Raw genomic sequence first — 72,089 nt, 5'->3', positions numbered from 1 at the left:
AGAAAATTTTGTGAATTTTATTTTGAAAATCTCTCAAGTCCTCAGTTTGAGTTCAGATACGCCCGAAGGTGCACCCGAATCCCTCAAATCAAGGCTCTGATACCAACTTGTAACACCCAAATTTTCAATTATTTTTCACAAAATTAAAAACACACTTTCATTCATAAGTGTTATAAAAATATCATTGTATCACATAATCAATTTATAACATCACATCCCAAGATCATAATACGTAAAAGTTCCTCATGTGTGTACTGATCAAGCCGGCACATTCCCGCGATCCTCACTGGTACCTGAAACACATAACACAACACTGTAAGCATAAATGCTTAGTGAGTTCCCCAAAATACCACACACAACACATATTAGCCACTCGAGGCTATAACTCTGTTGACCCTCTGGTCAATGTGTCTCAGTGGGATCCTCCAGTCCCATAACTCTGTGGGCCCTCTGGCCCTAACTCTGTGGACCTTCCGGTCCTAACTCTGTAAACTCTGTAACATACATAGCATAAATCACATAGAAATCACATCATGCAAAAGCATACAAAATACTATGTCACATAACTCTAATTAACACTCTAGGTAAAGTATAGTGAGAAGACTCACCTCGGGTAACTCGGTAATCTCGAACTCTGTAAAATCTGGCCTAACCTCCGCCTAATCATATGAAATAAATACTCTTAATCAATACATCTCTCAAGGCTAGACTATTCCCTCTCTTGGTACTCTCAGAAGGGTAAAAGACCATTTTACCCCTCTCATGGCTCAAAGACCCTAAAGTTGACCAAACCCTAAAAGTCAACAAAAGTCAACCCTCCGGTTTACGTTGCACGTACCAAACATGTACGCTGAGCGTACCCGGCCTCCTCACAGAAACGAGGTGTGCGACCCCTTACGTCGTGCGTACTGGGATTACACCCCGCGTAACTCCCAGTTTCAGACTCTTAAGCTCTTGAGGTCTTAAACAGTTAAGACCCACGTCCAACTTCTAGATCTGACCATTTCTAAGCCTCTTAATCCATAAAGTTGGTGACTTTAAGCCTTTGCATGGCTGGACAAGTCACCAACACCCATAACATTCCATTTCCAATCCCTAGAAAGCTCCTAACTCAAGCATGACCTCATAACAACGACCAAGTTAGGATTTTTATGGATCTATAACACAAATATCACTGAAATGGGACAGATCTAGGTCCATGGAGTCCATTACACTCATAAAGTCTCCACCTTTGGGACTTTTAACCCTAGAAATGGTCCATGCAACATCAAACCAAATAAAGAGGAAAGTTTTGAACTTTATACCTCTAGATGAAGCTCCTTTCCTTCTTCTTCACTAACACACCAAGACACTTTTAGCTCCAAAACACACACACTCAAGCTAAGGACGATGGAAGGCTCTCTTAGGGTTTCACTCTCTGATATAGAGGCTGAGAAATGAGCCTTAGCATCCTTTAAATAGTGCACAAGCCAAAAATTTAGGGTTTCCATCTGGACCCGTTACGCCCAGCGTACCCAGGCGAGTCCGCGTCCAAATTAAGCGCATGAGTACGCGCAGTGTACTCATTTGCTACAAGAACTCATTCAAGGGACTAATCTTGACAACTTGACAAAATAGAAGGGTTAAATAGCTTTACCTGAATTTCAGGATGTTACAATACTCAACTCAAAAATCAATTCTCTTCTTCAAATAACAGCAGATACTAGAGGAAAGAACTATGTGACTTGAGTCAAAATGGACTACTTGATAAAATCTCAAGAATCTCGTTTGCAAAACTTGATTGAGGGAATTGAGCAGAAACAAGCAAAAAGACTAGCTTTTCATTCCACGAGCTATGATTTTGAAATTCAGAAACTTTGTGACGATGCTAAGGCACGATGTGCACTTTTCATGGAGAAGGTCAATGGAATGAAGGAGTCTCTTATTTTCAAGGTTGCTGAGATAAAATCCATGATGTCAGAAGAAGTAAAAAAGATGGAAGAAAATTACAAATAGTTGCATGGAAAAGTTGATGTTCTTGCTAGTGCAATTACTCGATTGGTTGAGTTCAACACTGAGTACACGAAACAGTTTGAAGCCAAGTTAGAGAAGGATGCAAAGGTGTTTGAAAAGATGGTGGAATTCCTGTCTGGTATTAAGGAAACTTTTTCAAAGGTTGATCTTTCGAATCAATCAAAAATATCTCAAGAATATCTCTCACAAATAGTATCTAACATCAAGCCAAACATCAAAACTGAGCTCGCTCCAATACTTTATTTGGTACTTTGTTTACCAACCAATGCTCCGCGTGTTGTGCAAGTCTCGGAAGGGGGAGAAAGAGGAGTTGGTGGAGCTGGATCTTCAAAAGATTCTGATAATGAGAAAGGAGTAGTTGTTGGGAAAGTAATTTTGACTCAAATTCCAACTTCGATTCCCATAAAGCCTATAATGGTGTCTTCGACTACAACAACCTCTATAACAGTAAATGTGCCAAAAGATCTAACAAAAGTCATTTCGATTAAGGAGGGAGAAGGAGGTCCAAGTCGTGCTCTTGTCAAAACAGCTTCATCGATTGATCCAAAAGACAAAGTAAAAGTCATTCTTATTGAACAATCGGATGAGGAAAAAAAGCAACAAGCTGCTGAATTAGAACGAAAAGGAAAATCAATAGCATTCCTTGCCAAAGGGAGAAGGATCCACCAGGCCTGAACAAAGTTGGCCCTAACAAGCACTGGTGTTATGAAAAGATTGAAATCGCAGTGTTAGGGAAGAATGATGAATTTCTTAAAAGGCCGAAGAAGAGCTTTGAAACTGAAAATTCAGACTTCAATCAACTCGAATTTCCAATAAATCACATGTTGTTCACATCTCCACAGTTCAAAGTAGAAGATAACTTCAAAGATAAAAACAAATACAGAAACCTGAAGTTTCGTTTTCATGCTATCTTAGTGAAAAGTGAAGATGATGTATGGTCATTGGTGAAAATAGTGAAGGTGATGAAAAATGAAAGGAATACCTTGTTTGAAGGTCTGCTTCAAAACTTTCGATGTTCAATTGTGAGAGCTAATAATGTGGAGTTCGAGTTCACAATTGCTAACTTTCCACTGATGAACCTGAAGGATCGTCATTCTCATTTTGTACTCTTAAACTTGTATTATTCAAACGATATTAAGCGAAATAGATCTTATTTAGATCGTGTGTCTGTTTACAACTTTTATTGACTCATTTGTGTTCTTAACCAATCTCTAAATCACATCAGAGAGAGCATTATCCAGATTTGTTTGCAATAGAGGACTTCGAGGACGAAGTCTGATTCACGTGGGGGAGAATCGTAACGTCCGATTTTGAGGTATGCTTTATTTTAACTTAAAGTTTAACTTTTGGTGAGTCGTCGTGGTGTGGGAAGTATTAAACATACATGAGCTTTTATTTTTGTACATTTTTAATTTGTGTAACACCTATTGGTATTCTTTAACTTCTTCAGGATTTGTTTTGTAACTTTGCCTTTTATCTAATGGGTCTCTCTTCTGCTATTTTTGGTAGACAGAGTGATTGTATTCCGTGTGATGGTATCAGAGCCCTAAACTAGTCCTCTTGACCTCTCCTATTCTTCGTCCTTTCTTTTTCCCTTCTTGTTCTTGTTCTTCTTCTGTTTATCTTCCCCAAGGTAGCCTCCGATTCCATGCTTCCTATGAGTCAAGCAATGCATATGATCACCCTCCGCCTCTCCTCCTCCAATTATTTGATGTGTCGAAATCAACTCATCCCAGTTCTCTCCTATCAGAACCTACTGTCTCATGTTGACGGGACTTCATCGTCACCGGCCTCTGAAATTCTTGTGGACGGAAAACCCACACCCAATCCCGCCTATGAAGCGTGACAATTGGCTAAACAACGAGCCATTACTCTCCTTCAAGCTTCACTCACCGAGGAGGCTTTCTCTGAAATTGTTGGCCTTCCCTCCACCAGGCATATTTGGGTTACTCTTAAGGATGCCTACAACAATTCGTCGATGGAGAGAATTCAAAATCTACGGGATCAATTTCGCCAAATTTCCAAAGGTATAAGTTTTGTTACTGATTTTGAGCAAACGTTTAAAGCTATTATTAACCCATTATCGGCCATTGGCCACCCGGTGGATGAAATTGACAAGGTCCATTGGTTCCTCTATGGGTTGAGGGAGTCATTTGAGAGCTTCTCCACAACAACTAGGGTTACTCGACCTCTGCTTACCATTTGGGATCTGGTTTCTCAAGCCAAAGGGCATGAGCTTTTTCTTCAGTCTTTACATGAGGGAATCACACCTCCTGTAGCTTTTAATGTCACCAATCAAAATAATTGTGGTCGTGGTGGTCGTAATTTTCGTGGCGACAGAGGTCGTGATCACTGCCCTCCCAACTGCTAATGATTGCCCTCTCCTTTCCACTTTTGCATCTCATGCGCATGGTTCAGATTCAGATTTAGCCAAAGCATTACATGCACAGCATCACATTTCCTCTTCCGGGTCGGACTGGTATGTTGATTCCGGTGCTACGGATCATATGGCCTCTTCTACGGATACTGTATCACAACCTAGCCCTTACTCGGGTAATGCCAAATTTACGTTTTGGAAATGGTAATGTTCTCCCAATCTCTCATATTGGTCACTCCAGTATTTATCAGCATATTCCCTTAAGGGATGTTCTGTTCATTCCATGGCATACTGAGAATCTATTATCTATAAGCAAATCGACAACAGACAACCATATAGATGTTTTATTCTGCCAACCGTATTTTTATATTCAGGATCGAACGTCGAAGCGAGTTCTAGCACATGGAAGATGTGAACGGGGTTTAAATGTCCTTCATAACAATCATCATGCTTTTGTGGCCACTTCTCAATAGAAGTTAAAGGCATCTTTTGAACTTTGGCACTCTCGATTAGGACATGTGTCATTTAATACTATTTTACTTTTGAATGAAATGGGACATTTATTGGTCACTTCATTTTTGCCAAAACCTATTTTATGTTCGTCGTGTCAACTAGCAAAGGCGCAACTCTTACCGTTTTTATAAATGAAAAACGGGCGTTAAAACTGTTAGATTTTATCCATTCGGACTTATGAGGGCCTTCACCCGTGTTCTCGATTGATTCATATCGTTATTATGTAACTTTTGTTGATGATTACTCTAGGTTCACATGGTTTTACCCGCTAAAAACTAAGTCGGGTTTTTATGACGTCTTCAAAATATTTTTGCAATTTGTTCAAAACCAACTCTCATGCAAGGTTAAAACATTTCAAAGTGACGGCGGTAAAAAAATGTAAATCACAATGTAATAAAATTACTTAATGGTAATGGTACTTTTCACCGCATCTCTTGTACGTACACTCCACAACAAAACGGCCGCGCAGAACGCAAAACATCAACATATTATTGAAACTGGCCTTGCTATGTTGTTTAACGGTCACGTTCCTCCCTCTTATTGGGTGCATGCTTTTAGCTCTGCCGTTTACATCATCAAACGGTTACCCACCAAAGTCTTATGCAATAAATCACCCTTTGAAATATTGTTTTTGAAATATTGTTTCATCAGACTTCGTCTTATGATAACTTTCGGCCATTCGCTTGCTGTGTATATCCTTGTTGATTATGCGGACCACAAACTCGCTCCTCGAAGTCTCCAATGCATTTTTATTGGTTATTCCTCTGAAACATCCCAAAATTTTCATAAAATTTAAACTTTTAAAAACAACCCTTTTTCTATAGAAGTGTTTACAAAAACCGTTATTCCCAAATCATTATTTAAAAATCAGAATCTCTTTCAACATAGTTTTCAAAACATTCACATTATCAGAGTTTCCCAGAAATCATAAGTCCAAAAACGCGAGGATGTGTACGGTCACACCTTCACCTTGCCACAATCCACTGAAGTACCTGAACCCATAAACCAAAACTGTAAGCACGAAGCTTAGTGAGTTCCCCTAAAATAACTGTAACATCGTAAGTTTCAAAACAATTTTTCACTTTTAAAAAGATGTAATTCCATTCATAAATATTCTCAAATATCAATGTATCACATATCAAATCCATAAAAACACATCCCAAGATCAAAATGTATAAAAACTCCAATAGTGTGTACTGATCATGTCGGCGCCTTCCCGCGATCCTCACTGGTACCTGAAACACATAACACAAAACACTGTAAGCATAAATGCTTAGTGAGTTCCCTAAAATACCACATATAACACATATTAGCCACTCGAGGCTATAACTCTGTGGGCCCACTGGCCCTAACTCTGTGGACCCTGTGGTCCTAACTCTGTGAACTATGGAATACACACAGCATAAATCACATAGAAATAATGCAATGCAACACATCACATACATAGCATACAAGATACTCTGTCACATACTCTACTTACCACTCAAGGTAAAGTATAGTGAGAAGACTCACCTCGGGTGTCTCGAATAATCTCGCACACGAAAACACTGATCTAGTCCCCGCCTAATCACATAAACAGTACTCTCAAGTAAATAATGGCTCTCAAAGGTTAGATTAAATCCATTCCTACAATCCCACAGAAGGGTAAAAGACCATTTTACCCCTCCCTGACCCAAAAGTCCAAATGTTGACCAAAACCCTAAAAGTCAACGAAAGTCAACAGGAGGCAGTATGCGGCGCGTACCATCTCTGTACGCAGGGCGTAAGCCGGCGATCCATAATCGGGGTCTCAACCCCTTACGCTGCGCGTTCTGAGAGTTACGCCCAGCGTAAGTCTCAGTTTCAGCCTTTCTTGGATTTTGGTCTTAAACGGTTAAGACATAAACTCAAACTCCAGATCTGACTTCTCTAAGACCACTTAATCCATAAAGTCGAGACCTTTAAGCCTTTGCATGGCTGTAAAGGTCCCTACTCACTCTAACACCTTTCCTTCTTCCTCATAAAGTCTAGATCTCATGCATGGCTCCATATTCACATCCAAGATTGGATTTTTATGAACATACAACTCATATTACCCTGAAATATGGCAGATCTAGGCAAATGGAGACCATTTGCTCATAAAGTCTCCACCTTGGGTCCAAAAACCCTAAAAATTGGTCCAAGAAGCACAAATCACAAATGACAAGGAAAGCTTTGAGCTTTTTACCTCAGAAAGAAGCTCCAACCTCTGTAGTACTCGGATCTACTCTTGTCCACCAACTTCTAGCTCCTAAAATGGCCTCCTCTTCTCTTTCACCACCTTGAAATAGCACTTTGAAGCTTAGAACACACACACACAAGCTAGGAACGAAGGGTAGCTCTCTATTAGGGTTTCACTCTCTGAAATGGTGGCTGAGGATAAGGCCTTAACATTCCTTTTATAGTGTACAAGCCACAAATTAGGGTTTTCATCTGGGCCCGCTACGCCCAGCGTAACCCTGGGTACGCCCAACGTACCTAGGCGAGTCCGCGTCCAACTTAAGCGCATGAGTACGCGTAGCGTACTATGCAGTATGCCCAGCGTACTCATTTGCCTTAATATTTCAATTAAGGGCTTAACTTGACAATCTTGGAAAAGGAGAAGGGTTTAAGAGACGCATCTGAATTTTGGGATGTTACAATTCTCCCCCACTAGAACCAGACTTCGCCCTCAAAGTCTCATGCCGCAAATAACTCCGGATGCTGCTCCCGCATCTCTGACTCCGGCTCCCAAGTCAGCTCGGACCCTCTCCGATGTTGCCACTGGACCTGAACCAGAGGCACCTCCTTGTTCCTCAGAACCTTGATCTTCCGGTCCAAGATTGCGATTGGTCTCTCAACATAATTCAGACTCGCATCCACCTGAATATCCTCCAGCGGCACCACTGCCGACTCGTCGGCTATACACTTCCTTAGCTGAGACACGTGGAAGGTATCATGAATCTGGCTCAACTCCGCAGGTAGCTCCAAACGATATGCTACCCTGCCCACCCTCGCGGTCACCCTGAACACACCAATGTACCGGGGCCCCAGCTTGCCCCTCTTCCTGAATCGGATCACTTCTTTCCAAGGAGATACCTTCAATAGTACAAAGTCTCCCACCTGGAACTCAAGCTCGGACCGTTGCCTATCCGCATAACTCTTCTGGCGACTCTGAGCTGTCAACAACCTCTGCCTGACCTGTTGTATCTGCTCTGTCGTCTGAAGCACTAACTCAGTGCTACCCAACACTCGCTGCCCGACCTCTCCCCAGCAGATGGGAGTCTGACACCTCCTCCCATACAACAACTCAAAGGGAGGCATACCGATACTCGAATGGTGGCTTTTGTTATAAGAAAACTCAGCCAACGGCAGATACGTGTCCCAACTTCCTCCGAAGTCCAACACACATGCCCTAAGCATGTCCTCGAGCATCTGAATCGTCCGCTCGTTCTGTTCGTCCGTCTGTGGGTGGTATGCGGTACTGAAATGCAGCCTCGTACCCAACTCCTCATGGAATTTCTTCCAGAACCTGGAAGTGAAACGCACATCTCGGTCCGACACGATCGAGATCGGTACTCCATGCCGCGATACCACCTCTCTCACATACAACTCTGCCAGCCTCTCAGCAGAAGAGCTCTCACTGATAGCAAGAAAATGAGCGCTCTTCGTCAGTCGGTCAACGATCACCCAAATTGCATCGACACCTCTTGCAGTCCTCGGCAATTTGGTGATAAAATCCATGGAAATCTGTTCCCACTTCCACTGGGGAATCTCAAGTGGTTGCAACTTGCCATGCGGTCGCTGGTGCTCGGCCTTAACCCTGCGACAGGTCAAGCACCTCTCCACAAACCACACAACATCCCTCTTCATACAGGGCCACCAATAGTCTCTCTTCAGGTCCAAATACATCTTAGTGGCCCCGGGATGGATCGAAAACCTCGATCTATGCGCCTCCTCCATCAAAATGGTACGTGCCCCGCCCTCAAATGGCACCCAAATCCGACCCTGAAAGGTCATAAGCCCTCGGCTATCGGCAATGAACTCAGATACCTGCCCGATCACCCGTTCTCTCTTGCGGTTCTCCGGTCTCATGGCCTCTACCTGGGCCTCCCGAATGATGTCCAACACCGGAGTCATCACCGTCAACCTCATACAAACATCTCGTATCGGGGCACTCTCCGCCCTACGACTCAAGGCATCGGCTACAACGTTAGCCTTACCCGGGTGGTACAGGATCTCGCACACATAATCCTTTACCACATCCAACCATCTCCTATGGCGCATATTCAGGTTGGGCTGATCCATCAGATACTTCAAGCTCTTGTGGTCCGTGTATATGGTACACCGAACCCCATACAAATAGTGACGCCAGATCTTGAGGGGGAACACCACAGCCCCCAACTCCAGATCGTGAGTAGGATACCTCGTCTCATAAGGCTTCAGCTGCCTCGATGCGTATGCTATCACGTGCCCTCTCTGCATCAGCACCGCACCCAATCCCGATATCGACGCGTCACAATACACCATAAAATCCACCACCCCCTCCGGAAGGGCTAACACTGGGGCTTCGCATAATCTCTGGCGAAGTGTCTCGAATGAGGCCTGCTGCTCCGGGCCCCAACTGAAAGCCACGCCCTTCCGGGTCAATCTGGTGAGAGGAACAGCAATCCTGGAGAAATCCTTGATAAATCTCCGATAATAGCCGGCCAACCCCAGAAAACTCCTGATCTCTGAAGGGGATCTCGGCACCTCCCAACTCATCACAGCCTCAATCTTGGCCGGATCGACCAATATCCCATTCTGGTTGACGAGGTGTCCTAGTAACTGGACCTCTCGTAACCAGAAATCGCACTTCGAGAATTTGGCGTAAAGCCTCTCCGATCTCAGAACTCCGAGGATCTCCCTCAAATGCTCCTCATGCTGCTCTCTGGATCTCGAATACACCAATATATCATCAATGAACACGATCACCGAACGATCCAACATCGGCCTGCACACCCTGTTCATGAGATCCATGAACGCCGCTGGTGCATTGGTGAGCCCGAAAGGCATCACTACGAACTCGTAATGCCCATAACGAGTCCTGAACGCTGTCTTCTGGATATCCTCATCACGCACTCTCATCTGATAGTATCCAGACCTCAAATCAATCTTGGAGAACCAAGACGCTCCCTGCAACTGATCTAACAAATCGTTGATCCTCGATAAGGGGTAACGGTTCTTGACCGTCAGCTTGTTCAACTCCCGGTAATCAATGCACATCCGGTGTGAACCATCCTTTTTCTTGACAAAAAGGATCGGCGCTCCCCACGGCGAGCTACTCGGCCGTATAAACCCCTTCCCCAGCAGCTTCTGAAGCTGCGAGGATAACTCCTGCATCTCTGGTGGCGCAAGGCAATAGGGCACCTTGGCGATAGGCGCTGCCCCCGGAACCAAATCGATACGGACCTCTACCTGCCTCTCGGGAGTCACTCCCGGCAACTCCTCGGGGAAAACGTCCGAGAACTCACGCACTATCGAGACCTCATCGACCGACCTCGTCCTCTCTGCATCTACTCTCGTATCCACCACATAAGCCACAAACCCACTACAGCCCTGCTGTAGGCTCTGCCTCGCTCTGGCGGCCGAACAAAATGCTGACCCAGAACGGGTACCCTCACCATAAACCGTAAGAACTCCCTCATTAGGCTCTCGTATGGTCACCAGCTGTCGCTCGCAGTCGATAACCGCTCCAAACCTGCTCAACCAGTCCATGCCCATGATGACACAGACATCTCCCATCGCAATCGGGACCAAATCAATCGGAAACTCAACGCCGAAGATCTCGAGTACACATCCTCAAATCACATCAGTGGCATACACCGCTCTCTCGTCAGCTATGGAAACTCGCAGAGGTCGACTCAACGCCTCCCGACTGATACTGATGTGCTGACTGAAGGCTAATGATACAAAAGATCGACTCGCACCCGAGTCAAATAACACCAAGGCAGGTACAGAACTCATAAGAAAAGTACCTACGCATATCATAATATAAGCACAATATCTCAAACATCAAATAAATACATGAAAGAATACATACCAGCCACGACATCGAGCGCTGTGCGGACCTCCTCCGCTGTCAACTGGAAGGCTCTTCCTCGTGCCTTCGGTGCCTCGGCCTTCACCGGCCGACTCTCGGTAGCTCGTACAGTAGCAGGGGCAGATCCCTGTGATGCTCCCTGTGCTGACCCCCGCAGCTGCGGACACTCGGCCTTCCGGTGTCCGGTCTGGTTGTAGTGGAAACAGACTGCAAACCCCTCGGGGCAATCCTTGGCCATGTGCCCCTCCTTGCCACACTTGTAGCAAGACCCCGCTATACAAATCCCCTCATGACCCTTGCCGCACTTGCCACAAGTGCGGCCCTTCTAGTTCCCTGATCTCGAATCGGCGGGCCTGGCCCGCTTGGCGGTCGGCTAGGACAAAGCCGGTCGCTGATCCCTCGCCAGAGACTCCGTCTCCTCCCTAGCCTGAGTCTCAAGCTCTATCTCCCTCTTCCGAGCATTTGCCTGAAGCTCGGCAAATGTCCGGTACAACGAGTTCGCCACGAACTCGCGGATGTCTCTCCTCAAAAAGCTCAAATAGAGACTCATGCGTGCCTGCTCCGAAGACACGTGCTCAGGGCAGAACATCGCCCTCTCATGGAACATCCTGGTGATCACAGTAACAGACTCGGTACCCTGCTTGAGGGTCAAGAACTCCTGGGCCAAACGTTCCCTTTCCACCGGGGGAACGTACTCATCATGAAACATAGCGGTGAACCTCTCCCAGGTCACCGTGGCAAGCTCTGGAGAAGAATAGTGCGCTGTCACAAACTTCCACCAGTCCTTCGCTCCCAAGCGAAGCTGGTTCAGCGCGAACCGAACTCTTAGATGCTCCGGACATGAACACGTATAGAAGCATCCCTCAATGTCAGAAATCCATCTCATCATAGCAATCGGATCCTGCGTCCCATCAAACTCTGGTGGCTTCGTGTTGCTGAACTCCCGGAACAGCAACGAATCACCACCCTGAGGTCTAGCAGCAGCAACAGCTGCGGTAGCTGCAGCGGCTGCAGCCTCAGTAACCGCTGCGTATCTCTCATCAAAGGTCTCAATCAACGTGGTCTTAATAGACCCAAACATCTCTGGAATCTATGCACGGATAGCCGTAGCCACCTCCTCGTGGATCATCTGACGAAGCTCCTCGTCACTCACACCACTGGTCTCTGGTCTGTGGCGTGTCCCAACCATGATGTCTCTGAAATACAACATAAGGAGTGTCATAGAATCGCTCGAGCATACTCACACTCGATAACTCAGCCCTACTTGCTCCTTAGTACCCTAAGGATTCTTACTTGGACTGCGCACTGACTCGATGTCTTCAGTAGTACGGGCCCTATACTACCATCCACACCGCATCAGTATTCACCCCCAAGTCCTCCTCCTAGGATCCCAAATCCCAAGTACTCTAATCTCCCTATGCATAAGCTATTCTCTAGCAGATCTCTCATAAGCTCCTCGCTGCTACCTACTCACTCTCAAGCATCCCCTAGCAGCAAAACCCCTAGGCTAAGGCATCACAAATCAGGCCACTCTAGTCCTAAAAAGAACACCTAGCCTACTCTAGCATACATATCGTTTCGTATCATATTTCATAACACATAATATAAGGGTATTTTGGGAAATCACCGTTCGGGCGCTGGATGATCGTACACACTGCTCTGCTCTGCTCTTTTCAAAACCTTTTACTCTTTTAGAAAAATTTTGTTTTATTTTTAAAAATCTCTCAAATCCTCAGTTTGAGTTCAGATACGCCCGAAGGTGCACCCGAATCCCTCAAACCAAGGCTCTGATACCAACTTGTAACACCGTATGTTTCAAAACAATTTTTCACTTTTAAAAGGATGTAATTTCATTCATAAATATTCTCAAATCTCAATGTATCACATATCAAATCCATAAAAACACATCCTAAGATCAAAATGTATAAAAACTCCAAAAGTGTGTACTGATCATGCCGGCGCCCTCCCGCGATCCTCACTGATACCTGAAACACATAACACAAAACACTGTAAGCATAAATCCTTAGTGAGTTCCCCAAAATACCACATATAACACATATTAGCCACTCGAGGCTATAACTCTGTGGGCCCACTGGCCCTAACTCTGTGGACCCTGTGGTCCTAACTCTGTGAACTATGGAATACACACAGCATAAATCACATAGAAATAATGCAATGCAACACATCACATACATAGCATACAAGATACTCTGTCACATACTCTACTTACCACTCAAGGTAAAGTATAGTGAGAAGACTCACCTCGGGTGTCTCGAATAATCTCGAACACGAAAACACTGATCTAGTCCCCGCCTAATCACATAAACAGTACTCTCAAATAAATAATGGCTCTCAAAGGCTAGATTAAATCCATTCCTACAATCCCACAGAAGGGTAAAAGACCATTTTACCCCTCCCTGACCCAAAAGTCCAAATGTTGACCAAAACCCTAAAAGTCAACGAAAGTCAACAGGAGGCAGTACGCGGCGCGTACCATCTCTGTATGCAGGGCGTAAGCCGGCGATCCATAATCGGGGTCTCAACCCCTTACGTTGCGCTGTCTGAGAGTTATGCCCAGCGTAAGTCTCAGTTTCATCCTTTCTTGGATTTTGGTCTTAAACGGTTAAGACATAAACTCAAACTCCAGATCTGACTTCTCTAAGACCACTTAATCCATAAAGTCGAGACCTTTAAGCCTTTGCATGGTTGTAAAGGTCCCTAATCACTCTAACACCTTTCCTTCTTCCTCATAAAGTCTAGATCTCATGCATGGCTCAATATTCACGTCCAAGATTGGATTTTTATGAACATACAACTCATATTACCCTGAAATATGGCAGATCTAGGCAAATGGAGACCATTTGCTCATAAAGTCTCCACCTTGGGTCCAAAAACCCTAAAAATTGGTCCAAGAAGCACAAATCACAAATGACAAGGAAAGCTTTGAGCTTTTTACCTCAGAAAGAAGCTCCAACCTCTGTAGTACTCGGATCTACTCTTGTCCACCAACTTCTAGCTCCTAAAATGGCCTCCTCTTCTCTTTCACCACCTTGAAATAGCACTTTGAAGCTTAGAACACACACACACAAGCTAGGAACGAAGGGTAGCTCTCTATTAGGGTTTCACTCTCTGAAATGGTGGCTGAGGATAAGGCCTTAACATTCCTTTTATAGTGTACAAGCCACAAATTAGGGTTTGCATCTGGGCCCGCTACGCCCAGCGTAACCCTGGGTACGCCCAGCGTACCTAGGCGAGTCCGCGTCCAACTTAAGCACATGAGTACGCGCAGCGTACTCTGCAGTATGCTCAGCATACTCATTTGCCTTAATATTTCAATTAAGGGCTTAACTTGAAAATCTTGGAAAAGGAGAAGGGTTTAAGAGACGCACCTAAATTTCGGGATGTTACAATAACAACACTCAAATAGATAACATATACAAATAACAGCATGTATTTGGTCCACAGCTAAATGACTGGATTACCCCTTGAGCCCACAGTATGAGTCTGGCTTGCCTATCACGCCAACACCTCATATCTGGCTTGCTCTCGAGCCCACAACATAAGTCTGGCTTGGCCTTGGGTCCACAACTTATCTCTGGCTTGTTCCCTTAGTCCTTGGACTGGAATACTAATGAGTAACCCTCAGTACAAGTCTGGCATGCCCTCCCTGGCCCTCAGCTCATATCTGGAATGCTAATGAGTCCTCAGTTTGAGTCTGGCATGCCCTCCTTGGCCCTCAGCTCATATCTGTCATACTTCAGGGTTTGTTGGCTACAATACAAAGCAGTACAACCTCAACCCAACCCACACAATATGGTGACATATAACAAATAATAACATACAGAGATAAACTGACAGTGTCACAGGTAGTCCTACAGATCTACCAGACTAAAATATCAAGACCAGCATAACCATACTAGCATGCATATCTATTCCATACTCAGCATATCAACAATATCAGGCTATTAACCAAAGGGTCGGCCTGGATGCCTTCGACCCGAAAGTACAAGGAAGAAAACTCACCTCGAATGCAGAAGCTCCCCGAAAGAAAGTCCTTAGTTGCTGCCCTGCCGTCTTCCGAGCTACCAATACCAATCAACACACCCAATTAGCAATTGGGTTCCATGTCATAATCCATAACCCATACTTGGGGTAAAATGACCATTTTACCCCTGACCCAACATGCACTAAAACTGAGGCCCAAACGAAAAGATCCATAAAGGCCCCTGGAAAATTGGGCCCAACCCTATATGGGTCTTATCCTAAGCCCATATTTTCCTTAAATCCAAAACAGGTTACCACAAACACCCCTTGGGACAAACTTGGTCAAAGATATAAGTCAAAAGTCAAAGTCAACGGTCCAAGTTGACCCAACTCGTCGAGTTTCTCCATCAATCTGCACAGATCGAGATAACCCAAGTCAACTCGCCAAGTTTACTCACCAACTCGTCGAGTTCCTCTATTAATCTGAAAATATCAGGGAAAACCGAGTTAACTCGTTGATTTTATCCATAAACTCGCCGAATTCGCCATAAACCCACCACTTAACACATTAAGCACTTAATCCATGAGGTCATGAATCCAAAACATAGATCTGACTTCCTTGAGATGGAAAACCACGTAAAGTTGCTAACTTTAAGTCCATGCATGTCTAGATGAAGCTCTTAAGCTTCAAACGAACTTAATACTCAACTTAATGCATGCATGACATCAAGATCCTCCTAAAGTTTGCACCTTTAACCTCAAGGGTAGCAAAACAAACTCAGATCGGAAAGGATGAACCTTTAGACCACCAATCTTATCCATAAACTCAAAAAGGAGGCTAAAATCACAATAAAACCCAAATGAGAAGATCTAAGCTATTAGTCACCAAGTTCCAGACTTTTTACCTTAAATGGTTGCCAATAATGTGATAGATTTCGGATCCTAAAGCTTCCCTCCAAGCTAAACAACTTCAAGCTCTTTCAAACCGTCACCAAGCACCAAAAGCACACAAAAATCCACTAAAAACCGCAAGATTCCCAACAAGAGGCTCACAACTCGATTTAGGGTTTCTGGAGGACAAGGAGGCTCATAAGGTGGCCAAAAGAGAGACTTAAGGCCTTTAAATAGGGTGCAAGACCCTAAAATTTAGGGTTTCCATCTGAGTGGCCAACTCGCCGAGTTGAGGCTCCTCAACTCGTCGAGTTGCCTCATTAAACTTTGCGGTCAAGCCAACTTCTCCTCGCCGAGTTGAGGCTCCTCAACTCGTCGAGTAGACCCATTAAATCCACGATTCTTCATCTTCAACTCGCTGGGTTGGCTCCTCCAACTCGCCGAGTTCAACTAGAAATGGGAATAATTCCACAATTAACCTTCTAGATTCTGGGTGTTACAATTCTCCCTCGCTTAAATTAGAGTTCGTCCTCGAAATTGCTCCTTACTAACACTCATAACCCAAACAACCACTTGAGGAACGCACCCGAAAATTCTGCACATAACTACCTTCCCAAAACAATCAAACCCAAACAGAAACTGCCAGCCTGAAGAAGAACAACCCATGATCCCATGCAAAGACCCAACCTTATATATCCGAACTTGGGTATCGAATTGGTCTGACTCCCTGACAGACCTCCCAAACTGATCCGGTTGCTAAAACCAAGACACTTATCCATCGAACAATATATCAAACCTTTGATGATGACAATTCCATAAACACACAAGAGATATAAAATACAGACTTCCTCGACTGTCACGCCAATACACTGCTACTAAAACCCGAAACCTCATCACTTGCCCTTCATTCACAAGATGAAGGCACCCTAGAGCGTAGACACATAAGATAGACTCTGAATCCTCTAACGGATGCCTTTGATATACAGATTTCTTAACCCCCTCCACTCTGGATACGGACCTTGCACGGTCCCACTCGCGATTCTCAACACGAGTTCCCACCAAAAGCCTGCTCAAAAATGGCTACCCATGATACCTCCTCACGAAACCTTCCCTAAAACTGATGAATATCCATTTGAATCTATCCCCAACCCCTAACTGGAGCATTACTAGAACCATGAAGAATGATCCTCGAAACACACCGACCACGCACTTAACCCAAAACCGAACCATATGATGATCCCAAAACCTTAGCAACCCTTGACTCTTTGCTATGCCGTTAACAACCACTGCTTTGACGAGCAACGATGATCAAACCATGAACTTCTGCGATACATCCAACCCTTACCGGTTCTGGTGCACCCCCACCTGGGCACCCACTTGATACAATCACTAAGAACTTGATGACTTACGACTGCATAAGAAATTTCCAACTTGAGAATCACAATCTAACAACTCGCGAACAACTGGAATTATAATGCATACATCCTGTCGATACTTTCTGATACGTGACTAATACTTTCCCCAATCCTTACTGTTTCCTTTATCCAACCAAATGATCTACGACTCGCCCGACCCTCATCAACGCGTCCATACCGAAAGCACTCCAAGCATAAGAAATGAACCATTAAGATCACTAGGCCCACAGCATATGACTGGAATACCCCTACAAGGTCCTCAACATAGGTCTGGATTGCCTCTGAGCCCACAGCATGAGTCTGCTATGACCTCCCTAACCCTTAGCCCATGACTGGAATGCTCCCGATAACCTACCGACATTGTCGTCATCGCATTTTTGGCCCAACACTCCGGGCCTGAAGATACCCACCTCATTCCATTACCTTGAAGGGACCTAAATAACTCCCTTACAATGACAACTAAGCACCACCAAACGGCTACCAAGAAAAACCTTATGAAAACAAAGTCGCACACAATCCGCGGATAGGATAAAGGATGCACTCTTGGTCCAAATCGGAAGCTAAAACCTAAAAGAACCATGCACAATATTCGAACCAGAAGCCCCAATGCCATCTTGACGAGATCACACGGAACACCTCCATACACATACTTCAGAAATCCATAATCTCATCCAAAAAGAAACACCAAAGATAATCGAGAAGGCCACGTTACTCAAAACAGGATATATCCTCATGATCGGTCAAGCAAGACCCCATACTTGTGAGACTGAACGGATTCCAACACTACCCCACTAGCTTGAGAAAACCTTCAAGATGATCCTGAAGGTTACCAACACCTGAGTCTGCCATGAACCAAGCTCCCACTCTACCATTGAGGATAACACACCTGAAGACCGAACGAACATAGAATATACTGAACAAGAGCGTAGCTGACATATTCCTTGACCCTTAACTGGAACCACTTAAATCCTTCAGAGAATTTCCGCTGAATAACGAACTCAACGACCAATGGCCTTGAATACCTTGACACCCAAACCAGAGAAACCACAAACCACCTAGAGCTGAACATACCTGCTTCTGAAAAGGTTCCACCAACCAACATCTGCCCAACAGATCTGAAAGCAGCAAACCAACCAGCGATCTGACAGAACACTCAATGACTAACGTTCAACCTGGGAATCCCAATTCTCCCCCACTTAGAACTAAAACCACCAACCACCGGTGATGAACCAAAACATAACCCAAACATCCCATCCAGGTACAACCATGTCTGGCCATGAAACGATATCACCCGCAGAATGGTCCCCCAGGTTCGGATCAAACGAACCCCATGAGGAACCTGAAATACAGCTGAAGACCTCGAATCTTTCATAATATCCACTTACAAAGCATAGGCAACTACCGGTTTATGATCCAGGAATACACCCCTGCATGCAACCCACACGACAATCCGGCACCTGGCCTTCCCATCCCCCTCTAAGGATACGACCCTTGCTCACATCGCTAACATACTCGTGCCACATCAAACCACTTGCGCACACCAGTGCGGACATGCTATTTCCAACCATCGCGACCAACAGACCTCAAGTTGAGAATCCAACCTACTTGGGAGGTCAAAGCCTGCCCACTCCCTCCAACTCGGAAAAACTGAAGGCAAAATCCTTGCCACAGAAAAAACGACAACCCAAACTGACAATCCGCCACTTAAATCCCAGATACAATTCCAACCGATCATGACAACCGCTTCCTCCCCATGTCTCGAGGCTCGAGGCACGACCTCTAACAAAACCCTCGAGACTTCCAGTCAACATGCTCATCCGGGTCTGAACCATTCAACCCACATCAATATCGCCACAGGCGCCTGAACAACACAAAACCCATCCTCGCCTGAGCAGCCCAAGCTAGAAGATCAACAGATATTGAACCACTTCCTCAAACCATGGTATCCAACCATGCTATCTTCCCTGAGCAGCCCTTAGATTCCCCAAAATCTTCCTTGAATCGAGTATGGATGTTGTGCTTTCAGTAGTACAGGCCCAATACTACCTTCCACACATATCCATACTTTCTTCAAGACTTATCTCGGGTCCTCTACGACCTAGTCACAAAATATTCCTGAAACCTGCTCAATAGCAAAACAACCGCACTAAAGGACTCCCTAGGTTATCCTAGGATTCCACACTTCTCTGCCATCAGGTGCTGAAGAACTCCTCACAATGTCAATTACCCATTTCATGAATACAATCACATACGACAAATATCAGATAATCCTTCGAGTAACAGACTCATCCCTACAACGGTTGGACTCAGACAAGAGCTGCGCAGCAGGGTCAAATCCGTCACTCTGAGATTATCCAACCTTTTCCACATGTGACTTAAAATATTCATTTAATGGCTAACTCACATCACTCATGAGTTCCAAAAAGCACAAAGCATGCAACATTCGTGCAGAGGAGCCGACTGACACTAAATGCAATAAGATTAGACAGATTCTCCTATGAAATCCTCGATCTCAGACTCCCAGCATCTCGCGCGCATATTCGCCTTGCCCTTACTCTCTGAAGAGTGGCTAATCCTTCCTCATTCTGACCCGCTATGAACCGTGCCCAAACCAGGGAAACCACCGCTACCTCATCCAATAACGCGACTGGCCGGCTGACCCCATATGAGTTATCCATGAAACTTCCACCAACCCTGCAGCACTCGTGTATGCTAGCCATATATAAAAATGGACCCCATAGACATTCAAATATCTGATCCTACCCTAAGTCCTTCATAAAACAAGAACAGGAAATAAGGCCAAACCAAACATTCTTAGGCTATAAGATCTTAGTTATATATATGACCATGATGCATACACTAAGCAACTACAGTAATGATGTCAATTTCATAAAAGAAGGGCCCTGGGCTATCAGGCATCATCTAATTAGGAAATTCTATCATGCAATTCCTAAAGATCCCTAACCTATCACTAGCATGTTGTTCTAACATATCACAATATCAAATAACAGTATGGTATTTTGGGGTCTACTTACCAGCTCCGGCTGATCGTACACATCGTATCCTCTTTAAGTATTTTTGAAAACTATTTAAAAATCATTTTGAAAATCGTTTTCCTTAGTTTGAGACTGGATTCACACGAGTGTTCCTACAATTCACTCAAACCAAGGCTCTGATACCAATTTGAAACATCCCAAAATTTTCATAAAAATTGAACTTTTCAAAACAACCCTTTTTCTATAGAAGTGTTTACAAAAACCGCTATTCCTAAATCATTATTTAAAAATCAAAATCTCTTTCAACATAGTTTTCAAAACATTCACATTATCAGAGTTTCCCATAAATCATAAGTCCAAAAACGCGAGGATGTGTACGGTCACGCCTTCACCTTGCCACGATCCACTAAAGTACCTAATACCATAAACTAAAACTGTAATCACGAAGCTTAGGGAGTTACCCCAAAATACCAACACCCAAACAGATAACATATACAAATAACAACATGTATTGGGTCCACAGCTAAAATACTGGATTACCCCTTGAGCCCACAGTATGAGTCTGGCTTGCCTATCAGTCCAACAGCTCATATCCGGATTGCTCCTGAGCCCACAACATAAGTCTGGCTTGCCCTTGGGCCTACAACTTATGGCTGGCTTGCTCCCTTAGTCCTTGGACTGGAATACCAATGAGTAGCCATCTGTACGAGCCTGGCATGCCCTCCCTGGCCCTCAGCTCATATCTAGAATGCTAATGAGTCCTTAATATGAGTCTGGCATGCCCTCCCTGGCCCTCAGCTCATATATGGCATACTCCAGGGTTCGTTGGCTACAACACAAACCAGTACAACCTCAACCCAACCCGCACAATATGGCGACATATAACAGATAATATCATACACAGATAAACAGACAGTGTCACAGGTAGTCCTACAGATCTACTAAACTAACATATCAAGACCAGCATAACCATACTAGCATGCATATCTATTCCATACTCAGCATATCAACAATATCAGGCTATCAACCAAAGGGTCGGCCTTGGTACCTTCGACCCGAAAGTACAGTGAGGAAAACTCATCTCGAATGCAGAAGCTCCCCGAAAGTAAGTTCTTAGCTGATGCCCTGACGGCTTCCGAGCTATCAATACCAATCAAAACACCCAATTAGCAATTGGGTTCCATGTCATAATCCATAATCCATACTTGGGGTAAAATGACCATTTTACCCCTGACCCAACATGCACCAAAACTGAGGCCCAAACGAAAAGATCCATAAAGGCCCACTAATGGCCCAATTTTCAAAATTGGGACCAACCCCATATGGGTCTTATCCTAAGCCCATATTTTCCTTAAATCCAAAACAGGTTACCACAAACACCCCTTGGGATAAACTTCGTCAAAGATATAAGTTAAAAGTCAAAGTCAACGGTCCAAGTTGACCCAACTCTTCGAGTTGTCCTTCAACTCGTCGATTTTCTCCATCAATCTGTACATATCGAGAAAAGCCAAGTCAACTCGCCGAGTTTATTCACCAACTCGTCGAGTTCCTATATTAATCTGAAAATATCACGGAAAACCGAGTCAGCTCGTCGAGTTTTTCCATCAACCCGCCGAGTTCGCCAGAAACCCACCACTTAACACATTAAACACTTAAGCACATTTTTTGATGATAATCCTTCTGTTACAACACCATCAAATAGTTCTGGTCCGCTCAAACAACATGTTGTGTCCTCCACCACCACTTCACCTTCTTGTGGTCTTTGTGATGAAGCCCACCTTCATGTTCCCATATCTTATCCGGTCTACCTTGCTCACGGCTCTACCCTCGACCCTGGCCCAAGTCCTCCTATGGACCACGATTAGGCGGATCCTATTTCATCATAGGAACATGTGTCGTCATCTCCTAGTTCGCCTTCGGATGCGACCTACGCTCCTGGTATTACTAATACCCCTCCACCGTCTGGGCATCTGATGATAACTAGGTCTAAAGATGGGATTTTTAAAGCAAAACACCGGGCTGATTTGGTCCATACTCACGCTCATGGGTTGTACTTTGCCCTCTTTGCTTCTACTGATCCGAAAGGCTATAAAACCGTTGCTAATCACCCAAAATGGTTGGCAGCTATACACAACGAAATGGATGCTCTTATCTTAAATAACACATGGACCTTGCTTCCTCGCCCTAAAAATCAAAATATGGTTGGTTGCAAATGGCTCTTTCGTACTAAGTACCATGTTGGCGGTTCAATCGAGTGTCATAAAGATCATCTTGTGCATGCTATCCATACATAATGTTGGACCCTATAGACATTTGAATATCTGATCCTACCCTAAGCCCTTCATCAAACAAGAACGGGAATAAGGCCAAACCAAACATTCTCAAGCTATAAGATCTTAGTTATGTATAACCATGATGCATACACTAAGCAACTACAATAATGATGTCAATTCCATAAAATAAAGGTCCTAGGCTATCATGCATCATATAATCAGGCAATTCTATCATGCAATTCTTGAAGATCCCTAGCCTATCACTAGCATGTTGTTCTAACATATCACGATATCAATAATAGAGTGGTATTTTGGGGTCTACTTACTGGCTCAAGGCTAATCGTACACCTTGCTTCCTCCTAAACCACTTTGAAAATTGTTTTGAAAATCTTTTTCCTTGGTTTGAGATTGGATTCACATGAGTGTTCCTCTAATTCACTCAAACCAAGGCTCTGATACCAACTTGAAACATCCGTAAAAATTCATATAAATTTAAACTTTTTCAACCAACCAAAAATCATAATTGTTTACATTGTAGTTTTCAAAAGAGTTTAAACATCAGAGTTTTTCCCAAAATCACAAAACACAACATGAGGAGGTGCACGATCAACCCTTTTCCTTCCCACGATCATATGAGGTACATGAAACATAATCCAAAACTGTAAGCCCAAAGCTTAGCAAGTTCCCCCAAAATACCAACAAAACAAATAACACATACACATTAACAGCATACTATGGGTCCAATCAACCATCGGGTTAGAATACCCCAAGCCCTTCAACCATCGGGCTGGACTGCCAACACACAATGGGTCCAATCAACCATCAGGTTGGAATACCCCAGGCCCCTCAACCATCGGGTGGGAATGCCAAAATACTATGGGTCCAATCATCCCCGGGATGGAATACCCTAGGCCCTCAACCATCGGGTTGGAGTGCACCAGCCCGTTAGCTTACGCACAAATCAGTGAAGCCTCAGCCACCAACCAAACATGTGCACATAATACAGATAACCATACTAATAACCAACTAGCAAACAAATAAACAGATCTTACAGAGCACTAAGCATAGCATCATCGTATCTACCATGATACTGATCTAAAAGATCACAATAGCATAACATGCACAACAAGGTATCAATCCAAGTGCATCATTGGTGCCTTTGACCCACAAGTACAGTGAGGAAAACTCACCTCACACTGCTGAATCACACTGAAAGTCTATGGCTGCTAGCTCACTAAAATCCTCACACTAAAACAACAAAATAAACATCCAATTAATAAGTGGATTACAATCCTTGACTAACAAACCACACTTAGGGTGAATGGCCACTTTAACATTTCCCTAGATGGGCTAAGACCCAGGCCCAAAACTTGATCCAAAACGCCCAACAAAATAATCACACAAAGCCCATAATTGGCCCAATTTTCCAAATTGGGCCCAACTCCTATTTGGGCCTTACTCCTAGGTTCAACACTCCGCTTGGTCCAACATACTCATAAACAGATGGACCAATAAGGACCTAAACACTCAAGCCCAAAAGGTGGACCAAAACGTTGAAGCCCAAATCGAAAACCCAACAGGCTGAGTACGCGGGGCGTGCTCAGCGTACACTGCCTTGACCGAAAACGTGCCCTTGACTGCCTACGCCTAGCATACACGGTGGCCATTCAAAACGTGATTAAGGACTTATTCCATTCAGTCCAACGTCCAAATTTTAGATCTACGTCCAAAGAGGTGTTCTAAACCATAAAGTTTCCAACTTTATGGTCATGCATGTCTTAATAAAGCCCAACATCAAGATTCTAGGTTGTCTTTGTTGGGTTTTAGTTCAAAAATAGTTTCATAAACTTGAAAAATATGGCAATGGAAGACTTTAATTTTGAAGTAACATAAACATTTTATACCCACCAAGGATCTTCTTGCAAGTTATAGAAAGATTTAAACACCAACCAAAGAAGAGGTGAAGATATGACAACCTTTGTAGTGCTTTGGGTCCTCTTGGTAGGCTTGGAAGTTGATGAAGAATGTGGCACCTTTGAGACACCAACAATGACTCAACTTGATGTAGATGCTAGTCCAAAACTCTTGAACTCTTAAGCTTGAAGTTCATAACCAATATAAACTTCAAGAGAGCAAAAGATATGCAAGTAATCTTCAATAAATCAAAGCAAATAAGAGAGGGAGAGTCTCCTAGAGAGCTCTCAGCCATGGAGAAGAGAAGAAGGAATGAGCACTCTTTCAAGAATGCAAGCCTCATATTTATATGAAAAAAGTGAAGGTATTAACCATTAGTCCTTAGCACTTTAAGCAAACTTGTCCCCCATTGTCGTAAGCATGTCTCCCATACCTTTAAAGCATGATTAGACAAGTCATACACTTCTTCTTTTTATGCATATCTCGAAAATTGCATAAAAAAGAAGAAAGAAAGTCAAACTTTTATAAACTCTTTTATAAAATATAAACCTTGTCTTTTAGGAAAAAGACAAAAGGATTCAACTAGTCCAAAAGTTTGTACATGACTTATAAATCATACCATATGATATATACTAATTTACTTACTAATGGAATTTATTATTTCCATGAAATAAATAATTTCCAATTTAATTATAAGAGTTTTATTGAATATTTATTAAAATCAATTTCTAATAAATAATCAATTGTATCAAGTTGTTGTCAGTGTGCCTCATTAGTATCATATGTTATTTAGCAATATCACTTTAATATGACTATTGAGCATATTATATCTTTCATTCTCCCACTTGTGCAAGACTCATATTGGACTGATATAGACAGTGGCGAACGTCTAGCAACATTTCACTGCCCCTAAGACCATACGACTGTTTGTGCCATTCTATCAATGACCAATTCCCAAAAAGCTCAAAGCTACAATTGGTGTATAAGGTAAGTTTATCAGTTATCCCTTTGCTACAGACATCATGTAGAACATGAGATGCGGATCGCGATCAATCTCATTAGTTGTTCAACTTTTGGTAAGGCACCTTAGATGTCTAACTCTCAACACATAAGAGGAACAAATCCCATCTTGACTACATAAGCTTCTTGCATAGTTCACACCATACCTGAAAATGGCTTTTATAACTGCACGGATAAGGAAGAACATTTGACCATTTCAAATCATAGTACTTCCCACACTTAAGTCCCACTATGTATCTTAGGTGTTAAGGATACAAAGATAGTACCTTTTAATCAAGTATCATTCACGATAGCGATCCATGAGATGATCTTGATGCCGGTCAGTTCAATACTAGTTCTCTGACAAGTACGTATGAAACTTGGTTACAACCACTTTCCTACTTTCATCTAGTGAGAGTCAACCAATCGAATTTATATTAGTCTTACATCATAATTGCTCCCATAATTATAACCGACTATGAACCTTTAGAATAATAACATTATTCATGGATTAAACATGTTAATATAGAACACAACAAGTATTAATGTGATGACTATATACCAATATATCACAAAATTATTTAATATTTGTTGTTATAATGTTCCAATATCCAAATACTAAATCCAAATCAAAAATCCATTTCTAGAATAATAAAGTCTTATAGCTGAAGTGTGACCATTCATACTTAGCTCAAAAGAATGACTTCACTAATGGATCTGTCAAAATTTAATTTGTGTGAATTATGTAAATATTATCATCTCTATACTTAACTTTACTCTAAGTATAGTTAAATATCTTGGAGAATATGATTGGTGTTCTTTCGTGACATAGAGTCTCTTAGCTTGATTAAGTATACTCTCGAAGTCACAAAGATTTCTATGTGATCCTCGAATGGCAGAAATCAACATAGTTTTTCAATGATTCCATTCATCCAATCATATTTGAATTCAACTTCTAAAGTAGTGTATTATTATTTTTGTAGTAGATTATGTCATTATGTTTTTCTTGAACCTCATTCCAACAAAACTTACCCTGCATTCCATAACGTAGTCAAAATCCAATTATAATTCATAATTATTTATATCTGTTTAGAAATTAACATCTTGTGTAGCTCTTTCATAAAGATCCTTTCTAAACTGATCATCTCATATACATTCTCTTAGTTCTTCTAAAGTACTCTTAGGATGCTTTCTTAGTCATCCAGTGACTTAACCATGTATTCAATAAGTATCCTATGACATGCTTACAACATGATCAAATACCATGTCCTATGCATAATATGGTGTAAATGAAGAATTTATTTGCCAAGAAAATAGAATATTAATCATTTCATCTAGTTCAAGCCTATGAGCTATGTACTTTTGAGGCTAGCTCAAACTAGTGTCATACGACAATGCCAAGAATTCTCCAAAAGAATCTTGTGTCATGATCCCTTTCAATATATTGCCAATATATGTATAAGGATATGCAACTTTTAATATTCATATTATCTATCCCTTATAGATTTTACATTCCAAGAATGTATCTTCTCCTTCCTAAGTCTTTCATTTTAGAAACACTTTCTGAGTCAAGGTGAAAACGACCTTGCTTAGTCAAAATGTGATTTCAAAGATTAAGTATGTCTTATTCATACAAGATTAGGAATTTCACTATGCTCCCACTAGTTCTTAGTAAACACACATGTTCTATTCATTTTGATATAAAACATACTTTGTGGTTTTACATAAAATGATGATTGTAACATTAAGATGTTTGCTTTATATCCAAAAGTGGATCTCAAGCTCTACACATTTTGTTAGGATAACATGGATCAAGAAAACCTCCAGGCTAATCTATGTAGATATGTTCTAGTAGATGTCTATTAAGAAAAGCGGTCTTTCTTGAAATCTATTTACTATATCTCATATTAAGAATATGAATATATAGTAAACAATATCCTTATTGATCTAATCATAGTTACTTGTTAGAAAGGTTTGATCATAGTCAATGTCATGAGTATGATGAGGACCATAGTCAATGGCATGGGTATAAGAAAATTCTTTTATTACAAGTCTTGATTTAAATGTGTATGGTTATCCATGTAATTTATTCTTTCTAGAAGAATCATTTTCTCCTTCTAGCCTTGTTATAGAGATAAATTTTAATCAAGCCCATACTTGATTCTCATACATGGATTACATCTCATGTTCATGACTCTAAGTCATTTATCATATTCGAGATCTGACATAACATCTTGGTATTTGATGGATTTTCCAGAAACCATCAATAAAAGCTCATCAATGAGATATTCCACATTTCTCAAGTCATAGACAGGGTCGGTCCATTGTTTTTTACTACCCGGGGCTAGATAAGAATTGTATGCCCTTATATATATATATATATATATATATATATATATATATATATATATATATATGCCATACGATAAAGAAGAATTGTCTATAAAATATTTATAAAATCAAAAATGAAGTAAATTTGATAATCAAACAAATAGTACAAGCAAAAACTTACAAAATCACCTAAAATGATGTCTTTATGTATCTTTTGAAGCTAAAACATCTATTATTTTACAATAATCAATATTTTCTAAAAAATCACTTTCGATACTTAAAATTGCTAATATATTCAATCTTTTCTTGAGTCATGGTACTTCGAATATACGATTTTAAGAGCTTCAATTTTGAAAAACTTCTTTCCGCGGAAGCAACCATAACCTGCACAATCAACAATATCATATACACAACCAACACATTAGTGAACATATCTATTATTCTTGCATACTCCACTCTTCTTGTTCTCTTTTTGTTTTCTATTTTGAGTAGCACCTAATGGTTGTTTTCAGAGAAACATATTTAAAACTCAACAAATCTAATTATAAAATTTAAGCAACAAAAAGATACAACCTGTCCAAAGTTTATGTTTTTCTCCCTTCAATATATCAAGAGATCTGAAAATTAAACCACATAATAAAAAATAAGAATCTATTTTTCAAAACTATTATATATTATAACAATGGAATAAATTTATACTTTTTTGCTACCTCTCTAAAAGTACAGATAGTCAAAAAAACATAAATAAGAACTCATATGTTCAATAAATAATTAAACGTCTTTCTGCTTCCTGATTCACATCAAAAAACAAGAACACAAAAGTTTAGAAGACAAATTAAAAAAATGATGAGAAGACATAGATTTCGATTTAAAGATTAGAGAAATTTATAGCTTTCAAATGATGAGAAGACATAGATTTCGATTTAAAGATTAGAGAAATTTATAGCTTTCAACTACGTCTAAAAGTCAGGCCAGATAGTAAAAAAGACATAAATCAGAACTCAAAAGTTCAATAGATAATTAAATGTCTTTCCTCCTCCCCATTCACATCAAAAAAACAAGAACACATCGGTTTAGAAGACAAATTTAAAAAACGAGAATGCAACAAGTTTTTTACCTAAATTAGATACAAACCAACAACAGTCTGACTTAGAATCTAAAGCTCAAACAGAGGAATCAGATACAAAGCAGCATCAGATTTTAACTTCAATTAATCATATAATCTTTGGGACTTTAACACTTTTAACTGCACTCGAATTCAACATGTAAAGATAAAAAAAATTCACACAATAAAAGAAAAGAACCCAGATATCAGAAACAATTAAGAAAATACGAAGTAAAGAAAAACTAAAAAAGTACTCACTGAAGAGTGAAGAGATTCATTCATTCGGAAATCAGAAAAATCCAATAGGTGACAGGTCCTTTCTTTAATTCTTTCGTCGTCCTGATGCTTCATGTTGTAATGCCTAATCGGAACTCGGAACTCGGATTGCGAGATTGAAACTTGAAAAAAATCAAACTCTGAGCGCATGTTATGCTCGATTGAATGCATAAAAGGTTTAGAGAGATCGAGAGAAAAGAAATCATATATCTATTTGATTTAGAATGCAAAATCGAGAATAGAAATCATATACCGATTTACTGATTTAGAACTTGACTCCTCGATCTCCACATATCGCTCAACGATTTTCAGTTTTCAAGGCTGTTACCGATTACCGATTTTGACGATTGAAAATCTCAAAGAACTTTGATTATTTGTTGGACGCTTTCTGTGAAATTATGCCCCCAGTACGTTGATTTTTCTTGGACACAAATCACAAGTGGATTGGACTTAATATTGGGCCAACATAGTATATATAGTAATGCATATTGTATAAAAATTATGCCCCCATATTTTTTATGCCCTGGGCCTTGGCCCAACCCGCCCATGTATTGGGCCGGCCCTGGTCATAGATGATTTCTACCACTAATGAGAACAATTTGTGTTTGTGAATAGATATTATTCAATTTTAACAATCCTTGTTAAAACTAGTTCCAACTATTATTACATAAGGTTATGGTTCTTGAGCTGCTTCAAGTTCCGTGTACCTCCCACTTGCTTTGTCATTAGAAGCTTGTTTTCTACTAACTTAGCTTTCACAAGAATAAAAGAACCTATTCTTGGTGGGTTAGCATATAACAATCTAAGACACATTTAGAGTATTATGCAAATATGTATTTAGTAGATTTTGGGTTTAGAAGCTTTAGTCCAACATAGGCTTTAAATCCATAAAACATTTAATAAGATATGGATGGAGCCTTTCCATACAAAATCTTATAAAGTGTCTAATCCACTTATTAGTTGGTATTTGTATTCAAGATACAGTTAATAGTGATTGGAGTATTATCCCAAAAAGATTAAAGGAGGATATTTCTACCGATTAGAAAGAAAATCATACCTAGTAAGATTTAATTCATCATTTATTATCATTAATGCCTTAGATGGTTCTTACTGGTTTGTATCTCAACTTTTGAAATCTTCAACAAAGATTTCACAATTATGTTTTACCACGTAAAATATAATTAAAACTACTATAGTTGTTCACAAAGTTGATTTGGTATCTTATGCTTAATCTCAGACATTCATTAGAAAGGAAGTCATACACCAAAGTGTCTAGTTCCTTAATCATTTTCTCTACACCTTAGTGAAAGTTTCATTAGGAATCCTTTACATATAAATAAGGTTCACATATGTCAAATAAACTACATTATTTGCCTTCAAAGATCCATTTCTTGAAGTTGGAATATGTGAATGCCATTTATATAATAAGGATAACAACGTCAAAGATGAGTTTGACTTAAAACAAGTTTAAGTCAAAAGTGCTTGTATATAGAACTTAACTTTATTTATGAAATGTTGATATTTACTTCACAACTATATTAAGAGATCTAGTCTCATAAATAGAAGTTAATCATTTCAGAATATGAATATTATCGTTATGAAAAACGATTAAGTAAATGATCAAACATTTGATAAAATAACTGAGACATAAATTTAGACATGCTATATTAAAACAGTCATTGTTCCAAAACAAATATTGTTTTACATTACAAGTAATTTTTGTTCTAAACATAAATAATAAACTAAACTTTGAGAGTGTAGTTCCTACTTGATTGTGCTCAGCTTGGTTACTCTTCGGTAAATATTTGCAAGCCATTTACAAATATTAGATTAACATTTAAGTACCAAGTACCTAAGTGTTATATGAAAAGTATGAGTTCTATCTAGTATATACAAGAAGTACTAGTCTCTTCCAGACTTTCTTTCCTAATAAGAGGAGTAAATCCTCTTCCAGTGTCCAGTTTCTTCACAAAAGAAACAAGATCCATCTATGTAGGCTTTAGTAGATTTCTTGGGCTTAAAGGTGTTTAGTCCATAAAACATGGGCCTCTTAGATCACACTAGGTGACTCTTCTGCCTTGCATTATTCCAATGTTTAAACTAGATTTAAACAAAATATCACTGTATTTATTGGAATATTGCTTGACCTGTTATGTAATCAGATATATGTTTAATTTATCCAAGATTTCCTAGAAGTGATGAATAACTATTCCTAGCTTGATGTTAGAAGCATCTTAAGCATCACAGTGATGCCTTTACTAGGTATCATGTTCAGGTTTAATTTCTCAAAGAAAATAGTTTAGGACTAGGACCTTAAAGTGTATACAGTTTCATATCTCTTACGAGATTCTCTCTTAAGACATGAACTGATTCATTGAAGTTGTATCTATTGAATGTTATTGTTTCATTAAGTCATTAAAGAAAAATGACAATACATGATAATGATAATGGATTACTTAACTACAAAATTTTTAACAAAATTCATTTAGTATTTTCAATATTTAATTATCAAAGTCTAGGATCCAAGTTGCAAAAAAAAAAATGGTTAGGTATCCTTTATCTCATCCATTTGAATTCAACTCGGTAGATATCGATTATCAATTATATATTGCTATATAATTCCTAGATTTATGGGATCTCTAATAACAAATTTAATTAGACATGTTTGATCTCATCTATGTCTCAGAACTCTCTTGCTTAGGTATCCTTTATCACAAAAGATTTCCGATCAAATCGTCCAATTTGAAAAACTTGTGTAATCGGCCTATAACCTGGTTATAGAAATCGCGAATACACCTTAACCATCAAAAGATAACACTAAGCAGTTAGGTATCCTTTATCCCACTAGTGCATACAAGAGACGTGCGGGTGTTTAGCAAAAGGATCGCATAGATTTGAGGTTTCTAAAAAAGGGTCTTTATATGTTTTATAATTCTAGTTTAAAAACATATGATATCATGGTTATTACATGCATATAATAAAACATAGTATCAATTTTTCAAAAGAAAAACACTTTTAAAGGTTCTATATATAAAAAGCTAGTTTTTATATAATTTGACACAATTCAATTTTAATAACCGGTATTAAGTTTGAGTGCATTTGAACCTTTTATATCTTTAATAAAACTTCATTTTATTACTTATATATTTGGAGTTTGTATAAGTTATAAAAATCACCGTTTTAAAACTTATAATTGAGTATTTCAAAATTTGCCGTTATTAACGCTTTTATAAAACTGGATTTTATTTTAAAATAATAACTTGTTACATCTTATGTCCAATTTTGATAACCCAAACTCCATGTGATGTTTATTTTTCTTCAAAATTATTTTAGCATGTGAAAAACTAATTTATCAACCACGCATAATAATTGCATAAAATAAATAACACAAACATGCATAGAAAGATATGTGCATAAACATAACCAACTAATGACATTTTGTGAGCCAACACAAAAGATGCCAAGTCCATTCCTAAAGGGACATTTAAGGGGACCAAGAATCTTCTTGCAATGTTGTTGTAGCAGCTCCTACTTGAGTAAGAACTCATTGCTTGCAAAAGATTGGAAAAACTTCTTCAATGCTAAAATTCAGCAACTGTCACTAAAAGCCAACAACCCTTTGTGAACAACATTAGTGACACTTTTCAAAAAATGTCACTGAAAATCCTGCACACATTTTAGACTTGAAAATTGCTCTTTTGTCTTCCAAAAATGGTTCCAACTTGATTTCTTGTTACATTTTTGTACAAATAAATTAATTCTAAAAACCAATCTATTACTTTACAAAAACAACCAAGAAAAGCTAATCTATTTAATTATTACATACCATATGAATTATTACATACCATATGAATAAATAAATTATTTCAACCATTTTATAACAAAAATAACCAACACAACAACATAACTACACATTGGTCCTTGGCTAGTTTATGCATATCATATACATCAATATACACATCAAACAACCTTTGTTTTTCTAAGACAACTTTAAATGACAAAAGATGCATGAAACTTTTGTCACATAACATAACAAAAAAAAAGTTGTCACAGAAAATATGTATGAACTTCTTTTTTATACAAAAACAAGTTATCCATATTCTCCAAAAACTAAGATTTCCAAAAATCAAAAAATCTAACCAAACTTGCAAGATGGCTCTGATACCAATTGTTGGGTTTTAGTTCAAAAACAGTTTCATAAACTTGAAAAATATGGCAATGGAAGACTTTAATTTTGAAGTAACATAAACATTTTATACCCACCAAATATTTTGTTGCAAGTTATACAAAGATTTAAACACCAACCAAAGAAGAGGTGAAGAAATAACAACCTTTGTAGTCCTTTGGGTCCTCTTGGGAGGCTTGGAAGTTGATGAAGAATGTGGAACCTTTGAGACACCAACAATGAATCAACTTGATGTAGATGCTAGTCCAAAACTCTTAAACTCTTAAGCTTGAAGTTCATAACCAATATAAACTTCAAGAGAGCAAAAGATTTGCAAGTAATCTTCAATAACTCAAAGCAAAGAAGAGAGGAAGAGTTTCCTAGAGAACTCTCGGCCATGGAGAAGAGAATAAGGAATGAACACTCTTTCAAGAATGCAAGCCTCATATTTATATGCAAAAAGCGAAGGTATTAACCATTAGTCCTTAGCACTTTAAGCAAACTTGTCCCCCATTATCATAAGCATGTCTCCCATGCCTTTAGAGCATGATTAGACAAGTCATACACTTCTTCTTTTTATGCATATCTCGAAAATTGCATAAAGAAGAAGAAAGAAAGTCAAACTTTTATAAACTCTTTTATAAAATATAAACCTTGTCTTTTAGGAAAAAGACAAAAGGATTCAACTAGTCCAAAAGTTTGTACATGACTTATAAATCATACCATATGATATGTATTAATTTACTTGCTAATGGAATTTATTATTTCCATGAAATAAATAATTTCCAATTTAATTATAAGAGTTTTATTGAATATTTATTAAAATAAATTTCTAATAAATAATCAATTGTATCAAGTTGTTGTAAGTGTGGCCCATTAGTATCATATGTGATTTAGCAATATCAATTTAATATGACTCTTGAGCATACTAGATCTTTCAGTCTTAAACACTAAAGACCTCATGCATGCACCAAAAGGACCAAGATAGCATTTTTATGACTTATTGCACCTGATTTCTTCCGAAAGGACGGATCATTTGGTCTTAGAGTAACATATAATCATTAACACCAAGAAAAGGGACCAAAACACATAGATTTCCACCATGGCAAGATCTAAAAGAATACAAAGCAAGATTGAAGCTTTATACCTTATGGAGCTTCTCAAAAGGGTAGAAATCCCACATCTACAAGTTGCTCCTCACCAAAGCTTCCCCGAGGATCTTCTTCCTCTAACACACCAAGAGCACACCAAAAATCAAACACTAGAGCTCAGAGAGGCACACTCAAAGATTAGGGTTTGCAAAAACGTTCCAAAGGAGTGAAGGCTAAAAGGTGGAAAGGAAATGAGCAAACATGATGCTTAAATACTCTCCAAACCGTAAAATTTAGGGTTTCCTTCTGACGTGAGTACGCCCATCGTATGTGAGTATACAACCTTCATACTAGGGCTCACCCTAGTACACTCAGCATACACACATGTACGCTTAACGTACTCCTCCAGCTCAATTTACCAAAATGCCACTAGGGCTTCAAGGCATAATTCTTGGACTTAAGGATCAAATGGACTTATAATTTAAACCAATGGATGAATTTGAAAATACCTGAAAACCGGGGTGTTACATTGACTTTTAGTCAAACGCCTAGTCTTGGAAGAAAAGCTAAGGGTGTACTTTATATGGCTATATAGGTGGTTGGTAGCATTTGTGTTCGCAACAGTAGTAGTAGTTATAGTTGATCATCGTTCGATAGACGAGTCTCTTTACTATACTCGTGGGTCGAAAGCACCAATGTCTGCCCACTGTATTATGTTTGTAGGATGATAGTGATCTTTGTAATACTTACTGTTATGCATGTATGTGTTTGTTGTCTTTGTGACTCTTGCTGATATGATCGTATGCTTAGTTGTAAGGGTGAAATAGACTTAGTACCGGTCGAAAGAGACCGAAGGTGGTAAAATAGATCTAGTACTGGTTAAAAGAGACCGAAGGGGATGAAATATACCTAGTACCGGTTGAAAGAGACCGAAGGGGGTAAAATAGATCTAGTACTGGTTAAAAGAGACCGAATGGGATGAAATATACCTAGTACCGGTTGAAAGAGAGTGAAGGGGATGAAATAGACCTAGTACCGGTTGAAAGAGACCTAAGGGGGGGGGGGGGGGTGAAATAGACCCAGTTTAGTTTCGAACTATTATGTATGTATGGTATGGGGTATTTTGGGGAAATCGCTAAGCTTTGTGTTTACAGTTTTATGTTTATGGTTTTAGGTACTTCCGGTTCGAAAGGAAGGGCTTGACATGATCGCACCACATCCACCAACATTCCGCATTTTTTGACATGATTTCTACTCTGATAACTACTTTATGCATTATCATGTTTTGATGGATCTTTGAAATGAATAAATTATGTTTATGTTGGTTTTAAAAATGAAATTTTTACTTAGTAATTTTTGGGACGTTACACCTCCAGCTGCCCTGCCCTAATATCATCCACCTCACGATTCAGGGAATACATCTCCCGACGAAGACTTTTTCTTAACTAACGCAGGTCCCCATTGACTTCCTCCCTGATAAGGGAAACCTCAAGTTGTAGTTGGGGAAGAGTGATATCGGTGTCCTGTGGCTCAACTGCATTATGCCCATTAGAGATACACACCAAAACTGGGTCCTCGATTCGAAAACGATCTGATCCGAAAACCGGTTTTGGTCAAAACTGGATTTGACTAAACCAGATCAGAATAGATCTGATCCACCAGATTGAAACCGAATCCTAATCCTATGGAAAAATCAGATTTGATATTGGATTGTAAACCGGATTTGATAATAATCGGATCAAAATCCGCCCCAAAATCCACTAAAACCCATTAAAAACCGGTTTGAAATCGGATTCAGATTTTGGTTAGAACCGGATCAGATTTTGACCAGATCCGGATTGGATTTTGACAGGATCGAATTTAGCATGATGCAATCAAAACTGGATCGTATGGAAACAGATCCTGCATTTTTGCACCTCTAATGCCCATTCTCTTATATGTGACGACGATATTCGAAGGACCAACTGTGGCGCGGCGAAGTAACAAAAGGCATGGTTGTCGTAATTAGGGTATAAGTTTTTTTACGAGATTAGGCCAAGAAAATTAGTAGTTGTGATCCTTTTAGGGCACAAAGATTCATTTTATAAGCATTTGGGGTAATGAACGGTCTGAAACAAGCTCCTTAAGACTTTATGTCTAAAAGGTCGTCGTATCGTCAAAGACATAACTAAGCTGACTTAAGTTACTTCATGTCCAAAATGACGTCGTATTGTCCAAGTCAAAAATGAGTTGGCTTAAGTTGCTTATGTGGTTCTATTAACCGGTTAAAAAAAGGTTAATGGGATTTAATGGACAGGTCACTAAACAGTTTGTTCCTTTAAAAAGCTCGAAAAAAAACTTTAAGGACTAAATGGGCAAAGTTGAAATACATAATAGGGCTAACATGTCATTTTCCCTTATGAAATAAACATAGACTAAGAATTATATACATATATATATATATATATATATATATATATATATATATATATATATATATATATATATAAGTTACCATAACAAACCTTCTGCTATTATCAAAATACTTCTATGGTTATCTTGAATATGAAAGTTCTTCTCCTTATTTTTATTTTAAAACTCCAAATTCATTGATCTTAAACATTTTCAGAATTACTAAGACCGACTTAGTATGAAGCCTCGTTGATCTTCTTTTAAGTAGATAAAAACTCCAATAAGATAAGTTGTTCATGTAACGCCCGAGATTTTCATATATTTTAAAATAAGAACATACCCAAATTTTTCACATTTTATACATCAAAACCATAGGTTTACTTTAGTATTTACAAACATAAGAAGTAAATACCAATACTAAGTGTTCAGGTATTACAAAGTTTTACATAAAAAGACGATAATTTTATTAGACCAACTCCTACTTCTCCATAACCGCCATTCTTTTTCTTAGGGTAATGTTTCATGCTTTCCACAATTACACTCATAATATAAGCATAAGCTTAATGATTAACTTAGTTGTAACATTATCACATTATAATATAATATTAATATATAATCATATTAATTCAACTAAAATCAATAACATGTAACACATTTACTATGAATCTTTATATACTTGTTTACTCCTTTGAATATTATTACTTGTTAGGAGGCTTACATATTGTTTAAACATGCCACAATACTCATATGAGATTTATCATCTCATAGGGCAAACTCCTTGAATGCTTTTAGTGTGATCGACTTATACTCTTTATAAGTCTTACTAAATTATCTCATCAAAACACCTTTAATGACACTTTATATCAATACAGATATAATTATACAATTCTAATTGTATTTCACAATATATCATATGAGTTAAGGTTAAATTACTCACATTGTATTTATTGAGAAGAACTTGCTCAAACTCCTTAAGATCTCGTCTTAATTCTAGCTCTTACTTCACCAAAACCTATGTAATAACACATCTCTTAAGTGTTATAACTCATCATATGATTTCTCTTATAAGTTTCATAACATCAAAATATTAAAATCATAATACTTTATTATGCAATAATCTCAATAGCTTCATATCTAGATAACTTAAGTGTCTTATTGCATTAAGACACAAGCTTTCATTACAATAACACTTTCTTTCTCACCTTATGTTTCCATTTTCTTTACTTTGTCCGAATTCACATTTATACTACATCTCACATAACTTTAAATACTCAAATCACTTAGGTGCCATGAATTTATCATCTATATAACTCCATTGAACATGATATAAACTCATTTGATCAAAACCATAAATTTCAATTTCTAGGGTTCACAACAATTTCACTTCCAATTCAAGTAATTAGCTATAGTTCACCATTCAATTAACTTAAATTAATATTATTATAACTTTTATCTATTGTCACAAATCAAATTGTCAACATATGAATCGATCACCATAATTAGGGTTATTAAACCCCAAGATCATATCATGCCTAAATCACAAATTAATTAGTATATAGAACTTAGTTGATTCTAAAAGTGTTTGACAACACTTTGGAAGCCTCCTCTTGATTCCTATTTGCCTTCCTTTGAAAATCTGCTCAAAATCTTATTTCTTTATATTGCTCTGTCATGGAACAAAAAGAGTGATTAATGGGATTAAAAACAACTCGTGTCTGTTTTATCTTATTTTTATCACATTAGCGACTTTGCGCCATGATAATTGTATGTTTACGTCGCGACTTGTGTTGTGCCATGTCCTCTTTGTTGCTTCGTTACTTCTTCACCTTATACGACACTTTTATTGTCTGTCACTAAAAACTTTGTCACAAAAGTTATGGCATCCTACTTCCAGCGCATCGCGTCTTTCCTCTTTTGCGCCATGATTTTATGAAAGTACATTGTCGTCACTGTTCATTTTACGTCAACCACTTTCTCATTTCGAAATGCCGCCGCGACTCCCTCATTCGCCGCACCACGAAATTTGATGCATGAATAAGTTTTTCATTTTTTTCTACGTTACCCGTGCTTATAGACTTCTACTTCTTAACACAGTAAGCTCTTTACTCTAGACAATTTTTGTTTAGAAATACATGTTAGAATCACACAACTCCAATAACATTAACAAAGTTACTTAAGAACTTAGAAAATTCACAAAATTACCAAAATACCCTTTTTGGTCAAAATATACTCAATACAACATCATTTTAGTTTTTAACATACATTTTTTATATTCTAAGTTTATATTACACTAATTATAATGTATCAAAAAACGAGTGTCACAGTCCAACATTTAGACAATTCAGACCGTCAAATCAATCTAAGTTGTCTGGGTCAGCCAAAGTCTTTAATATAAAACTTAGTTAACTTAGGTTGACTATAAAATGCCACCTTATGTATATAAGTCTTTGAATATCATAAAATCAAAAGGTTCAATCGAAGCAAATGGTTATAAGTTTGGAACATTGATAAATAAAAAGGACCAAATAATAGGTAAATTGGTCATTTACATACTTTTAACGGTGACTTCCTATTAAAGTTATACTATGGTTAAACTTTTGGAACTTAAGTTAAAACTATGAATTGTAATATACTAATGGGATTATTTATATAATTTATTTTAGTTTATCTATTTCTATAATTTACTCTAGTTTATAAAAGAATAAACCCAATAATTATTATTATATATAATGAAAAAGAAGTGTCATACAAATAGTATAATTTGGAGTTTTAGACATAGACACAATACTTTAGCATGCTGGTAGGTTTGGTATATATATATATATATATATATATATATATATATATATATATATATATATATATATATATATATATATATATATAGGTTTAAATGTGGATGAACAAATATTATGTGGATGTAGGGATTAATATGGGTCGAATATTATTTAATTTTAATAAATAATTAACTAAATCATCTACCCTTAAAAATTTAGGTAAATTACTCTATTTAAAACCCTATTTCCTCTTCCATTGACACCCTCAAAATCTTATCCCTCCCGTTCCATTGACCTTCGGCCCCATCATTGTCAATCAACGCATATCGATCCGATGTCATCCTTCTCTTCAAGAATTCTATGATCATGTGGAATCTCTATCCCAATTAACGATTACACTATCCTAATTAAGGATGTGTTCATGTTGTTGAACGATGGGAGGTCAAAAAAGTAAGTGTAATTAACTTTTCTTTTATATATGTATATCGTGTTGTTTTAATCGGATTTCCCATTTGTTCATAGTAATTAACTTTTCTTTTGTTTGACATTATATAGATATATGTTAACATTGAATTTAACTAATTGCAATTTTGCTTTTGAATTGTTAAGTTCACAAATTAGAAGTTAACGAACAAAATATTGGAGGCGATGGTCTCAAAGCTCTTGTATTTTTTTATTTTAAAAAGAGATCTTGTTGAAAAATGTTCATCCAAAAACATTGACTGTTTGGACTCAATTTTTTTTATGGTGATTATAATTGTAAAACTACATAATTATGCATACATTCATAGTCATAATCAAGGAACAATATGATTTTTTATTATTAGGTCACATTAGTCATTTTAAAAATGTTCATCAAAAAACGTTCAATAATTTTTGTTCTCCTTTGTATAATGTGGATTTTTGTTGACTATTTGGACTCAATTTTGTCATTTAATATGGATTTTTGTTGCATAGTCTCCTTTTAGTTGCAATTGTAATGTAGGCACTGTTAAAATAGTTTGCACAATGATAATTACATGTGTAATTTTTTTTTTCAGGAAATAGGAAGCTGAGGTTGGGAATCCATTAGATTTGGGTAAGTAAAGCTATATATTTTTTTCTTATATATGTAGGTAGAAAGATTCATATTTTGCTTTGAAAGTTGCGACTTTTGTTTTACATATTAGGGTCAATGAGCTAATTCTTTGTTGGATTTCAACTAGAATTTATATCTCATTATTTAACATATATTACATTCTGTTAGAACTTATAGTTTTATTCTTTTACAATGTATTCTGAAATGAATATATTTTTGGAGTCATATTTTTTGAAATGATTTCTTATATTTGTATGTGTTTTGTTTCAGGACCACTCAGAATATAGCAAAGTTATTTAGAACAACAATGGTGGATGGAAATTAAGAGACAATTTCATGACAATTGAAATTCACGACACCAAAATATCAAAATATAACAGCATGAAACAATAATGAGAATGAAGATTCTTTCATGAATGACATTGTATTCTTATAGAATGAAGATTTTTTCAAGAATGACTAGGTATAAAGCTTGTATTCTAATAATGTGGCAAAAATTAAAAAATAACATTGTATTTTAATAGAATGTGACAATAAAAATTGTTTTTTTGTTTATTTTTGGACCTTATATTATTCGATAATGTTAATAATAAATGATTTTAAGAATGTTGTTATTCTTCAACGTTCAAAAAATTGTTATTCTTCAAAATGTTCATTCAATCAGAATATGTATTCTGTCAGAATTTGTATTCATTCAGAATATGTATTCTATTAGAATATGTATTTTAAACTTTTGGTCCACATTCATCCCTACATCCACACAATACTTACCATCCATATTATAACCTAACTATATATATATATATATATATATATATATATATATTACAAAAGTTGTATTCGTAATTTATAGAAAAAGTCCCTATTTATTTATTTTTACGAAAATTGTTCGTAGTTTATAGTAAAGATTTGACACTTTTGCCACAAGATTTTCATATGTTGGCATGTATGTTCGCCATAAGACTTTTGTATGTTGTCAAGTTTGATCCATTTTTAGAAAATAAATTACAAAACTATCACCGTAACTTATAGAAAAAATCTATATGTCAAATATTTTTACTAACAAATGGTATATGTGTTTAAAAGTTTTTGAAAAGTAGTCTTTACCTACTAAAGAATTTACACGCAAAACGGATATTAGAACTTAAAAGTTTGACAAAGAAAACGAGAAGGAGCAATTTCTGGTTTAAAAATTAATTACATAGCAACAAAAAAGAAGTCGTACACTAGTGGAAATCATAACCAACAAAATTAGAAAAACAAAACTTGTGATAATATAAAATAGTATCTACAAATTTAACTTTTTCTTAAATTTTTTCTTTAATTAAAGGATAAACATGGCAGTGACAGTCCTTATGTCACCTAGCCGTGACCCACTCCACCACCTGCTTATTATACTCTTTCCCTTGCAAGAAAAGCCGTAGCTTACGAAAAACCCCTTCCAGAACCGCTCTCGAGATCTTCTTCACCGCTATGGACCCGCCACCTCTGCCACCAACCACCACCGCCACCACCGTCGAACCTCCCCATTCCCATTCCCACTCCCACTCCCTCCCACCTTTACCTACTCCCAAAATCCGCCTTATGTGCAGCTACGGTGGCCACATAGTCCCCCGTCCACAAACCAAATCTCTCTGCTACGCCGGTGGAGAAACCCGCATCGTCGCCGTTGACCGTCGCACCACAGCTTCCACCATCTCCTCCCTCACACACCATCTCTCTCGGGCTCTTTACGGCAACCGCCCCTTCACGCTCAAGTACCAGCTCCCCAACGAGGACCTCGATTCTCTCATTTCCATCACCACCGATGAAGATCTCCAGAACATGCTCGAAGAACATGACCGAATCGCAAGCTCCCCAACTCCCTCCCGCATCCGATTATTCCTCTTCCCTACCAGACCCGAATCTGTTGGGTCGTTATTGCTTGACCCGAAATCGGAGACCTGGTTTTCTGATGCTTTGAAGAGCACCATGATTATTAACAGAGGGTTGTCTGATGGGTCTGGTATGGGTAATGGTTTAATGGGGATGGATTGTTTGGAAGGGAATGGTGAGAGTTTGATGAACAGTGGGGATTCGGGGAAATGCGGTGGTACTGGTGGTGATTCGGGTTCGGTGCCGGAATCAATGGTGTTGGAAACTTGTTCCTCTTTTGGTTCGATCAATTCGTCGATTTCAGCCTCAAATTTGACCCAAATTGGGGCTAACAATGAAGATGCTGGAGGTAATTTGGTGGATAAGAAGATTAAAGTAGCTGCACCTGGTTCGATTGAAAGGTAATGAAGAACGAATCTCAAGTTATATACTTATGTTCATATCCTCCATGATTTGGCTATGAGTAATAATTACTTAATTAGATAATTTTGTTTTCCATTTATAGTGATAATTCTGTCGCAAATGGTTTTCCCGATCAAAAAGCTCGAATCTATCAAGAACAAATGATTCCTGAATCCGAGAGTATAATCTACAATCCTTCATCCACGATTCAAATGCAAAGGACCTGTCAAGTTTCCGGTTACCAGATACAACACATCTCCGACCAAAGACCGGCGCCGCCGGTTCAATACATTCCCGCCGGACCACCACCAAATTACATTCAATACCCAACCGGACCACTACCAATCTCCTCCTCTTACTACCCAATGTACATGCCCTACCAACAGCCGCCACATCAACCCTACCCCATCTACGTGATCCCCGCAGATCAATCTTACAATATCCCTACTCCGGCTGACATGACCGGAACCCTAACTCGTCCTCCTTTGCATAAAGATACAATGGCGGCGGCTCCACCACCTGAACGAGTGGCGACACCACCACCACAGGTGGGCCCGGTTTATGAAAACGAGTATGATAATGACCTTGTGTATGCTCAGATTTACAAGAGCCAGCCTTCTGTGCCTCCATTTCCGCCTCAAAAGTTTGAAATCGTGAAGAAAATGGAAGCAGTGGCGTTGTCTGATTCCTCTGCACAAATCGGTGCTTCACAACAATAACAGTTTGACCAGTTTCGTTAAGTGTGTGCTTGTGGTTTAGGTATGTTTTTAATGTTCTATTATTTAGTTAAATGTTGCGAAATTACCATTTGTTTATGTATAAGCTATTTAGACAGTATTAGAGCTTGTTCCAGTTATTAATTCATCTTTCCCCCATGTTAATTCTGTATAATATGAATCAAAATTTAAATGATTGTAGTTGAAACTTGAAACCCCTATTATATGGTTTATGCAAAAAGGGCTATTCACTTATTGTCATACAATGATATATATCATGATGTAAAATAAAAAGGGCTATTCACTTATTGTCATACAATGATATCATCCTGGAAAATGTAAATCAGGTATACTATACTATTAGTAACTAACAGTTACTGACACTGACAGCTGACATAAAAGTCGAGTGTATGTAAGAAGCACAATCCACATTGGAATTGAAAATTTTATACCGTGGCTATAGAGATGCGAACCCTAGACCATTTTTGCAAGTATACCAAATATGGTATAAGAACCTAATCCTCTCTTAAGCCATATTGAAATTGAAACTCCCACTGCAACTGCCAAGAGTTGAACCCTTTTATCTGTACGCCTAATTACATGATTAGAAAACAAAATTCTAAAGAATTACGGGTAAACTAACTTCCTAACTCTTTATTCAAACATAAAACAAACATCGTTTTACATTCCCAAAATTCACTCACCCGTTTCATCATCCTCATCATCCAAAAGCTTTGCTAAATTACTCGTTGCCTTCTCCCGTTTCTTACTAAAACTCGCCGATCTAATCGCCTGTCGAGTCGCAGGCGATAATAACTTCAATGATCTTCGTCTCCCGGGTGTCATATTCCCAATTTTATACATCGATCTTCGAGGTGATGCCAAAACTTTTACCCCACCATCAATCGATGATCTCCTCTTAATCCATAAATCTTCTTCCATTACTTCAATTTCACTAATTTCTCTTTTAACCATCTCAACTTTCATCAATATCTCCTTCTCATTCGCCTTCAACGCCTCCACCCAAGCTCGAGCTGCCGCCACTTTCTTATCGGAAACCGCCTTGGCACCGCCTGCTTTTCCGGTCAAATACTCGTATTCAAAACTCGTTATTGTTATCGTTGTACTATTTAAACTTGACGGGTCCCGCGCCTGAACGGTGGAATCGATTAAATTTTTTAAATTTTCAAGAGCTTTGAATTCCCATAACTTTTCGTTTTTCAACTCCTCCATCACGGATTCCAGTTGTTTCCCGGATAATTCGATTCCGGATTCCGTTTTCGGGATTTCCAATTTGATTTTTTCGATTTCTTCGATTATTATCTCTTTTTCTTTCTTTACGGTCTCGGATTCGGCTCGTAATTGGTCAACCGTGATCGATAAGTTCGACGCGATCGAGTTTGCTTTTTCGGTTGTGGCGTTTACCAATTCCAATTTCGCTTTCCCCTTCAAAATCTTTGAATTTAGGGTTTCAATAGTCAAGTCACGTTTCTCTTCTTCTTTCTCTAATCGACTCAATTCTTCTCGAATGATTTTGAGCTCGTTTCTGATAACATCCATGGAGGTCATGAAACCAAAACCTTCCCTTTTAATTTCTTCAAGTTCAGCTTTTGCAGATTCTAATTCTACATTCATCATTTGTAACAAATCTGGAGTGTTCTTCGTTTGGACAATTTCTTCGGTTTTCCTTTTGATTTCTTCCAACTTGGTTTGATAACGAGTGGCTTCTTCTTTCTTTTGAGCTTCAATGGCTTCACATTCTTTAATAGCTTCGATTCTTGCTATTTCAACAAGAACCTGTTCTTCATCGAGTTCTTCGATTTCTTTCTTGATTCTTTCTACTGCACTTGAAAGCGTATAACTTTTAGAACTCGAGGCTTTGAATACGTTTTCTGCTCGTTTTTTCTCCTCCAAAACGCGTTTCATATCGAGTTTCAGTTTTCCCATTTCTTGTTTGATGTGTTCGATTTCTTTCATCACTTTTGTGTACTCCGAATCTTCCTCTTTTTCTTCTTGTTTGTGCTGTTTTTGAGTTCTTGAGTTTGATTTTTCAATCTTGATTGCGAGATCTCTTACGTTTTTTCGAGCATCTGATAGGTTGGTTTCGGTTGGAAATGGCTTTTGAGGGATTTGAAACATAAATTAGGAGCTAAAAGATTGTATTTTATTAAAAAAAAAAATTAAGAAGTAAACTTTAAATAGTAAATACCTGTGAGGATTCCATTTGGGATATCTTCAATGAAGAATTTGGGTGTGTTTTCTTTGGCTTCAAGAAATTGTACATAATTATGTGAGAAAAGTGGAAATATTAATGGATTTTAAAGAAAGATAAATTTAGAAAGGAAGGGATACCTGGATAATTCGGATAAAATGAGTTTGGAGTTCTGGGAATGAAGAAGATGCTTTACTTGAGGGGTGGGAGTGGAGGGGTAAAATTGTAAATTTGGAATTGAGGGGACAAAAAATTCATTTAAATCTTGATGACTGGTGTGTATTGTTAGCATCGACAGCCTTTAATTCGTTATACTCTTGATGGGCCTACTTACTTGATTGGTCACTGCTCACCCCTCACTAGCCTATAAAATGTCCTCAAGTGTTAATTGTTAAAATTACAAATTTTGTCCTTGTAATGTATTATATTTTTGGTATTAGATTATTTTAAAAAAAAAGATATATAAAAGAAGTTATACTTGACCATTTAGGACGAAATCTGTAAAAAAAAAAAAGTAGTTAACCAAAAAAAAGACCAAAGTTGTGAGTTCCATTATACTCAAGGACCATTTTTTAGAATTTACTCAAAATACTTTGGGTTATATTTGAGGTGTGTTAAAAAAAACTAGAGTAAATTACAGGAATGGTCCCTATGGTTAGGGGTAATTTGTGCGTTTGGTCCTTAACTTATTTTTCTAATTTGGAAGGTCCCTACTATTTGTTTTTGTTACACGATTGGTCCCTACTGTTTGTTTTTGTTACACGCTTGGTCCCTGTCTTACCTAAAAAAACTATTATCTAAATAGGAAAAAATGGTGGGGTGGGTAAGGTAAGATGATGGAGTGGGGTTGGAAGTGTGTTTATTTAAATAAATTAAAAAAATCAAGGGCAAAATAGTCTTTTTAGGTAAGACAATGACCAAGTGCGTAACAAAAACAAACGGTAGGAACCTTCCGAGTTAAAAAAGTAAGTTAGAGACCAAATGTGCAAATTATCCTAAACCATTGGGACCATACGTGTAATTTACTCAGAAAAACTAGTTGAAAAATGTAACTTTTATCTGTATAAATATGTTTTGATATAATAATTGTAAGTGTGAAAAATATAAATTGACATAAGAAGCTAACATAAAACCTCATAACATATCTCAAAAACTATTTTATTTGAATTATTAGTTTTTTCTTGTAAAATTAAACAGAGTATTTATTTATTTATTTATTATAAATTCAACCTTTTTGGGTCTTCAAATCCTTCTTCCGACTAACCAACCATTTTGTGTTTTGTACGGAATTTGCATTAGGATCATGTCCTCCTCCACAGACCACAATGTTGTTTTATTGAACTTGGATCACTACTATTTGAAGAGTGTTTACCTTGTACTCCTCCACAATATTGCTTTATTACATCACTTAAAATTGGCATTTGTTGATTTCGGAACATGTTTTAATGTTAGAACAAGCAAAAATGTCTTTTTTATTCCACTTTTTGTTTATTGCGTTTTTTTAGTGTATTGAGATCGTTTTTGCGTATTGTATTTTGCTGTATGTTTTTAACAAGTTTGACTGATTTATGGAACGGATATATCATATTTTTCCAAGTCTCTAGTGTTTCCCACCATGTATATTTTATATTTGGCACATTTTGTATTTTCATTGTAGGCTCATAAATTCCTTCTTTTTGATTTTCTTTTTCTCACCCCTTAATTAGGTCACCATGCCACTGAAGGACCCTCGAATATAAAGTAAATACTGTAAGCCCCCTCACATTTCTTAACCTGATATGTTCAAACTGTCAAAACATTATGTATAAAACAGTCACTAAACTTTCATGGTTTTTAACATATACGTTCTAATTAGAAAAAAATATTTTTCTATTTAATTTATATATGTTTAGTGTAATTCAGGTTTGTAATTTTGAAAATGTGAATAATAAAATTAGGTTTGTATTTTATTATTGATGTTTAATGAAATTTAGAAACAGGTTTTAGTTTTTAAAGTACATAAGATTTTTGATTGATTAGCCTTTTTAAATTGTTTGTATTCGATACGTTTGTAGAGATGTAGCTATACATCATAAATATATTTTTTTAATTTTTGTAAAAAGGATTAGAAATTAGAATAATCAACGAATCATTTCCTTTGTTTTTCTAAAACTATCCAAGGAGTAATCCATACTATCACCATCACGAATTATCGTTAACAAAAGACAATCGCTTATTGACGAAAATGGAGAATGGAACCTGGAGTTTATATGATGACTAATTCTTCTGCTTCTTTTTTATTTCACTTATAGTTATACAAAGTAAAATCGATGAACCATATCTAAATAAAGTAAGAGAAAAAAATATAAAAATAAGCAAGAACTTTTCTTCATTTTGGCAAATAAATAAGTAAATGTAATATTACTAGGTTATAACTTGTGTACCACACGGTTGATGAAGTAAAATAACATTGAAACTTTAAAAAACACGTTAATTACATATTTGCAAACATTTATTAATCTTCATAGATCTTTTGCACATTGAATACCACCTCATCGCAGAAGTACCAAATTGTGTTTACATAGAAAGATGATAGTTTCCAAGGAGAATGCCAGCCGGTCGCACAATTACCAAGCGCTTGAAGACATGAAATTATGGGTGTTATTATGTAGGCTTTTAAGGGGTAAAATGATAAATAAGGTTCCCAAAACCAAAAACAAAGTCATTGTGATTATGATGCTTAAATTACCATGCCAACGTTATGAACAATAGATCGGTGAAAATGGAGAAAATATGAATAAATATATTCAAAACTAATAAATTAAGTAACATCCAATAGTAGATTGATATAAAATAACATAATGAATGTGCTTTAAAAGTCGTAATCAATAATCATAGATGTGAAAACAGTTATTTTCACATAAAGTGTGTTGTTTTGTCCGTAATTACTAAAAATCACCTTATACCAATCATTTTGTAACATGAAAATTGAACACGTGTGTTGCATGGTTTAGAATTCAAAAAAAATATATCTAGAAAAATAAAACAGTAGTATTGAAAATATTATTCTGTTAAGTATATAATCGGTACATCATCTTCCTCCCTTGAATAAATAAATATACAAATACTACCCTCTAATTATTTGAAATGACTAAGATGCCCCTTATCATAAAGATAGTAATTCACAACGCATACGTAACAACTTGAAAGTGATCTCACTCATTTTTTTGCCTACATACCACTGTCAACAAAAAAAAAACCTTGAATTCCCTAAACTTATAACGTTTTAAGATCTTATCAAAAACCAAAAATACATTCATTTAATTTATTAAAAAAATAATAATAAAAAATAAAAAATAAAAAACTAACCAGTTCTCAGCCAAAACCAAAAATACATTCATTTAATTTAAAAAAAACTAACCAATTCTCCGGCTAATGAACTCCAAAAATGTAAGATATTTATAATAGTAATAGTAATATTTAAATAAACAAAATAACAAATATAAGTCAAACTCATATAAACAAAACACCAAATTAGCAATAACTCACTGTGATCAAATATCCACTTTTAAAAAGTCATAGAATGGTAATTACAATTTGTGCAGAAATGATAAAAATTGCAAAAAGCTAGTATAAAAAAAATTAAAAACCAAAAGATTAACATGAGTGTCATTGAGCATAATTTTGCTCTCTTGCATACAAATACGATCAGTTGTAGGATATTGAGCCGTATTAGATACAAAATATTAAGAAAAATAATATATAAATAGGAAAAATAATTAACCGTGATTGTTTAATTTTGAAATGGCATGTTACCCATAAGAATAACACTATATGGAACCATTTCTTAAAAGCAAGAGCATTTATGCGGAGAAGAAAAGCAGAAGAAAAAGTCAAATTACATATTCTCCTAAGAGCTATTTAATATTCAAATCTTTATGAGGATCATCCATAGCTTCATTATATTTAATCAAGAACTGGAGTGCAAATCAACTATAAGCACAATGAAGGAAATATCCATACCATTAAACCTTGAAACTTAAATATTATGCACTAAAAAACTGTTGAATTATTAAGCTTAGTTCATGTAATAGCTTCAAGACAGTTATTAAAAATAAAAATGCTTAGAACATGGTTTATTAGTTTCACATAAAGATATGAAGCTCAGTAATTTACAGATAAGACAGACGCCGGAGAAAATAGTCTTTGAGATCCCTAAATGAAGTACAGTCGGCTGGGAATAAAAGCAAATGAAAATAGGATGATATACTAAAAAAAATTAATGCAAATACATCACTATTTTTTTACTTTAAACCCAATCTTTTATAATTTTATTAACATCCCTTAAGTTGTGACCATGACAATGGTTTATAATTATGTTAAAACACGTGAATAATATTCAACAAATTGTGTTTGTGCAGATTTTCAACGTTGGTTGAATGATTGCTGCAAATTTAACGATATGGAAGGTAGATATTTTGACTTTTCCATTAACTAATGCCCATATGAACAATATTTTTCATCCCCTTCCATCTGCACCCTTTATATTCTCCCATTAACTTATCCTCTTGTAATCCTTCTTTATTTTTGTAATTATACTTGTAATTAGGAAATCTCTTGCTAATTGTGGGACTCAATATACCAGTTTATGTATATTATTATTAACATATCTTACATAACTGAAAAACAAAAAGTGTTCCATTTTCAAAACAAACAAATGAATTTAAATGTATAGATCCAGAATATAGACAAAAAAATAATAATAAATGTCAATCGTTCAAACACATATTAAAAAAATCACAAAAAGGAAACCAAACCTAATCAAGACCACAACAGATCAACACCATTTCAATGAACTAAAAGGCAACAAAACCATTTCAATGAACTAAAAGGCAACATAAAAAAAATGACAACTATAGAATCACACAAGAACCAAGGGCAAAACCGTCCACCAGGTCAAAAAAACTCACCAACAGCTAGAAGAAAGTAAGAGCAAACTAACAAATGTACATCCCATGAAATATTAAGCAATAACACCTGTGAAGATTAACCATAACTACCCTCAACATAAGCATACAAGACACAAGGGCAAAACTGTCACTAACATGCTTAAAGTAATGATAAAATAAATGAAATAGGATGTTTAGTAATAAAATGCTATTTTTGGGTGGCATCAAACAATTTCACATTTATTTTAATTTTTACTTATTAAAGCATTGGAGTTTAAAAGTAAAATGCTATTTTTGGGTGGCAGATTTCAACATATACCCAATTATAACATTGTACCTTAAAAGTAGAATGCTATTTTTTGGGTGTCAAGAAATAGCCAATTATACACATACATCTTAATATTTATTATCTTTCAAGAAATATCTAATTATAGACATATATCTTAAACCAAAAGTAACTAATAGATAAGGTATGAAAGTACATCCAAAAGTTCTTTTTTTTAATTGCTTTTAAATAACTTAAGCTTATTATTGTTTTTAGGGATTATACTGTTCCTTGATGCAATTACTTGAGGTGGTTTTTTCATGCATTACAGAGGTTTTGTTATATTTGTTTGTTTTATTTTTTTTCTTATTAAAGCATCGTACTTTCAATGTACAATGTTAAATTGGCGTAAAAAATAGGACATTGTTACTTTATTTATGTACAGTAATTTAACTTGATTTTTTTTGATGAAGAGGTTTTTTTTAACTAAATTGAAAATGCTTCCTTCGGGTTTTTGAAGTCCAGTTGTCTCTAAAGACAAACGATTCTAACCTTGAGGGTGTACTCATCTTTGAAGAGATCCATGTCTTTAAGGAGAGTGATACTTTTTAAATCCATTAATCTGTAGTTAGAAGTAACAATTTATTAGAAAAGGCAATGTGGTAGATCATAGATGTGTATTTTCATTCCAGATGCATTCCTCTTGGTTATGTGTGTTATTACAGAGATGGTTAGCTTCAAGATAAAACAAAATTTTCAAGACATGTGAATTCATAAGTCATATATGTCAAATAAATATATGCACAGGTAAATGCCAACATATTAACATGTATTAGCATGGAAAATATCTCAAAGAATTTTACAAAATAGGCAAGTTGTTGACAAATAATCAAATGTTTTGCTTCCATTTTCTTATTCTTGATTAAATCCCATGGTTATTTGTATACACTTTTAATCTTTATCTTTTACTGTATTTGGGTTTTCCTTTTCCCTGAGTGGGAATTGGAATATTTGTTTAGTTTACTTGATAAGAAGCATGAAAACCTTTCAGTGTTTTAAGAAAAGTTAGAAAATCATTAAAAAACATGAAAAAACCATGAATTTGTAAAACCATTAATCTACGAGCTTAAAATCTTACTCAGACATTTCATCAAACAGTTAATCTACGAACTTAATTTATAGAATATTTACACAGACATAAAACATACTAAATAAATGTTAGCAGTAAGAAGGATCGAACTCACCACCTAAAATCCCATAAAAAAGATGAATTTACAAAAATTTAAATCCCAATTCCAAAAAACTCTGGAACAAAATTGGTAAATTAAAGAAAGATCAACCCTATAAAAAAGCAATAATGGTGACTTTAGGTGAATTGGATTCCTTCTGGGTGGGGGAAACGAACTCTGAAACAGATCATCCCAACACATTCTAAAGACAAATATATAGATCAATTACTTACAGAACTATCACACCATTGAATGAGAAATTTATCTTACCTATTTCACACTATTGCAGTCGATAATAGATCTGAATTTCATTCTCATTATCAGCAAAAGAAAAAAAAACAAACCTGAGATATAAAAAAATCAAACGTAAGATATCACAAAAAAAGAAAAACTGAACATGATCCAAGAAAAACACATCAACTTATGTTTAAAAATGTTCTAGCCAATACATCAAACAAAACACATCGAACCTAGTTCAAGCAACACAAATTAATTTAGGGCTAAAAACCGAAAATAAAAATAAAAATTTGAACCTGGTTCAAGTTATGAACTACATGAGACCGAAAAAAAACTCATCTCAAAGCCATCATAGATGGTCATCGAAGAGCAGACGAAAACATAATGCTAAATTTGTGTGAATTTGTTTAGAAATACAATTGACATCCTTAATCATTAGGCAATTCTAATAAAAAGGGGAAAATTAGAAATCAGGATCCCTGATTTGTTGCCTAAAATCTCTTAGCTGATTTATAGGGATATTAATTGGGATATTAGATTGGTAAACATATGTATTTGAAATTGAGAGGGTGAAGATGAGCGGAAACAGAGATCGAAGCTGGGCGGGAAAACCAGTCAAAGATTTTATGTGGTAGTGACGCGTGTCATAGTTGTGGCTTAAAAAAGTGTCATGTGGCGTTTAAAGGAGGTTTTTATTAAGTATGGAGATTATTTTCATATATTCTTAGGGATATTTACCCAAACAGTCCCTGTCAATATTTTTTTCTAAAATAGAAATGGTCCCTTAACTTACTAAAATGGTCCCTATTTTAATATAAAACTATAGAAATGGTCCCTATGTGAAAAACAAGCTATAAAAACGGTCCCCATAATTAGCAAAAAAAAGGCCCTCTGCACAATTCTTTTACAGAAAAGGTCTTATTGTTTCACAAAATTATAAAAATGGTCTTTTTCTAATAGCAAATTTATAGAAACCGTATGATCACTGCTTATAGCAAATTTACAGAAATAGTCTTTGTGTTTCACAAAATTACATAAATGTTCCCTGGTTTTCAAAATAATACAAAAATAGTCCATACATAAAAAATTACAAAAATTATCCATATATTTCACAAAATTACAAAATGGTCATTGTTTAGTAGCGAATTTATAGAAATGAACCCTTTGTAAGAGAATATTAGTAAATTGGTGTCAAAAATATAAAATTAATAAACATGTCACAACGCGTAGATCATCCAACTAGTATATTGTTATTTTTGGAGAAAGGGGGGGGGGGGGGGGATTTGCCGACAAAGATAGGTGTTAACAATTGAAATAAAATTATGGACATACAAAATGATAATTTTTTACTTCTTGATTGTCATGTTTTCTAGTTGAGCATTTACGACTTACAATGTGTGTCATAAAGGGGTATAGATGACACACAATGCGTATCATTAAAGCCCCGGTCATAAATGAAGATGACACACATTTGCATGTTATAAACTTCAACAGCCATTTACGATATGCATTTACGATACACAGTTACGATACACATTTATGACACACATTTACAATACACATTTACGCATAATACATAAATACGAAAACAAATATATACCAAAACAATCAATTTCATCTAATAACATCACGTCAAACAAGTTATCAAAAATATTGTACACTACATGTCAAAGACGATGCTAACTAACATTTCACACTTAACAAAAAAAGACGATGCTAACTAGCATTTCACCACTTGAAGATGTATCCATCTTAACCAGTGTTGACTCTTTCTCTGCAACAAGTTTCCACCTCTACCAACTTCTTCAATTTTCCATCTATAATTACTATTTGCATGATGATCTTGGCACTATTCTCCAATAAAAAAAGTACCATATGAAAAACGGTACTAAGAAACACACTTACACATGTAGGAGCAAGATTCTTCTAAAAAATTGAGTGATGCACATGGCCTGGTCAAACAAAGAAAAATAGGATATATCCTCCAATCATAATCAATATAGGACAGTCAGAAAATGCAAACCAACTCCATACCAGTCAAAAACCTATAGTACCACTGTACCATGTACAATATAAAAAATGAAAAAAGATTTTTCTAGAATAAAAATATTATGAAATTGCAATGGTGCTGATAAATCTAATAATCAATCCCTTTCTATTTATAGTATTGCTTGTTTCCAATACGTTCTACTTAATTATGGGATTAAACTAGTTGAAAAGCACTAACCTGGTTCAAAATTCTAGAGGGGAATACAAGGATTCCAAGATCGAAGCGTCTTCATGTTCCACATGTTCATCATATGTGATTTCTATGCAAAAAGTCACAATTTTTGACACCTTCAAAATACAACTCTAGACAACATGAAAATTGAAAACAAAAGAAACTCATAGCTTTTTTTCCATACACACAGACCACCATTACAAATTACAAGGGTAAAGAAAAGCAACTGCTTGTTATAACTCTATAAGGCTAAACGTGAAACAAGATGAAAAGGAAATTAAATGAAATTGATTATATCTTCTTCGTAATAAAGAAAAGCAATTGCTTGCTATAACTCATAGCGTTCTTTCGTACTACTTTCACTACCTTTACTAATAATACCAACATCAAAACCCATTGTATCCATATACAACAAAATTAGAGAGATATAAAGCAAAGGAGCAAATAATAAAATCCCTAGTTAAGAAATTAGGCTGTAGAGATGAGATTTTTAATCCACCAAATTCATCAACTCCCATTCTCATTGTTGAATGAGGAATTCCACTGTTGTTAAAAAAATATATCATAAACACTTTAGATAATTACCAAAAAATAAAAAATAATAATAAACCCACAACATTTTCAAGGAAGAAACCTGAATCTTAATGACAATGAAGACTCTACTGGTGGGTGATTAGGGGAAAAGTGACCAAAAAACTGTATTAAAAAGAGCAGCCATTGTTATATTCTTATTTTAGATTATATATGGATTAAGTTGTGATGAAATAAAATCTTACCTGCATATTGTGATTCATCCTCATAGTCAGAGCAGAACAGAAGATCCTGAATAAAAGAAAAAAGGAAAAATTTTCGAAGGAAAAGAAAAAGTACATTTAACCATAGAATTAGCGATTTTCTTGTCTTTAATTATTACCTCCTACTCACTTCACAAAACAAACTGCATCAACAATTATCTAATAGATCTTAAATTCTAGTATTTAACCTTCTTTCAACCATCTCAGCGTCTCAAGTTCATGAAATATTGTGAAAATAAAAGAACAAAAAACATAAAAAAGGACACAAGAATACAGCTTACCTTTTACAAAAGGGTTCCATTTGACATGTAAAATCCATGCAAACTTTATGTAGACCACTAGTAAAAAGTCCCTTTGCACCTCGCTGAACCACACAAACAATTTTCCTATGAGTCGCACCTTTATCAGCCTGTACAATTCCATAGTTAAATGTCAACTCCTGTATAGGAGGAATATGCTTAATCGCATAAAACCCAACATGAAAATTCGATTCATATTGATTTTAAAAAAGAATCGTTTGCCAATACACATTAAGTGAGTGACTATGGTTCATAAACCAACCATTTGAGATGTGACATCCCCTAATTTCTCGGCCAGAAAAGACCGATTTAATTTATGTTTTTTAAAATAAAATTAGAGAAATCTTTTCAAAAGATGTTGCGGAATAGGTACCCAAAACAAAACATGATAAAAGTTTATCAAAACCCTTCCTTAAGAAGGTATATATTTCCACACATATATATATATATATATATATATATATATATATATATATATATATATATATATATATATATATATCAAAACCTCGGGATGTCATGTTCCGATACAGATCAAAAGTATAAACAAGACATTATAAGCCTTACTACAGTTATTTACAACTACGGGCCTATAATCAAAAATCTCTCATCGTCCTCCGACTATGCTCGGGGTCCACTACCTGTAATCATAAAAAAACTGAGTGGGTCAGGCTTGGGAGCCTGGTGAGCATATAGGGTTTTCAACCCACAATAATAATAACTTATTAAATTCACCAATCAACAATAACCCTGATTACCCATTCCCATTGTCCTCACTTTACGTCCCTAAACACCTAACACAAGGGACTTAGCCTAAGGAATATCATCGGGTTGGACACTACTGCTAAGGGGACTCCTCATCCATACATGTCCTAAAGGCAACCATGAGGGGGGTTGGAGTACACCAATGAACATTTAGTTCATCAACACCTACAAGTTGCGAACCTGCTAGTGTGCCACTGGACTTTCTAGAAAGGTCTGTGGTCGTCATCTATACTCCGCTAGACGACTTCACCAATAACACCAACAACAACACCGACACCGAGGCCTCTCATCATTTTTAACACCCACCGACTATTTTGTCTACCTATGTTCTACCCAACATATTTGTAGATAAAATACATATACAGTTTAAAACTTGTATAAAACATCTATTCAACAGTCACCTCAAATAAACAATTAACATATTTACACATAACACGTATTTTAAGGTAAATACTTCATATCTATGTGTAAATTGAAAGTAACTACACACTCACATGATTTGATGATATTCGGGCAGCAATTCGTTTCCTAAAACGTTCGTTTCTAATAAAACCGGGAGTTTTATTGAGAAACCGGGCTCTGCAAAGGTCGGGCTTCGAAACTGAAAAGATAAATTTTCCGGGCTTCACGGGCACTTCGTGGCGTATTCCGGGGGTTATAATCGATACCGGGGCTTCGGGGGATGTTAATATGAAAGAAATATGAGTTTAGGGGCTAAAATTGACACTTTTCCAAAATATACCCGGGAGGTCTCGCACCCTCCTATTTATAGGGAGAGCCTCCTGATCCAACGGCTGAGCAGCCTCCAGGTGGCGAAGATCCGAAGCTCGCGGGAGAGGGCTCGCACGAGGGCTGCACGTGCGAAGGGGCTGCTGGCCTCTTGTGATTGGACCGAAGCCTAGGTCCGAAGTAGGGGCATCCGTGGCAGCCGTGCGAGGGTTTGGACATGTGCTAGAGGGTACGTGTCGCCTTCTCAGTGGACCACTTCGGATCAGCTTCAGCAGCTCGGATGACTCATCACTTTTTCGGACACGTGGCACCTTCTAAGCGAGGGTGAGGTGGCCGAAGTCCACCTTGCGAAATTTCTCGGTTTTAGCAATTTTTCTCGTTTTTCGCGCCAAAACTTCTAAAATCCATAACTTTCGCGTACGAGCTCCGTTTTTTACGTTCATTATATGCACGCGTAGGTAAATTTACGCTCTACAACTTCCGTTTAGACTTCGTCGGCTAATTTTGACTTTAATTTTTATATTATTATTTTTAACAGACCGGGACAGGAAATCCGTTAAAAATTCATAACTTCTTCATCCGACGTCCGTTTTCGTCAGACTTTTTACCGTTGTGCTACTATTTACGAGACCTTCGATTCTCATTTAGGTCGTGTCGGCTAAAAACCACTCGATCTAAAATTCGAGTTTTTAGATGTCTACTGCTAAGCTGAAACTTCGAAAAATCATAACTTCCTCATACGAAGTCAGATTTGGGTGTTCTTTTTATACCTACTCTCGGTGTAACGAACACTACGAGTTTCGTTTAGATCACTAAGGCTAAAAAGTAGTTTATCAAAAACTCACTTTTTACGACATTCAGCACCGAGCCGTTTTTGTCGTGAAACTTCGACAGGTCATAACTTCTTCGTTATAACTCGGATTTCAGCATTCTTTATATATATCCGTAATCCTTGTCACGACCACTACAACTTTCTTAATAGATATCGGCTTTATCAAAAATTTATTTTCGACGCTCATTAATTAACTCCTAGTAATTAAGCATAAAACACATAGAATTCACATAATTCCTTTTTCATTTCTTCAAAATGAGTTACAAAGGTTAACCTAGACTATCATCTTAATATTAATGCCTAAGCTAGAAACACGAGTGTTACAATTCTCTCCCCCTTATGATGATTCCGTCCCTGGAATCACACATCACCAAACAACTGCGGGTAGCGACTCATCATGTCACTCTCCGTTTCCCAGGTGAGATTTGGTCCATTCGTATGTTTCCAGCGCACAAGCACTAAATCAACCATCTTGCGTCGCAACTTCATAATCCTACGGTCAACGATTGCCTCAGGTTCTTCAATCAACCTCTTGTTTTCATCCAACCTTAACTCAGAAATCAGAATTATTTCGGGCACATCTCCCGTGAACTTCCTCAAATAACACACATGAAATGTGTTATGAATACCCTCCAGTTCTTCCGGTAATTCTAGCTTGTAAGCTTGATTCCCGATCCTCTGAAGAACTTTAAATGGTCCAATAAACCTTGGACTCAACTTTCCCCTTTTACCAAATCTTATAAGTCCCTTCCACGGCGAGACTTTAAGTAAAACCGAATCTCCAACTTCGAAGGATATCGGTTGTCTGTTCTTGTCAGCATAACTCTTTTGTCGATCTTGAGCTGCTAACATCCTTTCCCTTATCACTTTCAACTTTTCAGCAGTCTGATGGACTATTTCGGGTCCCATAAACTGCTTTTCCCCAGCTTCCAGCCAACATGATGGCGTTCGACACTTTTCTCCATACAAGGCATGATAAGTTGTCATCTTAATGCTTGAGTGGAAACTATTATTATAGGAGAATTCTACTAGAGGTAAGTGTTCATCCCAGTTACCTTGGAATTCTAGGGTACATGCTCTCAGCATATCCTCCAATGTTTGAATTGTTCGTTTGCTTTGACCATCAGTTTGCGGATGGTAAGCTGTACTCAAACACAACTTGGTACCCAATTCCTCTTGTAGACTCCTCCAAAACCTTGAGGTAAAATGGCTGTCACGATCAGATACAATCGTTAACGGAACACCGTGTAGCCTCACAATTTCCTTCACATAAGAATTCGCAAGTTTATCCATAGTCAATTTCTCGTTAGCGGCTATGAAATGCGCACTCTTAGTGAAGCGATCAACGACCACCCAAATCATGTCGTGACCGTTCCTTGTTCTGGGCAGTTTAGTCACAAAATCCATGGTAATGTCCTCCCATTTACCCATGGGTACAGGTAAAGGTTCTAAACTCCCATACGGTTTCTGATGTTGTGCCTTAACCCTAGCACAAGTTACACACTCGGCCACATACTTAGCAGCATCAAGCTTCATCGTCGGCCACCAGTAATAGGGTTTTAGATCCCTATACATTTTCGTACTGCCGGGATGAATCGAGTACATGGTTTTGTAAGCTTCTTCCATCAGAAGACCTCTTACTCCTCCCGTCTTAGGTACCCAAATCCTATCTTTGAATACCTTCAATCCTTGACCGTTTGTATCAAACACCAACGTTTTTCCCAAACGTTCCTCCTTCCGGTCATTTTTCTCCAAAGCTTCCTCCTGAGCTTTCTTTATACTTTCCACAATTGTCGAGACGACTTCAATTTTCAGCGCTCTTGGCCTTCTCTTTTCAAGATTTACCTTCCGACTAAGAGCATCAACAACAATATTTGCTTTACCAGGGTGGTAAAGTATCTCACAGTCGTAGTCCTTGAGTAGTTCCAGCCAGCGCCGCTGCCTCATGTTCAATTCCTTCTGATCAAAGAGATATTGAAGACTCTTATGATCAGTGAAAAGTTTGCATTTAGTACTATAAAGATAGTGTCTCCATATCTTTAAGGCGAATACTACCGCTGCCAACTCCAGATCATGAGTGGGGTAGTTCTTTTCGTGCTCTTTCAACTGCCTCGATGCATACGCTATCACTTTATCCCTTTGGGTCAGAACACATCCTAACCCAACTCCAGAGGCATCGCTATAAACTGCGAAGTCATCAACTCCTTCAGGTAACGAAAGAATCGGTGCTTCACACAATCTCTTCTTTAACTTTTCAAAGGCTTCCTTATGCTTCTCATTCCAAGCATAAGTAGCTCCTTTGTGGGTCAAAGCTGTTAATGGAGTAGCGATCGAAGAAAAGCCTTGGATAAATCGGCGATAATATCCGGCTAATCCTAAAAAGCTCTGAATCTCTGTAGGACTTTTTGTTTGTTCCCACTTCATTACAGCTTCAATCTTTGCTGGGTCAACCATTATTCCATCTTGGTTAACCACATGACCTAAAAATTGGACTTCTTGAATCCAAAATTCACATTTGGAGAACTTTTCATACAGCTTCTCCTCTTTCAGAACTTCTAGCACTTCATGCAGATGCTTTTCATGCTCCTACTTGCTTTTCGAATAGATCAAGATATCGTCTATGAATACTATCACGGATTTATCAAGGTATGGTTTATAAACCATGTTCATCAAATCCATGAAAGCTGCTGGGGCATTGGTTAATCCGAACGACATAACAAAAAATTCATAGTGTCCATATCTTGTTCTGAACGCAGTCTTCTCGATATCCTGCTCTCTCACCTTTAGTTGATGGTATCCTGACCTAAGATCGATCTTCGAGAAATAGCTCGAACCTTGCAACTGGTCGAACAGGTCATCGATCCTCGGCAACGGGTACTTGTTCTTTATCGTCGCTTTATTCAGCTCTCTGTAATCGATGCACATTCTCATGCTCCCGTCTTTCTTCTTTACAAATAACACAGGGGCTCCCCAGGGTGATGAACTAGGTCGAATGAAACCTTTGTCCAATAACTCCTAAAGTTGTTTCATAAGTTCTTTCATCTCGGTTGGTGCTAATCGATATGGTGCTTTTGCTATCGGCGTCGTTCCTGGTAACAAGTCGATACGGAATTCTACTTGTCGATCAGGGGGCAAACCGGGAAGATCTTCGGGAAAGACTTCCGGATAATCACACACCACCGGAATATCCTGCACCTCCTTCTTTTCCTTCTGAGCATCGATCACGAACGCTAGATATGATGTACACCCCTTGGCCAAACACTTTCTGGCTTTCATTAGGGAAATGATTCCAGAATTTACTCTGCGTTTGTCTCCGTACACCATAAACAGCTCTTTCCCTGGCGGGTTTACTTTTACTATCTTCTTCCTACACATTATTTCGGCATCATTGGCGCTAAGCCAATCCATTCCTAAAACTATGTCGAAACCATTTAACTCGATAGGCAATAATTCCTCGTGGAACTTATTCCCATCCAAGTCAATAATGATGTTTTTCATACGATGGCTAACAGGTACAAACTTGCCACTAGCAATTTCGACTAATAAAGTATTAACTAGTCTATCGACAGGCAAAGCTAGTTTTCTACCAAATTCATGCGATATAAAGGAGTAATTGGCTCCATAATCAAACAAAATTTGGGCAGGCAATTCGTTTACGAGAAAGGTACCTGAAGCAACATCGGCTTCTTCTTTCGCAGCTTCGAGTGTCATCTGAAAGGCTCTCGCCTTCGGCTTTGGTGGAAGATTGGGTTTTGCTGCGTCTTTCTTCTTCGGGCAATCCCTCAAAATATGCCCTTCTTCATGGCACCCATGACAGACGTTATTAGTGAAGGTGCAATTATTGGCATAATGCCCTGGCTTTCCACACTTGTAACAAGTGAGTTCCACGCTGCACTTCCCAGCATGTTTCTTCTTACACTTGACACACCACTTGGCTTCGGCTCCTCCTCCGAATTTTCTCGAACCAGATTTCGAGAATTTGTTCTTTTTATTGGAACCTGACGTTCCTTCAAACTTTCTCTTTTCGCCAACTTCAACCTTGCTGGCGACTCTCCCCTTAATCATATCTTCAACAGACATGGCAGCCCAGATAGCTGCCTCCAAAGTAAGTGCCTGACGTATTGGCACCGCATACTCCCATGGAAGTCCCTTTGCGTACCTGTCAATTTTCGTCAGCTCATCTGGGACAATACGCAAAGCAAACTCCATTTTGTCTGTGAAGTTATTCGTATACTCGTCAACGGTCATACTCCCCTTCTACAATGTTAGAAATTGGTTTTCTAACTCAAGTACGTTTTGGGCCGAGCAGAACTTGCGCTTAAAGTGCACCAAGAACTCTGCCCAAGTTAGTTGCAGTGGCTCATTAGGGCTTAGGGTTTTCCCCAATGTGTTCCACCAACGAGCAGCACTACCCCTGAACTGACGCACTGCAAAGGTGGTTTGTAACTTGCCTTGGCAATCACAAGTCATGAAAGCCAATTCCATTTCCGAGATCCAGTCCATTACTCCGACAGGATCTTCTTTTCCAGTGAAGGTCGATGGCTTGCAAGTCATAAAGTCCTTATACTTGCACCCATTTCTCTCCACCCTACCCTCGTGGTTATTCCTCCCAACCACAAGCGGTTCACTATGACCAACCGATCTGCTGTTGTTCCCTTCTTCAGATCGATCGTCATTTAGTTCACATTGTTCAACAGGAACTGAAGGTTCATCCCTGTTGTTCAGCAACATTTGCCTCAACTCCTCCTTTTCTTCAGCCATCATGGTCTGAATCATAGTTCGTACTCCATCCATGGTGATGGGTTCGGGTGCAGCTCCTACTATCGGCACTTGTTCCACCACTTGAGGTTGAGGTTGTTGGTTTCTGTTTGCGTTTCCCGCTCCACTTCGAGTTCTTGCCATTACAATCTATATACCGAATAAGGCGAATTTAGGTCTTTATCCTTGTTAGACATGTCAATTCCCTTATCACTCCAAAACGTTTACATGTTAGTTCTAATCTCGTAATCATACGCTTAGAATCCTACACACATAAGGTTTCCAGATCCGGTCGGCAACAGACCATAGATCCGAACAAATAATGGCATATATGGCAACATATAGCATTTAGCACATAAAGGCATTTTAGGCACATTTCCTAAAATAAACTAGTGCTCGTGTCTAAATTATGGTAGATACTCACCTCACAATCATCACTTAGCATTCTAAGTTTAAGTCTAGAAATCGTAGGATATTTCTTAGTTCGCTTAAACTAATGCTCTGATAATACCAACTGTGACATCCCCTAATTTCTCGGCCAGAAAAGACCGATTTAATTTATGCTTTTTAAAATAAAATCAGAGAAATCTTTTCAAAAGATGTTGCGGAATAGGTCCCCAAAACAAAACATGATAAAAGTTTATTAAAACCCTTCCTTAAGAAGGTATATATTTCCATATATATATATATATATATATATATATATATATATATATATATATATATATATATCAAAACCTCGAGATGTCATGTTCCGATACAGATCAAAAGCATAAACAAGACATTATAAGCCTTACTACAGTTATTTACAACTACGAGCCTATAATCAAAAATCTTTCATCGTCCTCCGACTATGCTCGGGGTCCACTACCTGTAATCATAAAAAAATTGAGTGGGTCAGGCTTGGGAGCCAGGTGAGCATATAGGGTTTTCAACCCACAATAATAATAACTTATTAAGTTCACCAATCAACAATAACCCTGATTACCCATTCCCATTGTCCTCACTTTACGTCCCTAAACACCTAACACAAGGGACTTAGCCGAAGGAATATCAACGGGTTCGAAACTACTGTTGGGTTTTGAGCATTCTAACACTCCTATGGTGTACATGCAACCCTATAAACCTTGGATCTATGTTTTCTCTATTATACATGCAAATATTAACTATTCCAAGGTTTCATCCTAACTAGCATATTATGAAGCACCTATACTACAAAGTTCTAGTTAGATGACATACCTTTTGATGTAGCTTGATGTCTTCAAGCTTTAAGAGCTTAGCCCCAATAGTGTGGAACCCTCAAATGGAATCACAAATCACCAAAACACCTTGGAAGAACTTGAGAGAATATGTATGCACACTAAAATCGGCCCACTCTTATTTTCACACACTTGTTCCATTTTGTGAGCCAAGGACCCCTTTATATAGTATGGAGGATTAGGGTTACATCCATGTAAACCCTAATACCCATGACCTTTCATTTACATAGGATCCATGGGTTAAAAGCTCCATGGACCATCCATGAAAGCTTAGCCCAACCTAAATGAACTTGGCCCATTCCATATATATAAGAGTCCATATTTAATTAGTTCTTTTTGATCACTTAATTAATTCTAAATTAATTCTTGATCAATACTAATTAAATAATATGATTCCATATTAATATATTAGAACTTATAATATATTAATATAAATCATAAATATACTATTCTCAAAAGACTATCCATATAAATTGTGCCGGTGAAGTGCAACCCAAATGGACCATGCCGGGTCGGGTCAAGTACATACCAAATATAGTTATGGACTTAGACATTAATCCAACAGTCTCCCACTTGGATAAGTCTAAAACTATTATTGAGTATGACTTCAAAACCTAACTAGCAATCGTAGCTCTTAAAGCCGCTGTCGAACTCTGACCTTGTCAATGACTTGTCCATTAGATAAGGGATCATATATTCCTCCATTCTAGATATCATATGGACTGAGATATGGATTAATCATTCTCTCTGTCCATTTGTTGTTTCCCGATTTTCGATTTATGATGACTGACTGATTGAACAAATCAAATCAGTCCTGGCTTGGCCAAGCACTCACATGTGTCATCGCTAAATCATCCAGGGGCCCACAGATATCGCTTTTATCCTGAAGGTAAAAGGAATGGATAAACTTCGACTCATATGGCTTGTTCTACTACTTGTTGAATCATACACAAAGGCACGTTTTATAACATCGAGTTACCAAATGCGTTTTCGTGCAATCAATGTATAACCAACTCATAGTAACAACTCATATCTCTAGGTTTGAAGAATATAAGATATTATCGTCTCATGATCACTCGTGATAAAATCCATGAAGTGATTCAAATGAGCGCGGGTTGAATCCAATACTCAGAACTTATGAGCACTCATGAGTGTTGTAGCACCACTTTGTCCACCAACTTGGACCTCTACAAACCAACCCATGACATTCTTGATTCATATCTACTTCCAACATATGACCGACTGTGGATGGTTTGAATAACGTAATCATTCAGGAAGAGCGACTTAGTTATTCTGGAAGTCAAAACATGCAAAGTGAAACATAATAATAAATGAATCAAATATGGTATCAAACCCTATGAATATAAATAAACACTTTTATTTATCACCATACTGATTACTCATTATTCATTGTTTCGGTTTTATCAACTTTATACTTGAATTAAAAACACTAGTTGTCCCATGCTCCAAGCATGTACACTATGTTTTTCTTAAACAATAGCTTTGCCATACACCAAGTATGCACTCTATGTTTGTCTATGATCCTTACTTTGTGAAATAAACCAATTGAACATAATTTCAATGATTCTAATTTCACACTCCCAAATCCTTATCGAAAAATGTGAAAATTTCAAATTCCTATCATTTATCGAAATCTGTTTAGATTTTAAACTTATATGCACTGACCCTCCTGTAATGAATACGTACAAAGTCACAAAGACTTGTCAACAGTCATTATAAGGTATTCCAATGGAGATCAACTCCATGGAAACTAAGTCTCATATTCAAAGTACATTGCTTTGGACATGCTTCTTGCATTAAGTTTTCTAATCTTACACAGATAACTTCCACATATGGAGACAACTCCATATTCTCATTTTGACTATCACTTCTGAATAAGAGATGCCTCTTTTCAGAATATGTCAATATGGTCCTTCCAAAATTAGCACTATACTTCCAACTGTCCCTGAGCAACCAATCTTTGGTAAACCTCAGATTGTCCTCGACAATTGCTTAATCATTTTAGTCATATCCAATTCTAGATCTTTTCCCTTCTTAATGCCTCTGGGCATTTTGAAAAATTTAGAAATGACAAATATTATAGCACATGCAATCGATCCTGTACCCAAAGCAAATGGTACACGATTCATGATGTCTCACATAAAGACATGATTCTAGACCAGTCTTTTGCTACAATATTTTTATTTGCCATGTTTTCAAAATTTAACTATAAAGAGGGATGCCGTAATCATAATCGAATTTTGAGAACGCAATATATAGAATTTCCTTAAGTTGAACCAATCCAACATGAAATTCATATATATATTCTTGACTAAAGATGATTAAGGTCTCAATCTAAGCCTTTAGAACTGAAATGAAGTATATCCTCTCCCTTAATTATAGCAAAACAACTTTTTCAATCCCTGCAGCCTTACGAATTGAAACTTTTGTTTTCTATAATTAACATTGCTAACTTGCAACACTAACAATAATTATCATGCTCCCACTAACATGATGATTATTAGCATAACACTTATGCTCCCACTAGCTTTGACATGTACTCAGAAATCAGCTGGACTTCTAGAAATCAATACTTTATTGACTTTCTTACCAAAGTTCAGATTTCTGATATGAGATGCTTTGATAAAACTTTATCAAAATCATACACCTTTCCTTAGATAGCATGCATGTGTGTCTAAACAATTTCAGAACTATGAAAAGGGATGTCGTAATCATAGTCTCAATTGTTTAGACCTTTTGCCATCTGCTTCAAATCTACTTGGTGGAAGTGTTTCCTCACCATCATTTTCATGAATCGGAGAGAAACCTTATGACCCTTAGATTTTATGGTGTATGTGTTCTTATCCATGTGAATCGTCAAAACCATAGTCACAAGACAAGGATAATGACAAATCCAAACTCATATGGACTGAACTTATGCAATCTTAACTTCTTGCCACCTGGCAGTACAGGGCCTGCCATTGCTTCCAAGTTGTTATGCAACCAATTGAGAACTTTTAGAACTCTTATGCAAAGCCAACTTTAACTGGAATGGGCACAGAATATGTCAACACGATAGGTTATAAACCTCAAGTCGTGTGCTAGTGAAGAACCTCAGGTTTTATTCTTGATTAGTTCTTGAAATTCTTTTTAGGATCTTTAAGACTCCCACTATCCTCTTGACATATAAGACTATCTTGCCAAATATTCAAGAGATAGTGCGGATTCTTTATCAAGACAAACACTTCACACAATTGGCCTTAGTTGGTCTTTGTTTTATCCAAAACATCACAACTTACCAATTTCAAATGTACAAGAGTAGGACACTTTTACTCTTACATTTGACAAGTGTTTTAAACCTTTCTTTAAGATATGTCACTCAAGTTACAATCTTGGAATATGACTCTAAGAATTGTTTTGGAACGAAGTATGACTCATCTTCCTGATCTAACCATTTCAACAATTCATGACTCCTCTTCTTAGTCATAAGAATGCACTAAGATGACCTTTAGAGGACTAATTGTGATATGATTTCTAAATCATTAAGATGATCACAAACATGATACTAAAGTACTCTCCCATCTTTTCAGATTTGAGAAACTTTTATCTTTCTGCCTAATTTGATTCTTCCCATTCGTTCTGCCATACATTGAGACTTTTCCAATGTTTCAGAATTATACTTAAACTTGTAAGTATAACCATATTTACTAAACTTTAGTAAATCAAATAGTCTTAACGAGCTTTGTGGTGGACATGACCAGTGCACAAGAATGTGTACTCGATCCCTTTAGTCCTTCACTTGACTCACACATCCATGTGAACAAGTAATTAGTCTTGATTTTCCAATGCTTGAAAGTTCTCATTCATCATACTATTCAACTTGCATGATTCCAAGTTTCGGTCCAATGGAAACTTGGGTGATGAGGAACTTTCCTGATTTGGTAAATTTAGACACTACCACAAATGAAAGAATCAAATCCATTTTCCAATATTGCTGTCAGTGGAATCATATAGGCAACAATTTTCCACAAATGCCATTGTAAGGATACTTCAAATAAATAAAATTAAACAATTTTCTTTTATTTTCAAACTTTACGGAAAAACTTATCCTTACAATCCACATGGAAAATTGTTGTTATCTATTCCTTAGCAATATATCATAACTTCTTAAGCAACTGCTCAAAATTCTGATGCGATCGAAATCCACCTTCGCGATCAGAATCAACATATACTTCCTTTAAGATTTCTCTCTATTCTTTGATTCTTAAAACATCAACATGTGACCCAGTCACATCATGTAATGAGGATCTCAGAATAGAACTTAACAGAGTTAGATAATGGGCTCTACCTGATGTAGAGTCAAACCTATTGACTTTAACATCCATAGGTAAATTTGGCAGCTTCGCAATCAACGCCCCTTCCTTTGGCAAAATAAACATATGGACCCTTTGGTAATGGGACTATCTCAGACTTAGCCTTTCTCTTTACCATTTGGTCAACCGGGTTGACTATGGCCAATCCCTTTCCATTGGGAAGAGAATGCTTTTTCTGGATTTCCAGTGTCACCATTGTCACTGTCCATAAAGTTTTTGGGAAGTTGATCTTCTAATCAAATTTGCTTTACTATCGTTCCAAATCATTGCTGATTCAGCAGCACCAAGCAAATAGATATGATCATTAAGGTTCATGTCATATTCTGTTTCATAGTAGTCCCAAAGGAACTCACTATGTGACTTAGAAAGTGATTGAACATCCAACTTTCTCAAGACTTTGACACCCAACTCTCCCGGCTTGTCAATATGTGACTTCATCTCTAAGATGTGATCACACATAGACCTTGCTTGCCATTAGGGCTTGAGTGACCTTGAACTTGTGGGTTAGGGAGAATAATTGGAGGAGGTGGAGGAAGAGAAGTATGACTTCCATGCGCCAAACTCGGGAAGTCATATTCATTAAGAAAGCTTGGTTTGGGAAGATCATTGTTGTCTAAACCAGACATCAACAATGGGAGAAATTCACGTAAAGTTGATTTATGTCCTTAATATAACACCCAATATGATATATTAAGGCTAGGACCCAACAAACTATTTTATAACTTGGAAGAGGGATGCCGTAATCCAAGCTATAAAATATTTGAAGGTAGGTGAATGACGATTCACCAATTTCCACCAAGATAAACGAAATGTATTATTAGGTTTTAATTGGTTTTGAAACTCCTAGATTCTTTTGAGATTCATTGAACTTTTCAATGGCATGTTTCAATCTCGAGTGTGCCCTTCAGGTTTTGTGACTGGGATGCCGAGGATCACAAAACAAGGTGTGAAGTAACCATGCAAATATACTTGGTACCCTTAATATTTACCCCTCAATCGATGTGTCGGTTAACCACACACGCTCCAACGATACTATGATAAACATTAAGTTACCCTTTGCCTACCTTGTTAAGTCCAGGTTAGTGTGCCGGTTAACCACACACGCTCCACTAACAGCTTAAACAAAGTGCAAAGTGTAATTTCATGGATTAGCACCTTATTCACATTTTCCTAACTAACTAAGATTGGGAATTTATAAGTGTTTAGTTACTTAGTATTTATCATTATACTTATAATGAAGGGAGAATTATAGTCCTTGTCCTACCTGTTCGGCTAACGACCCTCCACCGGTCAAGGAAGCGGTGAGTGAGAGTGGACACCCATTAAACTGCCATTTTATAGGCAGTAACCTTATACCCCCCTTATAGACCGGCTTCGTGAATGAGGCCTACTAATGGTAAGACGACTTGCTCTTATACATATAATATATTAAACTTTTAATATTATAATAGTATAAGGGTGTATTTTAGACATTTAAAATACTTGGTGGTTTAATCTATTAATTAAACTAGACTTTTAATTTAATTAAACTCAAACCATATTATTATGGATTAATAATACTCTTTTAATTAAACGCTTTAATTAACTATTAATAAAGTCCATAAGAGTTAATTTGAACTATTCAACAAAACATCATAATTCCAATTATTAAACTCAAAATTAAAACCATTTAATTAATTGTTTAAGTTATGAACCCAAGAGTTTTAGAATTCAATTCTTTTTTTCATAAAAAAACTTTTCTCAAATTCCAAAACTTGAGGGCAAGTTTTGTAATTCTTGAAAACCTTTGGATTCCATAACTTATGGAATTAATGGTGTTTTATGATGAAACTTACCATGTTCCATAATTTAAGAACAAGTTATGGAATTCTTTAAAACATTAACACCAAATTTTGTAACTCCATAAAAACTTTGAATCAAATTTTTTTTTTAAAAAAAACTTTCATATCCATAACTTATGGAAGTTTCAAAAACCCTTAAGATCACAACTTTAAAAAAAACTTTTGAGCTCCAAAATTTTATGACAAAATATGTAACTCCTTAAAACATTTAGATCAAACTTTTAAAACTAATAAAATAATCATATCATTTTATCTTTTACTAAATTTGACATAATTCAACTCATATAACAAATGATTCAAATTTTACAAATAATTCGTTTTTCACAAAACAAGTAATTATCTTAAAATTTGACAAACGTCATGTTTTTTTTTTCCTTTTTTTTCAACTTGAAAATAAAACATTTGCATCAATATAACAGAAAACAACCCATGGCTTTGATACCACTGTTGGGTTTTGAGCATTCTAACACTCCTATGGTGTACATGCAACCCTATAAACCTTGGATCTATGTTTTCTCTATTATACATGCAAATATTAACTATTCCAAGGTTTCATCCTAACTAGCATATTATGAAGCACCTATACTACAAAGTTCTAGTTAGATGACATACCTTTTGATGTAGCTTGATGTCTTCAAGCTTTAAGAGCTTAGCCCCAATAGTGTGGAACCCTCAAATGGAATCACAAATCACCAAAACACCTTGGAAGAACTTGAGAGAATATGTATGCACACTAAAATCGGCCCACTCTTATTTTCACACACTTATTCCATTTTGTGAGCCAAGGACCCCTTTATATATTATGGAGGATTAGGGTTACATCCATGTAAACCCTAATACCCATGACCTTTCATTTACATAGGATCAATGGTTTAAAAGCTCCATGGACCATCCATGAAAGCTTAGCCCAACCTAAATGAACTTGGCCCATTCCATATATATAAGAGTCCATATTTAATTAGTTCTTTTTGATCACTTAATTAATTCTAAATTAATTCTTGATCAATACTAATTAAATAATATGATTACATATTAATATATTAGAACTTATAATATATTAATATAAATCATAAATATACTATTCTCAAAAGACTATCCATATAAATTGTGCCGGTGAAGTGCAACCCAAATGGACCGTGCCGGGTCGGGTCAAGTACATACCAAATATAGTTATAGACTTAGACATTAATCCAACAGTCTCCCACTTGGATAAGTCTAAAACTATTATTGAGTATGACTTCAAAACCTAACTGGCAATCGTAGCTCTTAAAGCCGCTGTCGAACTCTGACCTTGTCAATGACTTGTCCATTAGATAAGGGATCATATATTCCTCCATTCTAGATATCATATGGACTGAGACATGGATTATAATCATTCTCTCTGTCCATTTGTTGTTTCCCGATTTTCGATTTATGATGACTGACTGATTGAACAAATCAAATCAGTCCTGGCTTGGCCAAGCACTCACATGTGTCATCGCTAAATCATTGAGGGGCCCACAGATATTGCTTTTATCCCGAAGGTAAAAGGAATGGATAAACTTCGACTCATATGGCTTGTTCTACTACTTGTTGAATCATACACAAAGGCACGTTTTATAACATCGAGTTACCAAATGCGTTTTCGTGCAATCAATGTATAACCAACTCATAGTAACAACTCATATCTCTAGGTTTGAAGAATAT

At 37.2% G+C, this 72,089-nt stretch overlaps 2 protein-coding genes and 1 long non-coding RNA gene across 4 annotated transcripts; 2 read left to right on the top strand and 1 right to left on the bottom strand.

Annotated features, from left to right (window-relative positions):
* Positions 1-39,886: 39,886 nt before the first annotated feature.
* LOC145169134 (uncharacterized) lies at positions 39,887-41,154 on the top strand. Its single transcript, XR_013742326.1, has 3 exons — positions 39,887-40,040; positions 40,631-40,668; positions 40,939-41,154. It is a non-coding gene; the product is annotated as an uncharacterized LOC145169134 (long non-coding RNA).
* A 915-nt stretch (positions 41,155-42,069) lies between these two features.
* Positions 42,070-43,916, top strand: LOC145109013 (protein PAL OF QUIRKY-like). Its single transcript, XM_079046115.1, has 2 exons — positions 42,070-42,944; positions 43,049-43,916. The coding sequence occupies exons 1-2, from the start codon at positions 42,142-42,144 to the stop codon at positions 43,662-43,664; spliced, it is 1,419 nt and encodes a 472-aa protein (XP_078902241.1). The 5' UTR covers positions 42,070-42,141; the 3' UTR covers positions 43,665-43,916.
* A 279-nt stretch (positions 43,917-44,195) lies between these two features.
* LOC145109012 (protein PLASTID MOVEMENT IMPAIRED 2-like) lies at positions 44,196-46,118 on the bottom strand. 2 transcript variants are annotated; one of them, XM_079046114.1, is made up of 3 exons: positions 46,014-46,118; positions 45,871-45,927; positions 44,196-45,779 (listed from the first exon to the last, which is right to left on the bottom strand). In XM_079046114.1, exons 2-3 carry the CDS (start codon positions 45,883-45,885, stop codon positions 44,358-44,360), a joined length of 1,437 nt encoding a protein of 478 aa, XP_078902240.1. In that variant the 5' UTR covers positions 45,886-45,927; positions 46,014-46,118; the 3' UTR covers positions 44,196-44,357. The 2 variants fall into 2 exon arrangements, with proteins under 2 accessions (XP_078902240.1, XP_078902239.1); XM_079046113.1 differs by lacking the exon at positions 46,014-46,118 and having other exon boundaries at positions 45,871-46,007.
* Between the last annotated feature and the right edge of the window lie 25,971 nt (positions 46,119-72,089).

This window comes from Lactuca virosa, chromosome 4 (genome assembly GCF_052849685.1).
Source record: "Lactuca virosa cultivar CGN04683 chromosome 4, Lactuca_virosa_CGN04683_v6, whole genome shotgun sequence".
In the NCBI taxonomy this organism is placed as follows: Eukaryota; Viridiplantae; Streptophyta; class Magnoliopsida; order Asterales; family Asteraceae; genus Lactuca; species Lactuca virosa.
The sequence above is the reverse complement of the archived record's forward strand: the minus strand, read 5'-3'. Positions and strand labels throughout refer to the sequence as shown.

Coding starts and splice junctions, on each gene's coding strand:
- LOC145109013 (XM_079046115.1), top strand. CDS start 42,142: ATGGACCCGCCACCTCTGCCACCAACCACCACCGCCACCACCGTCGAA. Junction 42,945..43,048: donor GCACCTGGTTCGATTGAAAG/GTAATGAAGAAC, acceptor TTCCATTTATAG/TGATAATTCTGTCGCAAATG.
- LOC145109012 (XM_079046113.1), bottom strand. CDS start 45,945: ATGTACAATTTCTTGAAGCCAAAGAAAACACACCCAAATTCTTCATTG. Junction 45,780..45,870: donor CCCAAATGGAATCCTCACAG/GTATTTACTATT, acceptor ATCCCTCAAAAG/CCATTTCCAACCGAAACCAA.